Source organism: Lynx rufus, unplaced genomic scaffold (assembly GCF_022079265.1).
Source record: "Lynx rufus isolate CCGP_SWC_20201006 ecotype Redwood Valley unplaced genomic scaffold, mLynRuf1.p SCAF_16, whole genome shotgun sequence".
Taxonomy (NCBI): Eukaryota; Metazoa; Chordata; class Mammalia; order Carnivora; family Felidae; genus Lynx; species Lynx rufus.
Genome location: NW_025814830.1, coordinates 57,666,661 through 57,720,323, shown reverse-complemented (window position 1 = coordinate 57,720,323; position 53,663 = coordinate 57,666,661). Strand labels below are relative to the sequence as shown.

Here is a 53,663-nt window from a genome sequence, read left to right as displayed (position 1 = left end):
GAGTACCCTAGAACTTACCCTCCTTCCCTCCCATAATTCCCTCCCATAACCCCACTATTAAAGGGTTATGCCCAGCACAGGTGGACCCTCCAGGACACCACTCTCTCGTCCATTCGGATTGTCCAGGGCCAGGCTAGTTATTAAATAGGTTTTTTTGTCACCCCTAAAGTGATGTGACCAATTTATACAGGTTTTTTGCCCTGCCTGTGGATGGAAACTTAGGGAGTCTCAACCTGCAGGAGCTTTCTCCTTTGCCTTCCACAGGAGTGCGGCCAGGTGACACTGAGATGGCAACATCAGGCCCAGCTTGAGTGGTGCCCTCCCTGAACGTACGTTTCTGCCTGTGCTACCAAAGGCGTGGTCCTCAGTAAGGAATTAGGTTGTGAACAGTTCTAGAGAAAGCGACCTGTGTTTCTCACAGTCTGAGTTAGGTGGCTCGGTGGGCTGACGGCACCGTGTTCGGTGCCTGGGGTCCACAGGCGGCGAGCCCTGCATTGGCTCCATTCTGACTTCACCTTCAAGCTTGCCATTCAGCCCCACTGTCCCAAGACGGGTTTTTATTTCCAAATATTCCAAATATAGGTTAGAACTCTGGTTTCCCCTACTGGGAACGTGTGCCTGCACCTGTCCCCTGGCCCGTTTCCTCAGCTGTGGAATTAGAACAATGAGGACGGTGTTCACCTCCCAGGAGCGTCTCCCCATGGAGGGTGCTGCACAAATGTCAGCTTTCCCATTGCTGGCTGTGTGACCATGGGCAATTCTTTACCTTTCTGTGCCTTTTTTTTTTTTTTAATGTTTATTCATTTTTGAGAGAGACACACACAGTGAGAGTGGGGGAGGCAGAGAGAGGGAGACACAGGGTCCAAAGCAGGCTCCAGGCTCTGAGCTGTCAGCACAGAACCTGATGTAGGGCTCGAACCCACAAACATCATGACCCGAGCCAAGGTCGGGCGCACAACTGACTGCGCCAGCCAGGTGCCCCTCTGTGCCTGCTTTCTTATGTTTAAATGGGAATAATAATACTCCCTGCCCATGAAGTACCTAGAACAAGTGTTGAGAGCTGGCTGTTTTTACTGGCTGTTGTAATTTAGTGTCATTGAATGTTCTGGACCCCAGCTGACGAAGTACCCTCCCCTGTAGGCCCATCTGTCACAAGTCCTGTGCCTCAAGGGCCTCCTCTGGGCCAGTGTGGCAAACATTAGAGCCTGGCATTGGATAGGCCTGAATTGAGATCCCAAGTGAGCTGTGTATCTTTGGCAAATTCCTTCCTCCGTCTGGAGCCTTGGTTTCCTTATCTGGAAGGTAGGATGACAACAGAAACCCCCCCACTCCCCCCCCCCACCAGATGCATGAGGCAGGCAGAGCACACAGGTGCAAACCTAAAGGAATCATGTGCCCAGAGAACAGGAGTAGCCATCTGGGGATGAGGCCACAGGGTCTCCCAGGCTGGCAGGCTACAGGCCTCAGGCTGAGCCGAATGCAGCCCTGCTGGCCAGAGGACCAAGACGCCAGATCGTGAAGCTGGGCATCACGGGTAGGAGGGGCCTGAGCACCCCCATCTCATGCTGGGCATCCTGAGACGCCCGTGTGTGCCCAGTGCGCACCAGAGGGCGGGCTGTCCCTCAGAGCCCAGCTTCTGCCCTTGGAGAATGTGCCCACCACTGTGGCTCAATAGTCCTCATTCCACACCCCAGACAGAAGACCGTGAGACCACCTTTATTAGGCCAAGAGTGGCCTCGTGTACAAATTTACAGAGTTCCTCCCTGTACCGGGACCCCCAGCATCGCCAGGGCCCTGGAACCAGCACCATCTCTGGACCTCTGAGTCTGTGAGGATGGCAACACCAGCAGTGTGGCATACCGGCTGGGGCGTGGATGCTGGGCAGGGAGCAAGGAGTGAGCGTGGCCTTGGGCCTTCCAAGTGGAAGGGCGTGACACCCACCAGGAGAAGATCAGCCCACTCACGGTCTTCCCCAGTGGCCTCTGCTGCCCGGGTTCCTGCTCAGAGTGCAGAGGCCAGCAGGAGGCTCCCGTCTACCCGGGAACCACGGTGTCCTGTCCCAACCTGGACGTCTACCCAGGGAGGGGAAGCTGCCGTGTTCTCATCCTTGGGATGGAGGAAAGAACAAAAATGGGGGTGGGGGGGTCTCTCCAGAGCCCCATCATCTGGAATCCACTGTTGTATCTCCAACATGCCCTTCCCGAGTGAGAAAACCCACTCCCATCCCACCCAAGGTCTCCCAACAGGAAACAGCCTCCCCCAGGGAGGGTCCTGCAGCGAGCCTGACCCCAAATACACTCTAGGGCCAGGACAGATGTATATAAATATATATGCTGTGTGTATATATCGTATAAATGTATCTATATATGTATATATGTACATGCACACTTAGGAGGGCAGGCCAGCAGCTGTGCCTCAGGATAGGGAGTTTCTCAGCCAGGTCCAGGACGAGCCTGGCTCCTCCTCAGAGGTCTGGCCACCTTGAAAAGCCTCTGGCTAGGTGTCGCAGGAAGGCTGAGAGCCATCACTTGAAGTTGAGAGTCCAGGTGTTAGGGATGTACAGGGACTGGGTCTGGCGGGTGCGGCGAGGCGTGGTGTTGAGGGCATCCACACTCTTGCGGCTGGAGCGCACTACGTCTGCCACGAAGCTGGTGCAGTCACTGCAGACGTCCTTGAGGACAGAGCCGTGGGTGTAGATGTGTGGGAATGCCTCCTCCACACTCGGCCACTGGGGCCCCTGCAGGGATCTGGAGCAGGACGGAGCCATCAGGGAAGTCTCCCTCTGGTTCCTTTCTCCATGTCCACAGCCTACCGCGCCCCTCCCCCCCACACACGCACCCTTCCCACCCACCCCCCGCCCCCAGCAAAAGCTGTTCCTCAAGAGGATCTGACCACCCGGTTCAGTTTCCAGCTCACACTACTTAGCCCCCAGAGCTCTCTGAGACATCCCTTTCTGGACAAGTGCCTTGGATTTCTGTGTCCTGGCAGTGTCCCAGCAAACCACCCCACCCACCCCAGCTCCTGTATTACTCTCGATGCCTGATCACCACAGTGACCTCAGCAAAGGGCAAAGGAACGCACTGGAAGGCATCTCTTCTCTGGGTCGGCGTCGTTTTGGTAGCTGACACCCTCCGAGGACTCTCAAAGCCCAGCGTGTAGACAGGAATGTGTGCAAACTTCTTAGAAGGCATCTTCATCTACAACACAGAGGGAGATGTGGACAAGGCTACCCCAACAGGGACGGCCGGGGGCACAAGCGTGCACGCGGGCGTGCACGCACGCACACACACACACACACACACACACACGAACAGCTGCCTGCTCTGGGCCTGTGGGGCGGCAGGGGAGTGTCTGCAGGGTGCCGTTGTGACCGTGTGTGCTCTCTGGATGCCCACCCCGTGCCGCCCACCTGAAGGCATGTGTCTCCTCACTCGTTCCCCACACCCAACCACACGCTGCTCATCCAGACGGGCGTACCCAGAGGGCCCGCCAGCATGCCCTGCATGCAGTAGATACTTGATGAGTTGGAGGTTGCTCAGTGCTGAAACCGCAAAACGCAAAGGGTTTGAAAACTGGTGGTAAAACCCTTTTCCAGCAGGCCATGGTTTCTAGGCGGAGGTGTGGTGGGGTGACAGAGTTCCAGGTGTGATTACCCTTCTACGTTTGCACACCTGCATATACGCAGATGTGCCCAGACTGCTACAAAGAACTTTTCCGGAAACACTCAGGGGAGATGTAGCGTCAGAAGGTAAGAGTCCAGGGGCACCTCGGTGGCTCAGTCAGTGAAGCATCCGACTTCGGCTCAGGTCCTGATTTCTCAGTTCATGAGCTCAAGCCCCATGTCAGGCTCTGTGCTGACGGCTCAGAACCTGGAGCCTCCTTCAGATTCTGTGTCTCCCTCTCTCTCTGACCCTCCCCTGCTTGCTCTGTCTCTCTCAAAAATAAATAAACATTAAACTTTTTAAAAATAAAAGAAGGTAGGAGTCTTAGAGGGAAAATGAAGGGTTTTTCTTGGCAGTAGTCTGCTAACATGGAACGTTAAAAAAAAAAAAAAAAAACACCTACAAGGGTCTTTAAAAACTACAGTCTTGGAAACTGTAGGGATGGGTCTTGTGTGGAGGAAGGAGACAGACGAAGTGACTGGTGCACGTCTGACCGGCCAACAGGAGACAGGAGAGCCTCTGTCCCCCGGCTCTGCCCTCCTGGACAAGCCAAGTCAACCACAGGACACCCCAGATACCTGGGCCTCGCTCAGACCCCAGACGATCCTCACCTTTATGCTGCAGGAAGTGCAGACAGCCCTGGAGGGAAAGAAGAGGGACGCGGGGTCAGCAGTGAAGAAACCACAGAGAGACCATCCCCACCCGGCAAACTGCCCGCCCTTCTGCTAGAGACCAGTTACCTCAGTGCTTTACTTGTTTCACCCCCCAAATCTTTTCTTTTCTGCCCCTCACAGCTGGCTTTTTCTCTGAAACATTTCGGCCTGGAGCTTTCCACGCCCTCTGCACTTGCATGTGCCTGACGCCTCCTGCCACAGAGGCGCCCCAGCAGCTCAGCCTTAAGCAGTGATTAACATCTTTTGAATCCCCACTGCTGACTTAAAACACAAATACCTTCCTGTACAAATTCAGACACTAGAGAGAGCCGTGACTGCAAATCGTAAAGCCCACCCTCCGTGGCAGACCCTGGTGACGGGTTTCCCCTTCTCTAGATCTAAGTATGACGGACAAAGATACACGCTTAAAATAAAACAAAAATAAATGAAGTGGGGTGTTATGCATACTAGTCTATAAAGATACATCTGGGGCTCTTCTCTGCATTAGGACAGATGGTCCAAGTTCATTTTTAAATTTTTTTTAGGGGCGCCTGGGTGGCGCAGTCGGTTAAGCGTCCGACTTCAGCTCAGGTCACCATCTCGCGGTCGGTGGGTTCGAGCCCCGCATCGGGCTCTGGGCTGATGGCTCGGAGCCTGGAGCCTGCTTCCGATTGTGTGTCTCCCTCTCTCTCTGCCCCTCCCCCGTTCATGCTCTGTCTCCCTCTGTCCCAAAGGAAAAAAAAAAAAAAAAATTGAAAAAAAAATTGAAAAAAAAATTTTAAAAAAATAAAATAAGTTTTTTTTAACGTTTTTATTTTTGAGACAAAGAGAGACAGAGCATGATCGGGGGAGGGGCAGAGAGAGAGGGAGACACAGAATCGGAAGCAGGCTCCAGGCTCCGAGCCATCAGCCCAGAGCCCGATGCGGGGCTCGAACCCACGGACCGCGAGATCGTGACCTGGGCTGAAGTCGGACGCTTAACCGACTGAGCCACCCAGGCGCCCCTCAAATTCATTTTTTAAAGCAAGGGACCGTGCTGTCTTACATGGATGTCTCATAATGGTTTTGCCACCAAGAAAACTCTAGGTTAATTGTATTTGATTTCACTGCGGTCAGGAAACTTACTTTCCATGACTTGAGTCCTTCCACGTTTTTGAGACTTGTTTTCTGACCCAGAATATGGTGTATTTTGGTAAATATCCCATGTGCACATAAGAAGCATGTACACTCTGCTGTGGTTGGCAGAGTGCTCTATGGATAGCAGATCAGGTTGGTCATCAGTGTCATTCAAATCTTCGTAGTTTTTTTTCTGTTTACAAGTCCTACCAATTATTGAGAGAAGGCTATCGAAATCTCTCACTTTAAGTGTGGATTTATCTATTTTGCCTTGCAACTTTATGAGATATTTACTTCATGTATTTTGAATCTCTGGTTAGGTATATGAAATGCTCAGAAGGGTTATTTCCTCCCTCTGTCGTTAGGAAAGGGACTCCTTTATCTCCAGTAATGTTCTTTGCCATCTACTTTGATATTAATGTGTCATCTTTCTTTTGACTGGTATTGGCATGGCATATCTTTCTCCATTCTTCTCCTAACCAACTTTTGCCTTTTTATTTAAAGTACATGTCTTAGGGGCGCCTGGGTGGCTCAGTCCGTTAAGCGTTGTACTTCGGCTCTGATCATGATCTCATGGTTCGTGAGTTTGAGCCCTGAGTCGGACTCTGTGCTGACAGCTTGGAGCTTGGAGCCTGCTTCGGATCCTGTGTCTTCCTCTCTACCCCTCTCCTGCTCACACTCTGTCTCTCAAAAATAAATAAACATTAAAAAAAATTTTTTTTATAAATAAAAAAGTAAAGTACATGTCTTAGGTGCCTAGGTGGCTCAGTTGTTAAGCATCTGACCTTGGCTCAGGTCATGATCTCAGGGTTTGTGTGTTTGAGTCCCACATTGGGTGAGCTTGAGCCCCACTTCTCTCTCTCTCTCCCCCACCTCCCTCCCTCCCTCCCCCACCCTCTGCCCCCCCAGGATTCTCTCCCTGCCCCTCACTCATCTGCGCATAAATACATACATACATGAATATGTAAATACACACATACATCCATAAAGAAGTACATACATATATGAATAAAGAAGTACATACATACATACATAAAGCGCGTGTTTGCAGGCAGCAGTCTTGCTTTCTTCACTCAATCTGGGACACTGCCTATTAGTCCAATTGCTCAGACCTTTCACAGTTAAGGTAATTATGACACAGTGGAATTTAGGGCTGTTGTTTTGCTGTTTGTTTTCTTTTGGCCCTATTTGTTCTTTGTCCCCTTTTCCTTTCTGCCTCCTGTATTAATCGACTATTTTTTATGATTCCACGCTATTCCTCTGTTTTATTGTTTTAGTGGTTGCTTTCAGACTTACACTACACTCCTTAACTCTACCTTCAATAATATCTTACCACTTCACGTAGAGCACAAGAAATCTCCTATAGCATACTTCTGATCCCCTCCTTGGCCTTAATGCTACGGTTATGATACTTCTTACAGATACAAGTCCTACAGTACCTTGCTGTTAATTTTTTGGCATGCCTGGTAATCCTCAATTGGATACCAAGCACTGAATTTCACCCTGTTGGGTGCTAGATATTGATTTACCTTGTAAAAAGTTATAACAAAATACTTTTCTACATCATCTTCGTACTTGCTGTTTCTGGTGCTCTCCCTCTCTTTCCATTTGCTATCATTTTCCTTCTATGTGAAGGACCTTGTTGAAAATTGTAGTGTGGGTCTACTGGTAAAGAATTCTTTTGGTTTTTGTATTTCTGGGTATGTTTTTATTTGTGTCTTTGTTTTTGCTTGTTCGTTTGTTTTATTTTTTTTTAAGTTTACTTATTTTTGAGACAGAGACAGAGCATGAGCAGGTGAGGGGCAAAGAGAGGGAGACACAGAATCGGAAGCAGGCTCCAGGCTCTGAGCCATCAGCACAGAGCCTGACCCGGGGCTCGAACCCAGGAACCGCGAGATCATGACCTGAGCTGAAATCAGATGCCCAATCGACTGAGTCACCCAGGTGTCCCTGTTTTATTTGAGAGAGAGAGAGAGAGAGAGAGAGAGAGAGAGAGAGGGTGCTTGTGTGCTGCAGAGAGAGGGAGAGGGAGAGAGAATCTCAAACAGGCTCCAGGCTGAGCGTGCTGGGTTCCATCTCACAACCTGAGCTGAAATGGAGTCAGACAGTCAACCACCTGAGCCACCCAGGTGTCCCTTGTCTTTATCTTTGAAGCATACTCTTTCTTGGTTTAGGGTTTTAGATTGACAGTTTTTCAGTCCATCAGAAACGCTGGTTTACTGTCCTCTTGCTCTCAGTGAGAAGTCTTTATTTGCTGGCTGATTTTAAGAATTTCTCTTTATTACTGGTTTTGATCAATTTGATTAATATATGCCTTGGTATGATTTTATTCATGTTTCTCGTGCTTAGGATTAAGTTTCTTGTAAGTTTATATTTTTCATCAAATTTCGAAAACTTTTTAAGCTATTATTTCTTCAAATACTTTTTCTGTGTCCCCCCCCCCTTTTTCTTTGGGGACTTTAATTACATCTATATTAGGCTTAACATTAATCCACAGGTCATTGAGACCATTTTCACTTTTTAAGTTATTTTTTCTCTGGAGCGCCTGGCTGGCTCAGTCGTTAAAGGATGGGACTCTTGATCTTGAGGTCGTGAGTTTGAGCCCCACGTTGGGTGTAGAGATTACTTAAATAAGTAAAACTTTTTAAACATTCTAAAAACATAACATTTTCTCTCAGTGTTTTCATTTTAGGTGGTTTCTATTGCTTGGTCTTTGAGTTCACTAATGTTTTCTTCTGCACATTCTTCTGGATGTTCGATCTGCTGTTAATCTAATCCAGTGTAATTCCAAACATTCATCCAAACATTCTAGTTCCAGGTCTGGAACTTTGTGTCCTTTTATCTTTCATGCCTCTAACTTTTTGAACATATGAAATAGTTTAGAACTTCAGAACTGCTAATTCGAATGTCTGTGTCAGTTCTGGGAGTCTTTCTTTTTTCTTTTTTTTTTTTTTTTTTAAATAGTGAGAGAGAGTGAGCATATACGTGCATGTGAGCAAGGAAGGGAGGGGCAGAGGGGGAGAGAGAGAATCCCAACCAAGCTCCACACTCAGCACGGAGCCCAGTGCAGGGCTGGATCCCATAAACTGTGAGATCACAACCTGAGCTGAAATCAAGAGTCGGATGCTCAACCAACTGAGCCACCCAGGTGCCCCAGTTCTGGGCGATTTTGACTGATTTTTCTATCATGGGTCGTGTTTTCTTGCTTCTTGACATGCCTGATAATCTTTGATTGGATGCTAGACATTTTCTCTTGCTGAGTGCTGGATAAGATAGTTAGGAATAGTTTGGTCCTTTCCAAACTATTTCCAGGTCTTGCTTTTATGAACTTTTAGGTTTGGAACAATGCTCAGTCTGGGGGCACTTATTCCCCACTAGTGGAACAAGACCTTCAATGGTTCGTGAATTACAACATTTCCACCATGGCTGGTGGGAACACACACTACTCCTAGTACTGTTCCTTGAAAGCTTTAGCACAGGGTCAGTACGCTTTTTCTGTAAAGGGTCACAGAGCAAACATTTTGGATATGGCTAAATGAATAATAAACACATGGGTGTGGCTTTGTTCCGATAAAACTTTATTCACAAGGCAAGTAGTAGGCCAGATTTGGCCTGGGGGCCGGAGTCTGCCAGTACCTGCTTCAGGATGATTCTTTCCCAGCCTTCAGGAGCTTCCTTTGCTTGTATGTGCTGATTGGTCTCCTACTGAACACTCCAGGACAATCTCCTGCAGGCCCGAGGCTTGCCCTGGGGACAGCTCTCCCCCGGCTGGAAATCTGCACTAAGACCTCCGGCTGCCTTGGTCCCTCTGGGTTCTCAGCTTTACTTCCTCCAGTCAAGGAGCCGAGTGGCCTCTGGGCTGTGACCTAGAAACTCCAGGCAACTGAGGCCATCACTGGGCTCACCTGTCTCCTTCCTGCTGTCGCCCGATAGTCAATATCTTGAAAACCGTTGTTTCCTGTTCTTTGGGTTTTTTACTTTTTGTGGGTATTTTTGGTTGTTTCAGGTGGAAGGTGCCTGTTCTGATGCCTGTTACCCTACCTTGGCTGAAAATGGAAGCCCCTTAGCTATTAACATGAACTTACGAATGAGAAATCAGCGTTCTGTAGTTGCACTAGCCACAGTGCATGAAGAAACATCCCCACAATCACAGGAAATTCTACCGGACAGTGCTGGCTTAGAAACCTTACTGCTCCTCCCGTGTTACTCACAGCCAAGGTGCTTACACAGGCTTACCTCTTGCAGAAGAGACAGGTGGGTGGCCAGGAGAACAGCGGGAACTTGGCTCGGCAACAGCAACAAATCTGTAAGCGAAGGACCAGATGAGTTAGTCCTGCGTGGTGAGGGAGCAATCCAGGGTCCAGGCTGCCTGGCCCGCCCTCAACCCAGGGCTCCCGCCTGCTGAGGGAGCAGCTGGGTCCGGGCCACCTCACCTTCCCCTTCCTGAGACTGCTGACCAGCTCCTTGTTCTGCAGGAACTTCTCCATCTCAGCCTTCACCAGCACACGGCGCACATCCATCACTTCCTCCACGGTCAGAGCAAGGCTCTCCACGGGGTGGCTGAACTCCTGGGGATAAAAGGGTCAAGGGGTCAGTGCTCCTGAGGCCTTGAGGGACGAGGCCTTTCAGGAGTCTGTCCATAAGGGTCTCTCTTCTCTGAGGACTCTGGAATCTTCCTGGCCTCAGTCTACCCAAACCTAGCAACTTCCTAAAACACCCCAGCCTTCAGCTCATCTACTGCTGGGACCCACACACGCTACTCCCGTCACCTGGCCCGCACCCAGCCTGCTGATGACCACGTCCCTCTAGCATCCCCGCCTCTGTTCACGGTGCTCTCCAGACCAGAAACATCTGCCTCCCACCTCGCTCCCCACCTGCAAACACACACCACCACCGGTCGCAACCGTCCAGAGGCCCCAGGCCCACCTCCTCTCCTTCTGAAGGCCTTCACCACAGAGCTCTCTCTCCCCTGGCGGCTGAAGGCCCTAGGCGCCTCCTGCATGCTGCCTGACTCGGTGCTCACCACCAAGCCTGCCCATCTGTAGGTGGTATGTGTCCCGCCTGCCACAGCCACCTACCCCTTTGGGCCACCACAGTGACTGTGCCTCGTTCTGCCCACCCTCCGGAGGGGTTGCTCAGCTCCTCTCCTATAAAGTGGGGTGTCTTCCAGCTTCATTGAGATAACACACAAAGTCCTTAGTGCCACGCCTGGCACCCCAAATTATTAGCTATGGAGATGAGGCATCATGAGGGGCGGCCCCCCACGAGGGGGCCACAGAGACGGGGGTTGGGATGCGTGGTTTGTTCCTTTCACATTGCTGGTGGATTTTCCTATTTAGGGTTGCTCCTGTTGGGAGCGGAGACCAGCAGGTTACTCATCAGATTGGCCGTGAGTCCGTGTTCAGGGCAGAGATGGGTGTGGAGGTTACATGAGGTCTGACAGCCAAACGTCTCAGAAAGCACTCTTGACATCTGTGCTAAGAAGACACTTACGGGGGTGCCTGGGAGGCTCAGTCAATTAAGCGTCCGACTTTGGCTCGGGCCATGATCTCACGGTTTCATGGGTTTGAGCCCCGCGTCAGGCTCTGTTGTCAGCAGAGAGCCCGCTTTGGATCCTCTGTCTCCTTCTCTCTCTCTCTCTCTCTCTCTCTGCCCCTCCTTCACGTACTCTCTCTCTCTCTCAAAAATAAATAAACATTTAAAAAAAGTAAGAGTGGAGCACCTGGGTGGCTCAGTCAGTTGAGCATCCGACTTCGGCTCAGGTCACGATCTCACAGTCCGTGGGTTCGAGCCCCGCGTCGGGCTCTGTGCTGACGGCTCAGAGCCTGGAGCCTGTTTCAGATTCTGTGTCTCCCTCTCTCTGCCCCTTCCCCGCTCATGCTCTTTCTCTCTCAAAAATGAATAAACGTCAAAAAATAAAAAAAGAGTACACTTATGGGGGGGTGCCTTGGTGGCTCAGTTAGTTAAATGTCCGACTCTTGGTTTCGGCTCAGGTCATGATGTCACGGTCCGTGGGTTCACGCTCCGTGTCAGGCTCCGTGCTGACAACGTGGAGCCTGCTTGGGATTCTCTCTCCCTGTCTCTCTGCCCCTCCCTGCTTGTGATCTCTCTCTCTCTCTCAACATAAAGAAATAAACTTAAAAAAAAATACACTTATGGCACTTGCCATTTTAAAATGGGCCTCCCCACCCTGAATGCTTAATTAAAGGAACACATACGTGTCCCCCAATTCCTTGACTTCCCTTCAAGAAGTGGCCTTCCTCTTTCCCAGCCGCCCTGAGTTAAGCAGGGGCTTGAGTGCGCTCACGATTCAGCCCCACCCGTTCCCACCGCCATGGCCGAGGGAGGCATCGCTGCTTTACGAGAGGGGCTGAAGACCGCCCTCACCCGTGGTGGCCCAGCGAGTGCACTCTGGGGAGCTGCCAGAGCCTCGCACGAGGGCCACACCCATCTGTGAGTGTCCGCGCGGCGGAGGCACCTCGTGCTGAGCACCAGGTCAACCTAAGCACTGGTGATGACGACGAGACGCGAGGGGAGCGGGTCGGCCTCTGTGAAAGTGACAGGAAAAACCCCGTACGGTGGTTGGTTGTAGTCGTGTGGTGGTTAAGGACTACGGCAAAGGGTCTCAGGCCAAGCAGGTCGTCAAGGAATGCTTCCAATGCGAGAAATGAGCAGGTAAAAAACGTGGTCCTTGTTCCTCCCACAAAAAAATAAAGAAAGGTGGGCCTTAATCCCCCTCCCCTGAGGACGTACTCAGTGACTCACTTCTAATGAACAGAGAAAGCTGGAGATAGCAATGAGTCACTTCTGAGACTTGGTCGTGAAGACGCTGGCTTCTGCCTTGCTGTTTGTCAGACCACCAGCTCTGGGGGAAGCCAGCCCCCATGCTGTGAGGACACCCGAGAGCCCCGTGAAGAGGTCCACGTGCAGGGGAGGCTCGGCCTGCCGGCAACAGCCACAGGAGAAGCCACCTTCCAAGAGCCCCCTGCGGGGAGGCCCTGAACCAGGCCGCCCAGCCGAGCCACTTCTGGATTTCTAGCCCTCAGAAGCTGTGTGAGATAATAAGTGTTTGTCGTTTACAGTTTTAAGTTCTGGGGTAATTTTTAATGCAGCAGTAGATGATACGGAACTTGGTTGGGGAGTATCAGTGGTAACACTACCTTATAATTTTAGGGCACTTTTCAAGGCAATTTTAACGTGTGTTCTCATTTAAGCCTCTTGACAAAACTTCAAGGAAATGGTGGTAACGACACTGTTGACATCCGGATGCCCTGTGCTCACCAGGCACTTCACCTGTCGTCCCTCTGATGAAAGCATACACCAAGGCTCAGGTCCAAGGAGGGGGGCGGGGCTCAAAATACCAGCAGGTGTTAGCTCCTCCCAGTCACAAGTCAGATAAAACCCACCGCTGAGAAAGCCCAGATGCAGAGGGTAAGCAGCGTAGTGCCAGAATCATGACCCTATAAGATGCTGTCACATCTCGCCGCCTTCGGGCACAGAGCTCCAGTCTCTCGTCTGTCCCAGCCCCCACAGGGAACTAAGAACTTCAGATGTCCCCAGTCCCCTTAGCAAGGTCCTTTCTTTGGCCTCGGGGCTGCAGTTCCCAGAAGTCCCAGAAGGGAGCAGCAAAGACCAACCTCAGATTTGGTGGCTCAGGAGCAGACCGAGCCACACCCACGGAAGGAACTGCCCCACCCCTGCTGGGCCCCGTCCAGGGGAGAGGTGAGGATAAGGGCCCAAGGGGCGCCCCCACCCAGCACCCTGGACGACAACGCCTCCATCACTCACCAGCCACAGATGATTGGTGTCTGGGGCTGCAGAAGCCTCCGGCCGGTCCTCTGCTGAGCCCAGGTCACTGTGTGGTAGAGAGCTAGGGTCAGGCTGGACCTGGACACTTACAGGGAAGGAACCTAGAGTGAGAGCACAGGAGCCCCGTCAGGACAACCAGGCAGAAACTGCGTGGGAGGGCTGTGCCCAGGGGGTGATGGAGACGGCTGGTCAAGCAGTAGGGGGCCATGGGGGCAGTAATCAAGGAGAAGGTCATGTAGAGAGCACGTCAGTGTGGCAGGCTCAAGGGACACCTGCAGGGGCCCCGTATCTTATCCCGGTGAACGAGCCAACATCAGGAGCCGCATGGCCGCCAAAAGTGAAGACAGATGGCAGCAGTCATGCAGGAAGACGTCACTAGTGCCACTCGCTGCACTTCACGCAGAGAGGGGTGGAGCAGGACGAGAGAGGCAGCTCTGAGTCTTCAGGACACTTGTGGGGGGACAAGGACAGTGAAGTACGGAATTGGCCTGGCCTGGACCTCTTCACTCCAGAAAGTGCATCAGCTACCAAGCTGGACCGCCTTGAGACTGGCAAGAGAACAGGGGGGCTCAAGATAACGCTGGGAGCAGAAAGGGTGGCCTGGCCACGTGTAGTAGGAAACAGTGGATGGGGGAAGATAACCCCATGTCCCGTCAGCACGTTGTGGAGCACAGCCCTACAACAGTGGGACGAACTGACCCTGTGTGGCCAGTAGGATTTTTCTGTCCTCTGTGCTGAACAGGGAAACACAGTGACAAGTCAGGTTCTAGAGTGGTGGGTGTGGCACGGCCCATCTGGCTCACTGCGGACAAGTTTTCACCGATCAGAAAAAAAAAGACTAGAAGGATCTGTCAATCATCTATCTGTCCACCTAGCTATTTGTCTATCCATCCATCCATCCATCCACCCATCCTCCATCCGTCCAATTTTCTTTTCATATACCAATATATTACTAGTAATGATCCCTGAGTACTAGAGTCATGCGAATGTTTTAAAGTTTTTTAAAAAGTGTTTTTATAATAAATGTGGATTACCGACTTAATAAGAAAGTTTTCAAGTTAAGAAAGTGGGGGATGCCTGCCTGAGGCAATGAGGTAAGTCCGGCTGGAACTTTAAACACCCTTCCTGCAGGTATGACCTCCCTATACCCTCTGGATGCTGCCTCCTCAGGAAGACAATGGGACCAGGCCAGGACATGGTGCCCACAGAATAGAGTCAAGGGAGAAGGGGGTGAGAGCCACCACTTGCCCTGCTCCTGGGTGCTTGGCCTCCAGGCGTGCATGCTGCCCGTGCGGGGCCGGGATGATTCCAACCCTCCTTGGGGCTGAGTGCCTGGCTGCAGGCCAGAGGCCACTTCGCTCCGGAGCTGGACCAGGTCATGCTCCGAGAAAGAGCGGTCCCGCTTCAGTGTCACCTCCCCACACGGAGACTCTTCCTCCTGTGGACACACCAGACCCAGCCCTGACCACCAGCGCCTCCTGCCTGTCCCTGGACTGAGGCATAGGACACAGGGGGTGCTGCTGGACCCACTGAGGCCATGGGGTCATCCTCTACTCACTGCCCAGCCTGACCACCCTCTAGCAGAGTGGAAGGCAAGTACCTCGAAAACCAACCCCTTCGCTGAGGCCTGTGGAAAGTCCTGAAGGTGACAGGTCTGGTGTCAGGTGCGGCCCACCAAGAGAGCTACTGCCCTAGGTCTCCCTGAGCTCAGCGGGCAGTGAGGGGATGACAGAGGGCCACAATGAGACACACCGGCTTTTCACATCAGCCAGGGGGCTGCTCAGCTTCCCAGCCCCAAGATGATGAAACACGCCCATTCCAGCCCTTTTTGCACTATGGGAGTAGGCGGCCCAAGGCCACCGTTCCACTCACCCGTCTGAACCACCAACATGGGGAAGTGTTCCCAAGTCCCACCATGTTTGCTCTCGGGACAGACCCAGCCCCACAGCAGGACGGCAGCTCCAAAGAAGAGTGCTGCCCTCAGCCCTTCTCACTTGCCCTCCTCCTCCTCCTCCTCCCTGGCCTCTTTCCAGGACTCTGTGGGCTCTGACCTCAGATGTGTTCATCTCCTCCATCTCAGCCAAGGTGGGCGCCTTGAGCAGGACCCGGGGCCGTGGGCGATGGGTGTTGTTCCCGGCGTCCATGACAGACAGGTTGATGCAGGAAGGGGACTTGGTGTCCCCAGAACACGCATTGAGGATGCAGGGCAGAGAGCCAAACCCTGGGGGAGGCAGGGAGGTAGGGCAGGACAGGACAGTGAGGGGGGGGAGGGGGGAGGGGGCAGGCGGGGGAGGTATCCCATGCTCACCCCGGCCACGCCAGCGCTCGGCCCCCACCGGGCGCAGCCTCCGCTCCTGCTTGATCTCCTCCAGGATCTTCTCATGCAGGGTCCTCTGCTTTTGGGGTAAGGGGCGAAGCCTTCTCTCTGAGACCTGGAGGGAGTACGGCTCCGTGAGGGAAGGGGGTGGCAGGGACACAATGGAGCGGGGAGGAGCCCTGGGATACAGCCACGCCTATCAGCAGCCGGCCAGCAGGGGGCAGACGGGAAGGTGCCCTACGTGCTCTTGGGGCAGGTCCATCTCGGGACCAGCCTGCCAGCGCCTCCCTCAGTGGAGACTCCACTCTGCCCTGGGGGAGGGGAGGCCAAGAGTGGATGGAGGCCACGCACAGCTGGTACCTGTTTCAGCGGAGGCCGGGAGCGGATGAAGTCCAGGATGAGTTCATGGGCATCCTTCTTCACCCTGGGAGGGATATCTCCATCGACCTGTTGGGGAGGATGGGGAGAAGACCAAGGCTAAGGGCTTGATACCCACATGGGCTGGGGCCGTGGGAGGGCTCCCTCAGCCCTGAGCAGGGCCAGGGCCTCACGCCAGCCCTCCCCTCAGGGGCTGCGTGGCAGGCGTAAGGGCAGCAGTGGCACCACCGTGTTCCATTCTTCACGTGGAAATGAAGGCCAGTGACACCCCAGACAGGGTCGCCAAAAGAATGAAATAACTGGCACATTGAGAATTTGTCGAGTGAGGGGTGCCTGGGAGGCTCAGTCAGCTAAGCGTCTGACTTCGGCTCGGGTCACGATCTCATGGTTCGTGGGTTCAAGCCCCGCGTCGGGCTCTGTGCTGACAGCTCGGAGCCTGGAGCCTGCTTCGGATTCTGCGTCTGCCTCTCTTTCTGCCCCTCCCCTGCTCTCCCTCTCTCTCGAAAGTAAATAATAAACGTTAAAAAAAGTTTTTTAATTTGTCGAGTGCAGCCAGCACAAGGCAAGAGCCGTGTAAACATAAGATGGGGCAACTCGCAGCCTCAACTCCTGCCGCTGGTCCTCTGGAACCCTCCATGCATCCCCTCTCCCTCCCTGCCCTTGTCCCTCCCTGTGTCCCTGATGTCACACTGTGCCCAGTGAGTTATGGGAATAAGGGCCACGTCCGCCTGTGCACATTTAAACACCCGGCTCAGTAGCCACAAGCGGGCAGAAGGCCGCTGGCAGGCCCCTCCCCCACCAGCTCACCATGACCTTGCGCAGCTTATAGTTCCTGGCGCGGATGTCCTGCATCAGCATCTCGAAGGGGGTGAGCTGGAACTCGGTGGGCAAGGGGTTGAACTCTCGCTCCTGCACCTTCTTCAGCTTCACTCCGTGGCGGAGCTCCCGCATGAGCTGGACCCACAGCCGGGCCTGGGCCCCCGAGAAGACGAAAACGGCCCTTAGCGCCGGCAGGGCTGCCCCAGGCCCTCCAGGCACAGACCCCGGGGTGTGGGGGCTGAGCCCAGTGCTCCGGGTCAGGAGCGGAGCCACATCTTACCCAGTCTGTGTGTCCCAGGTTGTCAAGCTCCGCCAGAGGCTTCTCTACCTGCAGTTCATCGTCCCGAAGCTTCTGCAGCATCTGCGCGTCCAAGAGAAGGTAAGAGAATGGTAGCCGGGGGGACATGGGCCCTGCCGGTCTGTCCGTCTGGGGACATTTCCTTCCCAATGCACTACTATTCCACCAGCGGGAAAAGGGACAAGCGGCCATTTTGGCCAAGGCTTTGGGCTCAGAAGGATCTAGAGAAACCAAGCCATTAGCTTTGGAACCACATGGGACACTTGGTAGCCCGTCAGCTGTCTCTGGCAGCTTCTCCTGGGCAAGGGCAAGGGTGAGAGTAGAACACTCGCCTGGCACCCACATAGAACTTTCTGGTTTGCAAAAGAACCTGCACCCTTCTCTCACCTGATCCACACAGCCCAGTGAGGCACTGTGTCCTCCAGAGATGGCGGACGCAGGGGAAAGCCCCGTTCTCCCCCATCCGTGAAGTGTTCCCAGTCTTCCTTCAGATCCAGCTCCCAGGGCACATACACACCCACCCTCTTAGAGCACCCATGGTCGCTTCTCGACACGTGATCCCAGCTGGAGTTTTACATTTATCTGTTTCTTTGACTGTTGTCTGTACTATTGGCTCCAGAAGGCCAGAACCTTGTTTAGTTTCTGGTTTTTTCCCACCTTAGTATTTCTGCTCCTAGCATAGCATGATGGACGCTAAGTCTTAAATAACGGTTGAAAGAATGAATGGATGGCTGGATAGATGAGTGGGTGTGTGGACGGACAGCTGAATGGGTGGATGGATGGGTATAAGGGTAAGAGGGTGAGTTACTCAGCAAGTCCTGGGAAACAGACATGGGTACGTATTTAATGACGTGGGGGAAATGCCGCCATCGTGGTGAGGGCCAAAGAAGGACATCAAGGGTTGTCGGGTAACTGTTCTGTGCTGAAAATTTGGGAAGCTGCTACATTCACTGCCTCCATTGCCCTGGATCTTGGCAGCAGCTGGAGCCTCTGTCCTCACCAACTCTCCTACCCTAGAGAAGCATCTAACCTTTAGCACACAGCTCCCACCCCATCCCCCCAACTAAGACAGAACCGGTTACCCTGGCTTTCACCCCAAGCTACTTGCTAAACTGCTTTGGGACGCTCTAGAAAATGCTGCCAAGTCTCAGAGCTGCACAAGGTGTGTAATTCTAAAAATAGACCTGTGCGTGATGTGGCAGTCCCTGTGGCGAAGGGCATGAAGGGTGGGACTCTCATCCCTCCTGTAGTTTCTACCCCTGTCCCTGAACAGGCCATTTCTTCCTAAAATGCCAGCCCAGATGTGTCCCACGGACAGACCCTCCTCTCACTCCCCGTCACTACCAACTCCCTGGACATCTCCTGGGTCAATTACTTGGAAGTCTAGAGATGTTTGCTCCTGCTAAAGAAAGAGCTTCTATTGTCTGCATAAGGAATTGATCTTAGCAACAGAGCAGGTGACTTCAGAGCAAGAAAGACAAAAGCATTAAGACCCATCCGGGGGTGCCTGGTGGCTCAGTCGGTTAAGCGTCTGACTTCAGCTCGGTCGTGATCTCTCAGTTTGTGGGTTTGAGCTCCACATCGGGCTCTGTGGTGACAGCTCAGAGCCTGGAGCTGCTTCAGATTCTGTGTCTCCCTCTTTTTCTGCCCCTCCCCCGCTCGCACTCTTTCTCTCTCCCACCCTCTCAAAAATAAACAAACGTTTAAAAAAAAGACCCATCCACTAATTGGTGCATTAGAAGAACATCTCCAAGGGGTGCCTGGGTGGCTTAGTCGGTTAAGCCTCCGACTTAGGCTCAGGTCACGATCTCATGGTTCATGGGCTCGAGCCCCGCGTCAGGCTCTGTGCTGACAGCTCGGAGCCTGGAGCCTGTTTCAGATTCTGTGTCTCCCTCTCTCTCTGCCCCTCCCTAACTCATGCTCCCTCTCTGTGTCAAAAATAAATAAACTTAAAAAAAAAAGAAGAAGAAGAAGTAGAACATCTCCAAGATGCCAAGGAGGAGTGGGGAGGGGAGACAGGGAGTGGGCAGAGGAACTACCCACCCTTGGGCCATCAACTGGGCTGCAGATAAGGGCCCAGTGGTGCAAGCACATCTCTGACTTGTCCCAGGCTGGGTCCCAGGCCCCATCAATCAGAACAATCCTGAGAACCTACTCAGGCCCAGAGCTTCGGGGAAGTTGGTCAGGGTGGAACCAGGGACCAGCATCAGTCAATTTCAAAAAGCTTCTGCCATTGCCCTGACCTCTACAAAGTCTGCAGTTTCTCATTCGTGACTGCTGATGGGAGGCAGGAGTCCCTGTGCCAAGACCCCTGCTTCGAGGAAACAGGTCAGGTCCCACCAAGGGGAAAGCTGGAAAGTTGAAGAAAGACTGTCAGCTACTGATTCTGAGACCACAAAGAGACAGGACAGGCCTGGGGAGACCCCAGTTCTGCCTGTACTAGCGCTGGCTTGGGACAAGGGGACACCTTTCAGAGCCTCCGTTTGCTTATCTGCAAAAGGCAACTGTCACTGAACTTCCTACCTCCCCCAAACTCCAAACACCTGGGTGCACTGAGCTACAGGAAGCGGTGCCAGTTAGCACCCGTTTCCAGAAGAAACCAGCACAGGGGAGGACAGCCAGCCCCATGGGAAGATATAAACATGAGGAGGCAACAGGAAGAAGGGCCCGGGGCCAGAGGCTGGGAGCAGGTTCCTTAACGTCTCTGAGCCTTAGCCCCTTCCTGTGCGAAACCGATTACGAAGTAGGTGTGAGGGTTGAGTTAAAACCCGCAGAGCATCTAGGACGGCGCCCACACTGAGTGCAGACAGTGAGGCTAGTTTTTTCAGAGTCCTGCACTGAGGACTTCCACTTCCTTTGGAGAGACAGAGGGACCAGTGCGTTGGGGGGGGGTGGTGGTGAAGAGGGCCACAAAGGTACCTCGGTGGCCTCTTCCCCCTTTCCTGTGATTCCTCCCACTTGCGCACCACCTGGGGAGGCCACTGGCTCGTGCCCCACTGCCCCTCCACCTGCTCCACCCCTGGCCTTCAGGGAGCCCCCCCCCCCGCCCCTCCTTAGCACGTGCTCTCCCAGTCACCTCCTTGGCCTCCCGGACCCTGGCCAGGAAGGCCCGCAGCTCCAGCGTCTCCACGAAGAGGGCGCGGCACACGGCCTGGTAGTGCGCCTGGGCGCCCCGCGGGTCCGTCAGGCGCGCCGCACAGAGCCGCATGGCCTGGGCGAAGGTGCGCACGGCGCGGGGGCCGCCCTCCGCCTCCTCTTCCTCCTCCGGGCCCCCGTAGCCTTCATCCGCAGCCCCGCAGCCGCCGTCCTCACAGTCGTTGTTGGCCATGAGGTCGATGAGCCGCTCCAGCTGTGGGCTCAGCTCTCGCTCCTGGCTGTCGTCCAGGCCCCAGTCCAGCGCGCGGTAAATGGCAAAGCCCAGGGACTGCACCATCTGCAGGACAGGGGCCCAGAGCGTCATGGGGGGTGGGGGCAGGGGGGTGACACAGGATGGTGCGGGGGGGGGGGCAGGGGGAGGAGAGCAGCCGCAGGGGTCACGGGACAACCCGCCCAAGGTGACAGCACAGCACAGCCTCTAACAGCCAGCCGGCCACACGGCCATGTGCCAGGAGCCAAGCTGACACGCCCACGACGGCCGAGCCGCTCCCCCAACAGCACAGCCCCCATGGGAAGCAGGTGGGCAAGTCGGCCAGGTCTTACAATCAAACATGCCGTCACCGTGAGAAGCAAGGGCCACTCCTCTCCCAGGAGAGAGTCTGAGGAGTCTAAGCAGGAAGAAGGAAAGACACATCCACACAGGGCTGGTCCTAGAAGGCCCAAGCACCCAAACCTGGGATGTCTGAATGTCTTCAACTGGCAGATGGCGACCAAAGCCGACCCATCCTCACAGCGGGGTACCGGGCAGAGGCCCGGCGGATCAAACCGCACATGCTCGTCTACACCCACGGTAAACACAGAGCAGAGGAACCAAAGCCTCCGTGCTGCGTGCTTCCATTTACATGAAACTCTAGGTGAGGCTGATCTGCAGCCACAGAAGGCAGGGCAGCTGAGTGCTGAGGTGGGGACTGGAAGGGACACAGGAGCTTCTGAGCCAATGGTACCGGGGACACGGTGTGCACTGTGTTTGCCAGAACTAATCAAGCTCACTGAACGCAAAGTAAACCCCAGTCAATGTGATCTGAAAAATACACAACCTGGGGCACCGGGGTCGCTCAGTCAGTTGAGGGCCCCACTCTTGATCTTGGCTCAGGGCAAGATCTCGTGGTTCGTGAGTTCGAGCCCCGCGTCGGGCTCTGAGCTGACAGCGCAGAGGCTGCTTGGAGTTCTCTCTCTCCCTCTTTCTCTGCCCCTCCCCTTCCTGTGCTCCCTCTCTCTCTCTCTCTCAAAAATAAGTATTTAAATAAGTAGACAATCTAATTAAATATTAGCTTTTAATGTAACGTACCAGTATATTTTATTTTTTTTAATTTGAAAAGAAATTTTTTTAACGTTTATTCATTTTTTGATACGAGGGAGCATGAGTGGGGGAGGGGCACAGAGAGAGGGAGACACAGAATCCGAAGCAGGCTCCAGGCTCTGAACTGACAGCACAGAGCCTGACCGGGGCTCGAACTCAAGGACCGTGAGATCATGACCTGAGCTGAAGCTGGACACCTAACCGACTGAGCCACCCGGGCGCCCCAATGTACCAGTACGTTTAAAATCAGAGGACAAGGTTAGCATCCTTAATAAACGCTGCTAGAATAGTTAACTACAAATTTTAAAGTATTGACACTTGAACTCATGAAAAACGGCATCCTCTCACTTCAAAATATTTAAAAAAATTTTTTTTTCAACGTTTATTTATTTTTGGGACAGAGAGAGACAGAGCATGAACGGGGGAGGGACAGAGAGAGGGACACACAGAATCGGAAACAGGCTCCAGGCTCTAAGCCATCAGCCCAGAGCCTGACGCGGGGCTCGAACTCACGGACCGTGAGATCGTGACCTGGCTGAAGTCGGACACTTAACCGACTGTGCCACCGAGGCACCCCAAAATATTTTAAACTCCACATAAATTTCAATGTGTATAAATGTAACCCGAAAAAGAAAAGAACAAAACGATACTGGCACCTGAGCGAAGGAGGGGAGAAGGAGGGGAGAAGGAGGGGAGAAGGAGGCGAGAAGGAGGCGAGAAGGAGGCGAGAAGGAGGCGAGAAGGAGGGGAGAAGGAGGGGAGAAGGAGGCGAGAAGGAGGGGAGAAGGAGGGGAGAAGGAGGGGAGAAGGAGGCGAGAAGGAGGGGAGAAGGAGGGGAGAAGGAGGGGAGAAGGAGGGGAGAAGGAGGCGAGAAGGAGGCGAGAAGGAGGGGAGAAGGAGGGGAGAAGGAGGCGAGAAGGAGGGGAGAAGGAGGGGAGAAGGAGGGGAGAAGGAGGCGAGAAGGAGGGGAGAAGGAGGGGAGAAGGAGGGGAGAAGGAGGCGAGAAGGAGGCGAGAAGGAGGCGAGAAGGAGGGGAGAAGGAGGGGAGAAGGAGGCGAGAAGGAGGGGAGAAGGAGGGGAGAAGGAGGGGAGAAGGAGGGGAGAAGGAGGCGAGAAGGAGGCGAGAAGGAGGGGAGAAGGAGGGGAGAAGGAGGGGAGAAGGAGGGGAGAAGGAGGGGAGAAGGAGGCGAGAAGGAGGCGAGAAGGAGGCGAGAAGGAGGGGAGAAGGAGGGGAGAAGGAGGGGAGAAGGAGGCGAGAAGGAGGCGAGAAGGAGGGGAGAAGGAGGGGAGAAGGAGGCGAGAAGGAGGGGAGAAGGAGGGGAGAAGGAGGGGAGAAGGAGGCGAGAAGGAGGGGAGAAGGAGGGGAGAAGGAGGGGAGAAGGAGGCGAGAAGGAGGCGAGAAGGAGGGGAGAAGGAGGCGAGAAGGAGGGGAGAAGGAGGGGAGAAGGAGGGGAGAAGGAGGCGAGAAGGAGGGGAGAAGGAGGGGAGAAGGAGGGGAGAAGGAGGCGAGAAGGAGGGGAGAAGGAGGGGAGAAGGAGGGGAGAAGGAGGCGAGAAGGAGGCGAGAAGGAGGGGAGAAGGAGGGGAGAAGGAGGCGAGAAGGAGGGGAGAAGGAGGGGAGAAGGAGGGGAGAAGGAGGGGAGAAGGAGGGGAGAAGGAGGGGAGAAGGAGGCGAGAAGGAGGCGAGAAGGAGGGGAGAAGGAGGCGAGAAGGAGGGGAGAAGGAGGGGAGAAGGAGGGGAGAAGGAGGGGAGAAGGAGGGGCTACCCCCCGAAACAAGTGTCACAGTGACTGCAGGAGCCCAGCCAGGCATGGCTGGGGCCCACAATGCTACTGTTTGTGAGTGCGTGAAATTCTCCATAATTCTTTTTAAAAAAATTTTTTTAACACTTATTTATTTTTGAGACAGAGAGAGAGCATGAACAGGGGAGGGTCAGAGAGAGAGGGAGACACAGAATCTGAAGCAGGCTCCAAGCTCCGAGCTGTCAGCACAGAGCCCGACACGGGGCTCGAACCCACGGACCGCAAGATCATGACCTGAGCCGAAGTCGGCCGCTTAACCCACTGAGCCACCCAGGCGCCCCGTAATTAATTCTTTTAAAAGCGTATTAGCACGTTAAAAAATGTGTGAGTCTTGCAGTAGGGAGACCTCTTCACTCAGCACTTCTCAATTTTACTTGGCAGGAAACCCTACTTTCACGGACCACCATTAGTAACTGGGGAATCCGTGTTCTCTGGAGGGCATCTGCCAACTGTCACTCGTGTATCTGTTCAAATGCCATCCGCACCTGACACTCCGTGCTCACAGGAACACAGCCCTGAAAAGGTCGGATCGGTTCGCACAGCAAAGCGCCACATGCAGCTGAACACAGAGGGCGCGGGCACCTCCAGGGTCCCCGCTTCTGCTCCGCACGGCTTTCGTATTTCCACATCTTCCCTTTACGACACGGATACAAAATGACAGTGGCTCTTCTCATGTCATTAACTACTCTGAGCCCTTTGTTACTTACCTAGGGGACAACATAACTCACAAGACAATGGCTGCTTTCTAGGTAAGGAGGGAGGCACAGGACCTCAGGGCACTGCTGGCAGCGGGCAAAGCTGGACTTAGGGCTGGGGACCTGCTGGCGGCGATGCCAAGACGGAAGGCCTCGTGGTGGCTCGTGGAGCCACGCCCTCACCTTCCACCCCCAAGTCCACTGGGCCTGAGGGGGTGGGGGGCCCTCTGGCATCTCCTTTCACTTCCTGCATTGCCACCGCCTGGGGCCCGGAGGGTGGGGGCAGCCCAAGCAGAGCTGGAGGAGGACACACAGGGAGCCAACGTTGGGCAGGAGACGCGGACAAGACAGCCTTCTCGTCCTGCAGAAGTGCCTCAGGAAGCACCCTGAGCCGGGAGGGGGCCAGCGTGGGGGGAGGGGCGGGCCTGTTGGGAAGAACAAGGCTCCAATGGAGCAAAGTTCCAGCCCAAAGTCAACACCCATCTCCGCCGCCCCCAGCCCCACTTGGAGGCGGTCCTATCTCTGCTTTACGCAGGCGAGGGTCACAGACCCAGCTCCTAAGTCACCACCCAAAATCATGAGTTGGAGGGCACAAGGCTAGGGCCAGGGGGAGTCCTCTGTGGCATGAGATCTCCAGAGAGTACCCTAATACCCGCCAGGACTACAACTGCCCCTGGTTCTTTCTTGGCCCAGAGGTAGGTGCCAGGAAGGAGACGATGGTGGGGGTTCACGCCCACTCAGCTCTAGAGACCCTCCCGACCCCAGGGCGGCCCTGCCCTGGTCCCTACCGCATGGAGGCAGACAAAGGGGCCAAGTAGGAAAGTCCCCCGCAGTCCCCGGTGCAGTGCAGAGTATCACCGCAACCCAGCCATGCCTCTTTCTCCTCGTAGCTGGCCTAGAGTTAGAGGGTTAACTCCAACATGAGCCTCTTATCTGATAGGTGCTCTGTTAAAGCTTCTCTGTGCCCCAGCCCGGTCCCTGGAAACTTTCCCTGAAAGGCAAAGAGCCCGTACTTTCCCATAAGGAAAAATCTGGGCAGCCAGCCAGAGTCTCAGAACCTAAGCCCGACCTGCCCGGAGTTACAGGAACTGAACAGGCGCCCAGTAGCCACAGGAGGCCAGCTTTACCCCGGTGCCAGTAGCAAGAATCTGGGTTAACATGAGTGGCCGCCCTGCCATAGTGGCTGGCATGGTTCATTTTTGGGCCCCCCAGCACAACAGTCCAGATTCGACCTCCACGTACAAAGTTTGTGTGTATCTACCTCGTAAATACTTTCAAACTTGATAACAACAGGTCTCCTTTGGAATGCTGGGTAGCGGATACAAACTCACTTGGGGACTCTGGGCCGTAGGGACAGCCCTGGTTGCACCATCTGAAAGGCAGGGGAGAGTGTTCTGGGCCGTGGATAAACAAAGTATCCAGAACACTCAGAGGGCAGACAGCCCTACCAGGAATGGAGAGGAGTATTGAAAACATGTTGTTCTTTTTTCCAAAACAAATTACAGAAAGCAACATATAGTGACAACACCAGACCGCTTCAGAGCTCCGGTAACCACAGGCAATGTGCTGCTGGGAAGGGTATCTTATCACTGACATTTTTTTTTTAAGATTTTTTTTTTTTTAAGTTTATTTATTTATTCTGAGAGAGACAGAGAACAAGCAGGGGAGGGGCAGAGAGAGAGGGAGACACAGAAGATCGGAAGCAGGCTGTGCACTGACAGCACAGAGCCCGACGCAGGGCTCGGACTCACAAACCGTGAGACCATGACCTGAGCCGCAGTCAGACGCTTAACTGACTGAGCCACCCAGGCGCCCCTTATCACTGACATGATTGCCAGCATGTAGGGGCGCCTGGGTGGCTCAGTGAGTTAAGCGTCTGACTCTTGATTTCGGCTCAGGTCATGATCTCTTGGAACCAAGAGATTGAGCCCTGAGTCAGGCCCTGCACTGACAGAGTGGAGCCTGCTTGGGGTTTTCTCTTTCTCTCACTCTCTGCCCCTCCTACCTCGAGTGCTCCCTCTGTCAAAATACACATTAAAAAAACTGCAAGCATGTGGTAATAAGAAAAAAGAGGAAAACTCTGGGATGACTTTATTATTGTTTTTAAATTCTCCACAACAGAATATGTAGCCTCTTTTGGCCTGTGACCACCCCCTACCCTTGGTGTAACACTGTACTTAATACATAAACACACATTTGCATAGAGCTTTCTTAAAGGCGGTGGAATGATAAATGTCAAGTTCGGGACGAACTCCCCGGGGGGGCAGGTGGATGGGACAGGGAGACACAGAGAGAAGTGCTCCTGGGAAGATCTGAATTCTGGGTCGGGCAGGGGCTCCTGGACATTGGCCACTGGGCTGGTTTTCCTGTTTGCCCCCCAGACCCACTCTGCCTGATACTCTGCACCCAGGGGCTCTCGCCTACAGACCACATCACCTTTGCTCCCTCCCCCGGCCGGTGCAAAGCAGAGCCTGGAGTCTGGGCCTAGAAGACAGGCAGACGGGGTGTCATCGATGCCCTTCCCCTTCAGGCTCTCCTGGCTTGCCGGGTTCCGCACCGCCCTGGTGGGCTCTCTGTCCTCACCTGTCCGCTCTCTTCATCAAGTCCTTTCGATTAAGGTCTTTGAGTATTTTGTCTGTGTCCCACCTCCTGGGAACAATTGTGTAACTTTATATGCTTTCTAATTTACATTATACGACGCGTGTTAGTTTTAATGTGTACCAAGTAAACTTAAAAATTGTTTTAAAGGAAGGAAAAAAAAAAAAAAAAAAAGGACGTTAGAGTGGGAGAGAGCCAAAGCATAAGAGACTGTTAAAAACTGAGAACAAACTGAGGGTTGATGGGGGGTGGGAGGGAGGGGAGGGTGGATGATGGGTATTGAGGAGGGCACCTTTTGGGATGAGCACTGGGTGTTGTATGGAAACCAATTTGTCAATAAATTTCATATATATAAAAAAAAAATTGTTTTAAAGGTACCTGGGCTTCTGAGCTGGCTGGTGACAACACCATCGTTGTGGATTCTGCAAGAGGAGATAACAGGCAGTCAGGACACGCCTCAGCATCCCCGGGAACCAACAGATGGACTGCCCCCCCCCACCTTCCCCCTCAGGGACATAAGGCATACCCTCCACACTCTCCACTGGAACCCCCGAAAGCTTCGACAGGCCAAGCCGCCACTCATTTGGACAGACACCTGCAGACCCATCTTTGGGCCTGGACATCCAGGTGAGGGGCCAGAGAGTGACACACACCCCGCCCACACCCCGCACAGCAGTCACACCCCAAAGTGACCACGCAGCGGGAAGCAGGGCCCCCTGGGGAAGCGTGCTTGGAGGCTGGAGGCAAGAGAGAATGAGTTAAGCCTCCTCCTTCGTAGGAAAGACCTCATGGTCTGAAACTCACAGTCCCCCGAATGTGCCCCCGAATCACAGCAGAGTCAGATGAGAAACCCAGGCTCAACAGAAACAACAGATTTTGCTCTGGAATCGCTAAGAGCTGAGCTGGGTAAGCCAGCATCCGGCCGCTACCTGCAGATTTAGAGATTTGCCCCCAGACTGTCAGCGCCTCCGTCAGAGAATCAGAGTCTCTGGGTTCAAGCCCAGGAGCTCAATTCAGCACTGTGTATTTTATTTCATTATTAAAACACGGCACTGAATTAACGTGTTTACAAATGCTCATCTGCTGTAATCTGTACACAAGCCAGGAGGTAGGTGGTTCTGTTACCCATTTCACAGATGAGGAAACCGAGGTCCAGAATGTTGAGCTCATTTCCCGGAAGTGGTCACAGCTAGTAAGTGGTGAGGCCAGGCCAAGGGGCCCCGGAATCTGCCCCAGCTGCTCCCCCACCCCCCACCCCACCCCCCGGGTCCCTCAAGATGCCAGGCTGGATGAAACAGAGAAAACCCACCTACTTCTGCAACCTTCCTTGAATGAAGCATGTGGGTGGAATCTGTGCTAAGAGATGAACTTGAATTGCCTTAATTCTTTTTGGAATGAGGTAGGGTATGAAAAAAAAAAAAAACATACACCATGAAATTCTCTGCTAAGTGAACCTGCTAACTCCACAAATATTTTCAAAATGCCATTAAGAACTAGGAAGATTGCCAAAGATAGAGTTTGTGTTGAGCTGATCCATTAAAATAATGGAAAACCATCCACTCCAACATCAAGAGAGCGGGAAGTGAGCAGCAGGTGGCAGACTGTGGCCCGCGTTTGAGAGTTCCGTGAGTGTTTGTAGCTGTGATTGGATTGGGGCAATGGAAAGAAGAAAACAGACTCAGAACAGAGGTGCTCCCTGGAAGAGGCCAGGGCCCTGAGTCATCCTGAGGACCAAGAAGGGGAGGGTTGGGGCCAGCCAGCCCTTCAGTGCCCTTTACAGACCGAGCACCATACAGTCCTCTGGTCAATGGGAAGCCTTCTGGTTGGAATAATTTTAATGCCTGTGTCCCCGGTTTAAGCAGTCCATATGTTAACAAAAGTACGTGTTTAGTAATCTAATTGTGCTTCACGTTGTAAGGACTTGGGGAGTCTTTGGGTTTTTTTTTTTTTTTTTTAAAGATAAGCATTTGCTTTTTTTTTTTTTTTATTTTTATTATTTTTTTTTTTAATTTTTTTTTTCAACGTTTATTTATTTTTGGGACAGAGAGAGACAGAGCATGAACGGGGGAGGGGCAGAGAGAGAGGGAGACACAGAATCGGAAACAGGCTCCAGGCTCTGAGCCATCAGCCCAGAGCCCGACGCGGGGCTCGAACTCACGGACCGCGAGATCGTGACCTGGCTGAAGTCGGACGCTTAACCGACTGCGCCACCCAGGCGCCCAATCTTTGGGTTTTGATGAGAAGGCTGTCCCCTTGGGAGGTTCAGGGCAGACACTGTGTCCAGCTCTTTGCTGCACAACTAACAAACGATTCATTACGGCTTCAATCCACAGCCACCACATACAGATTGGTGCCATGACTCCCTCCTTACGGATGAGGAAACCGAGACTCAGGCAGATCGAGAAAATTACACAAAACCACACAGCTAAAAAATGACAGAGCGGGGACCCCTCCCAAGCACTGCCAGACCCCAAAGTGCACCCTCCTGAACTGCCCACCCAGAACACCCAAATATGACTTCACGGAGCTACGGTAACTTTGTCACCAAGCTGATCACATAGCATTGTACAAACCCCCTTTTCCTTATTTCAAAAACCGCCTTGGCGCGCCTGGGTGGCTCAGTCGGTTAAGCATCCGACTCCTGGTTTTGGCTCAGGTCCTGATCTCGCGATTCGTGGGTTCGAGCCCCACATTGTGCTCTGCGCTGACAGCTCAGAGCCTGGAGCCTGCTTGGGATTCTGTCTCTCTCTCTCTCTGCCCCTCCCACACACACTCTCTCTCTGAAAAATAATAAACATAAAAAACCCCACAACTGTCTTGGAGGGAAAGCAGTGAGACCCAGACAGAAGCAGGAGGCATCTAGGACTGAAGGGTTCTCCATGTCCATCAATGTCTCATTGAGGTAGGGCTGGACCCAGGACGCATGGTCTCCATGGTGCTGCCCCCCCACTGGGTGCTTCTCCCTCCCTGCCGAGAAGAGCACCCTCACCAAGATGCACAGGAGAAGAAAAGCCGATGCGATTTCTTGTGTATAAAATGACAAATGAGGAGAAACCAAGACGCTACGGACTTTTCTTGGAAATGATCATGTGTCACAGTAGCGTAGCATGAAAGATTATCTGAAGAAGTCTGTGAGGCCTTCGCAGGCTAGAGTTCCCAGAGGAAGTGTCCCCCCCCCCCCAAGCGGGTGGGGCGAGAGGTAGGACAGGTGTCTGACAGCCTCACCCCTCTGTGCCTGAGTGGGGAGTATGGGAAGGAGTTCAGCCCAGATTCCCACCTGTGATGACAACATTGAGGGTCTTGCTTCTGACCTCATTTCCTTATCTACGGATGGAGGCAATACCTGCCCAAGCTAACCCACGGCGTCACCCAAAGAACAGGTGAGGCACACGGTGTCACCTTAAAGAACAGGTGAGGTAACGAACGGATGCAGACACTTCTGAGGGCGCCATAGCCTGTGAGGATGTGCACGGCATCACTGTGCTATGATGACCATAGGACCGCCAGGACCTCCCGGCCAGTTTCAGACCAAGGGCATCCTGCCTGTGACTCTCTTTAGGCTTGAGGTCAGGACAGGGAGTGGCCATGGAGGAGACGCCCTCTTCGGCCCCCCAGAAGGAGACCGCACACGTGCGGGGGTCGGGGGCAGGCCAGCCAAAGCAGCAGCTACACTAGGCCTCCCAGGCCGGACCCCCACCCCCCCACCGAGGTCCCTCATTATGGACAATGAATGCAGACTCCACAAAGGGCAGGGTCCAAGCTCAAGCCCAGGGGGCCCCTGCCTTTCCAGATCTCAGGCTGTTTCCTCAGTACCCCCGTGCGGCTAAACAGCACGGTGGGGAGACCAAGGCCCTTGCAGGGCCCACACTCAACGCTGGTGGAAAATGGTAACAACCCCAAGGAAGGCAGCCTGCAGCATCTCTCAAAACTTCAGCCCTGGGGCGCCTGCGTGATTCAGTCAGTTGAGCGTCCGACTGTTGGTTTTGGCTCAGGTCGTGATCCCAGGGTCATGGGACTGAGCCCCGCGTTGGGCTCTGAGCTGAGTCTGGAACCTGCTTAAGGCCCTCTCTCTCTCCTTCTGCCCCCTCCCGCTCATGCGCTCTCTCCCTCTCAAGATAAGAAATAATAATTAGGGCCCCTGGGTGGCTCAGTCGGTGAAGCGTCTGACTTCAGCTCAGGTCATGATCTCACGGTTCATGGGTTCGATCCCCGCGTCGGGCTCTGTGCTGACGGCTCAGAGCCTGGAGCCTGCTTTGGATTCTGTGTCTCCCCCTCTCTCTGCCCCTCCCTCGCTTGCACTCTGTCTCTCTCAAAAATAAACATTAAAACTTTTTAATAAACCAATAGATACATAAATAAATAAAACTACCACCCCTGCTTGTCTTGATTCAGCAGGTGTGCTCAGGTGCCGTGACACCAGAGTCTACTCACGTGGTGCCTCCCTAACAGCCAATCGCCGGACACGCGAATATCCCCAATCACCCTAACAGCCAATCACCGGACACGCGACATGATGTCGGCACAAGGGGGCACTGGACAGCCACCGACATGGAGGAGGTGTCCTTGGTAATGAGAAGATCAGAGCCCCTACTGGGGGGAATAGTTGCGAAGGGGCGCTATTTGCCACACGCTGGCCAACACGTAAAACACACCGGGCCTTCTCCTACTGTGAGAAGGCTGGCAGGAGACTCCCACCGCGCTGCCTTCACACTTTCTGAAATTGGAACGTGTGCTACGGCATTAAGAAATTAATTTCCGTGCACGTGACAGTGGCAAGAACACAGCACCCACCTCGCTCTCTCACAATCCAGGACGGGAGCTCGTGGTCCGGAGCAAGTCCCTGGCTCTCTCTGAGCCTCCTTGGAGTCCTCTTTCCAAACAGCTATCGGCTACCACACAGGGGATTATACAGATTAAACGAAAACAGGGCCTGCTGGCTCAGTCAGGGGAGCACTGGCCTCAGCGCTGAGAGTTCAAGCCCCATGTTGGGTATAGAGACTGCTTAAAAATAAAGTCTTAAAAGAAATGAAAACACACGTGGTATCTGGCACCTAGTATATGCTTCCATAAATGCTTGTCTCAATGTCAAATTTTAAAACTTAAATTAAGTAATGCCTCAGATCAAGCACTGGTGTCTAGAAACGAGCTGGCAGCAACCAAAGCTAAGAGGAAAATGCCTGCTCAAGACTGGGAAGTTGTGTGTTTGCAAAGCAAACAGAGAGCTCCGTGGGGCAACGGCGCCCGTGTCCCCCAGCCTCCGTTTCACTTCCGCCCGTGCTCACCTCCACAGGCTCTGGCTGACACCCACCTGCTTCTCCGCGAACTGACACCGCAGGGTGGGGTGTCCTCGCCCAGCAGCAAGGACCCAGGACCAACGTCACCCGAATCAATTCCAGGAAAGACCCGAGTTAGGGAAATGCGTGTGGGCCAGAGAACTCCCACAATGCAAGCGTAAGGATCAGTTAACCCTTGCACTTTCACACAGTCCTGGTGAGGGAACGGTCGGCGTTCCTCTGCTCCTGCAGAACTTCCCCACCCAGTGCCCGCCAGTGTGCCCTGGGGCTAAGCCCGGGAAGGCCCCACTCATTGGCCACAGCACACGGGGCCGCAGCCTTGAAATGCAGTACGTTCGGAGGCGTTCCTCCCCGCTCGCCTAAGGATGGCTTACTTGCACTCCCTGAGTGCTCTTCAGGGATCCCCTCCTGTAGTCCTCCCCGCTGCCCCACTGCGTAGCCCGGAAAGGGTGAGGAACTTGGCCAAGGTCACCTGGCTGAGATCCAATCCACGGTTAGCCTGGCTCTGAAGCCAACACCCAGACCGTGCGTTGTCCCCCTCGCTCACTGACCATCCCAGTCACCTCAAGTGAAAGGAGTCTTGGCCCTGGGGGTGTCCCAACACAGAGTGTGGCCTGGGGAAACCACACACGGTCGACTGGGGGCCACAGAGTGGGTCCTGGAACCAGCAGCAGCAGCATCATGGGGAACCTGCTGAAAATGCAGATCTTAGGGCCACCCCAGCCCCAGGCAGAATCGGGCTCATCAGGGTGAGACCTAGCAATCTGAGGGTCTGTCACACCCACCGCTGGACTCAAGTGAGAACAGCCCCTGTAAAGCATTAGATGGAACGTAATTCCAGAACCAGTGTTCTGATGTCACTGATGATGGAATCCAGGTGACAGAACAGTGACCATTCTACCCATGTGACTTTCCCCTCCACGGTGGGCCGAATAATGGCCCCCAACCTGTCCACATTCCAATCCCCGGGACCTGTGGACGTGTTATGTTAAGTTGCAAGGGGACTGGGGTAGCATTTGGGAGTAAGGCTGCTAATCTGCTGACCTTAAGGCAAAGACATTATCCTGGACTTCTGGCTTCTCCGACTGTAACAGAATAAATTCGAGCTGTTTTGAGCAGTGAGCTTGTGTAACTTGTTTACAGCAGCCAAAGGAAACCCTTATCCCCTGCTTGTAAACCGTTCTGCCTTCTCTCCTTTGCAGACCCAGATGCCCTCGACACCGAACAAGTGGGGTTCCCAGGCGGAGCTAAGACAGTGACAGGAGCCCCGGACTCCACGCATGCTGATTTGCCTAATTACTGGGCTGCCGTTTCCAGGCAAGTTTCCTCCTTGACTAGGTCCTCATTGGAGGTCAAACTCCCTCTGAGGAGTCAAACAGGATCAGAGCGAAACCCTGGCGCCTTCCTGCAGCTGATACTCACTGGCATATTTGTTCAAATGGCCACATCCCAGGACCAGACCAACCAATACCACAATGCTTCCTTTGTGGGAGCCACTCACATACTTCCGGCCCCCACAGGTCACCCCCTAGTGCCCAAGTGAGAAGATAGTTGATTCCATCACAGGGGACAGAGAACCCCTTCTTTGTGAAAACCTGGGTGGTGGGGGTTGCAGTGGGGGTGACCAGGGCCCTGATTGTCTCATAAGCCAATCTCGAGGGTACACAGGGACCCCAAAGACACCTTGACAGCTTCAACCTCTCCTAAGAGCACAGGGCAGAGGCTGCAAATGGCCAGTTAGGTACTGGGCCAGCCAAAGTGGCCACACAGGCTTCTCTTGGTCATCTGTGACAGCCAGCCCCAGGCTCACAGATGTCTGGACAGAGAGCACGGCTTATTGGGGGACGCCTTCCTGTGAGGTAATCTCTGCTCAGAGGTGAGACTGAATCAGGAATGAGATCTACAAACACCTGGCTCACACAGTCACACCCAGGCAGGTGTCCTTCCCAGCGCTCACACCCTCCCCAGGTAGAGGCCAGGAAGGTCACAGGGCACATGGACGATGTTTTACATCACCGAGAAATGCGCACGGGACCCTGACCAGGTGCACTCTACAGAGCCCCTTCCTCTTCCGAACACTAGGACCCGAAATCCTGTGAAGGCACTCACGTGCACCTGGAGGGCTGCTGGGCGAGGTACAAACAGAGACAGGAGACTCACTGCCACTCCTGTGACACCCAGTGCTTTACCACACCAGGCACGTCCAAGGCTTAGCACAGCCCGTGAGGTGCAAAGAAGAGGAGTAACTCCCCGAGGCCAGGCCGCAGTCCTCACTCCCAGTCCTGCCCCCACCCCTCCCCACTAGGTGACGAGATGGTTGCTTCGTGAACAAGTTTTCTCATCTGTGCAATGGGGATCAGAACAGCGTCAGAGGCGTAAACATGAGCGGGCCCAGCACATTCTTGCAAGAGCCTGAAAATGTCAGCCGCTGCCACCCTGGATTGTAAAGCAAAGTGCCCACCTGTCCCTGGGTGGCTGGGCTTCATCTCCACACCGCGCCTTGCCTGGGTGACCCTCACAAAGCATAACCAAGGCACAAAGAGTCCCCAAATGCCAAGGGTCCTGTGTGATAGCAAGGGCGGGCAGCACAGACAGCACTGGTGGGAGAAGGAGCAGGACCTGAGAGTTTCAGCCAGAAATATTCTGACTGTGAGGAGACTTGTGACGAGGGAAGCAGGATTTCATCTTTCCAACCAGCTCTCACTTCTGCCCAGCATATCAGGGGACAACATCACTGGACACTCATCCACCTTCATCTGTGCAAATGCCATTTAAAAAAAATACTGGCAACGAGGCGCCTGGGGGGCTCAGTCGGTTCAGCGTCCGACTTTGGCTCAGGTCATGATCTCACAGTTCATGGGTTCAGGCCCCGAGTCAGGTTCTGTGCTGACAGCTCGAAGCCTGCTTGGATCCTCGGTCACCGTCTCTCTGCCCCTCCCCTATTCACACACACATACACACACACTCTCTCTCTTTCTCAAAAATAAACATTAAAAATAATAAATAATAAAAAAAATACAGGCAAGCTAAAGAGAAGGTCCTCAGTCACTCAGGAGGCGACCTCCCAGTGAGGTCTATGGAGTCCAGCTTGAACACCTAAAGCCCACAGGACTAGGGGGACTCCCAAACCAGCGGCCCAGAGCCAATCCTAGTGGCCACGGATCCCACCCTGTGGGAAAGGGAGAGGACGCACTGGGCCAGGAGACCGGAAGGAACATCCACAGCGGGGCCAGCAGCCCCCCGTACTTGTGCAGAGCACTGCAGAGACAACGAACGAGGGGGCATCTGTGTGTGTGTGTGTGTGTGTGTGTGTGTGTGTGTTGTGCCTGTGTGCACACACACTTCCCGGGCCCAGGGCTCTGTACTGGTGTTCCCTCACTCGTCCTCACCCCTCCCCAGCATGTGCTACCAGCACACCAGTTTATGGAGGAGGGGGGCACTGGTGATGGTGAGATGCCAAACTCGGCTGCTGCTCTCGCTGCCAGGCCGAGGTGGAAGAGAGAATTCCGAGCCCAAGGCACCTGGGGGGCTCAGTCAGTTGAGTGTCTGACTCTTGATTTCAGCTGGGGTCTTGATCTCATGGTTCATGAGTTTGAGCCCCACATCAGGCTCTGTGCTGGCAGCGCAGAGCCCGCTTGGGATTTTTTCTCCCTCTCTCTCTGCCGCCCCCTCCCTGTTCACACTCCCTCTCTCTCACAAGAAATAAACAAACATTTCTGGAAAAAAAAAAAAAAAAAGAATTCCAAGCCCCATAGAGCTCATGACACAGGACACCACCATCCAATGCACGACAGACTATCAATCGTTCCTGTGTTTGAACCTCGGGGCTGAAAATGAGATGAGTGGGAGGGCCCTGGGTCTGTGCAGTGGTGGCCACTCCGAGAGCCCTACCCTGCGGGCAGGTGCCAACGCTATGGGGGCCATGGGGGCAGCTGGCCTCCAGGCAGAAGAGGAAGGAACAAGAAGGGGCTGGAGAGGCAGATGGGGCCCGGTGGACAGGTCACGTGCGGCGCCCAAGCTGAAAAGTAGGGCCTGTGAAAAGTTTTAGTACCAAAACTGACAAGAAAAAAAAAAAATCAAAATAATAGGGCAGTGTGTGCCTTAGCATCCACAGGAGGGGGAAGGTGGGAGGTGATGAGCTCACTCCCGTCTCAGACACACCTCTACCCACATTCATGTCCCACCTCTGCCTGCCCAAGAGAGTTATGGTGGACAGCCCGGTGCCTGGAGAAGCGTTTCCCGAGCAGTGGTAGGCCAGAAAGGCAGACGGTCTTTCCATTGAGGTGACAGCCAAACACGGGGAAGGGAAGCAGTCACTCTCCTGGGGGGAAGTGCCCAGGACAGCATCAGGTGGACAAAAGCCACTAAAAGCATTCCAGGGTCACAGGATCACTGACCAAGCTGCACTTAGGGAATTAGCTGTGCCCCGGGGAACGGCTCCACACAGGCATTCACATCGATGCCTAACAGAGTTTCCTGCCTCAATTAAAAAAAAAAAAAAAAAAAAAAAAAGGAACCCTTTCCCCATCAAGAGGTTTCAATAATGGCCTCTTAAAAATAACTTCCCATGTGGGGCGCCTGGGTGGCTCAGTCAGTTAAGTGACCGACTGACTCTGTTTCGACTCAGGTCATGATCCCATGCTGACAACTGGGAGCCTGCTTAGGATTCTCCCTGCCCCTCCCCCCCCACCCACTCACATGTGCTCGCTCTCTCTCTCTCTCTCTCTCTCTCTCAAAATAAATAAAATAAACTTAAAAAAAAAATAACTTCACGTTAACACGTTTTCCCCACTTAAAAAAAAGTACTCCAAGCAGTTATGAAGTCTTCAGACTAAAGGTTAGGATTTGTTTCCACTTCGCTGTTAGAGGCGAGATGTATGCTCATACATTAATCATTCCCCAAAATGTGGTTTGGTTTTTTTTTTTGCGGATTCCTTTAAAGTTATTTTAAACACTTACTTAAGGCTAGATTTACCAGCACTTTGTACCGAGGGACCAGGTGAGGTAACATTAAAAGATGCTGATTTTCCCGATTGCTTTTTACGGCAAGAAATAAACACCTATCCTTCAGTGAATTCACCACTCAAGTGCCAGCGAAATGGTGGATTAGCCACCCTTGAGGGCAGTTGGTCTAAAGTTTCAGCTGATTCAAGAAAGCTCAACAAGACTGAAGAGAAAGTTCAGGGCAATCCACTCTCCCTTATCTTTACAGACCAGCACGTCACATCTCTTATCCACCTTTATGAGACACGTTTATGAGCGAAACCAAAGACTGCCTTGAACGGAAAATGGAACTGGGCTTCCTGATGTCCTGGGCTCGTAAGTCTCCACAGAGAGGCCAGGTGTGAGCCTGAAACCCCAGCCTGGATCTCTGGCCTGGTTGTGGGTGTAGAGGCAGCAGGAAGTAGGAGCTGACACATCCTGGGAACTGGAGGGAGCTTGGTGACTCCCAACAACGTTAGCCATCAAGGTGCATTTTGGAGGACCAATGAGAAACATGGCTTGACTCTCTCCCAGTTCTCACACAGAGCTGTACTTCTCTGTGAGAGCTGCGCTCTCTGCTAACCAGCTACCACTCTGTACCTCAGTTTTCCAATCTTTAAAATCAGAGGGTCAGACCAGGCAGGCCCCTAGAGTCCCGTCCCGCTCTGTGGTGCCAGGAGCCACATCTTGGGTTATACTCTTTTCTTTTCTTTTTTTTTTTTAATTTTTTTTTCAACGTTTATTTATTTTTGGGACAGAGAGAGACAGGGCATGAACGGGGGAGGGGCAGAGAGAGAGGGAGACACAGAATCGGAAACAGGCTCCAGGCTCCGAGCCATCAGCCCAGAGCCCGACGCGGGGCTCGAACTCACGGACCGCGAGATCGCGAGATCCCGCAAGATCGCGAGATCGTGACCTGGCTGAAGTCGGACGCTTAACCGACTGCGCCACCCAGGCGCCCCACTCTTTTCTTATTAATTATTTTAATGTTTATTTACTTTTTGAGAGAAAGAATGTGAGTGGGGGAGGGGCGGAGAGAGAGGGGGAGACAGAGGATCCAAAGACCGGCTCTGCACCGACAGCAGATACCCTGACGCAGGGCTCAAACCCAGGAACCACGAACCACGAGATCATGACCTGAGCTGAAGGCAGAGGCTTAACTGCTTAACCGACTGAGCCACCCAGGCACCCCATACATTGTTACCTCCAGGGATGGAGAGGGACACAGGGAGGAATCTATAGCTTCAGGAGAAAAGCTCTTTGTGAATATGCAGAGTCTAGCTGCCGCCCCCCCCGCCCAACCCCTGCAGGAGGGCGGGGATAAGGCCCTTCAGCAAGGGCAAGCCTCTCAGGCCCACCTACGGGGATCGACCTTGCACGCAAACATCAAGAGCTGGAGGCTGAATCCAAATCCTTCCTCTCTGTGCAGCTTTGGGGAAGCCTGAGCCTCAGCTTAACTGGTAAAATGGGAATAATACCATTTGAGTGTCTACTCACTGTTTTCACCTGTCAAATATCTTGGTGCTTTGTGTACGAAATACAGAAACTTGCAAATGTCTCATAGCAAAGGTGTAGAGGGAGGTAGGAGCGGGGCACAGGGCTGAGAAGGACTTTGGGAGAAATAGAGTGATGGTCGCAGGGCGGGTTCAACAGACCCTCCTGTGACCAGAGCAGCTATAGCTCCTATGCAGCTTTGTGCTGGTCCTTTCGTGTCCTCCATGAGGACTCGTGCAAACCATAGTCTCAGGACTAGAGAGGGCCCAGCTCTCCTCCAGCACACAGAGCGGGCCTTTGTGTTTCCTACACAGTATTAGCTTTTGGGTTAATATCACCCAACATTCTAGGGGTGCCTGGGTGGCTCAGTCACTTGAGCGTCTGACTTCGGCTCAGGTCATGGTCTCCACAGTTCATGGGTTCAAGCCCACGTTGGGCTCTGTGCTCACAGCTCGGAGCCTGGAACCTGCTTTGGATTCTGTGTGTGTCTCTCTCTCTGTGCCCCTGCCCTGCTTGCGCTCTCTCTCTCAAAAATAAATAAACATCAAAAAAAAAATTTTTTTTTAATCACCATATGCTCTAGACCAGTAGTACAGTTCTCCAGGGAAGAAAATATGTTATTTTTTTTCCTAAGAAAGAGGCTAAGAATCACTTAGATTCACTATTTTGAGTAGACTTCAAATATCTTTCAAGGGATTATTTGTTCTTGATGATTAAGAGCAGGAAAACCAAGCAGACTGTTCCCAAAATTTTACACACTCTTCTTGCTATTAAACCCAGGAAACTGGTAAATTCAGCAGATTCCAAAGAAGACACAGCTTCCTCCTTAGACCTTCACCTCCACGAAAAAAAGCTCCAAGAAGACATTCATTCGTTCCTTTCCAGCGTAAGGCATCTGCAGTCACCCAGCAACAAGGGTTCCACACCAGGAATCAATGGATGAAAAAGACTGAGGGCTACAGACCCCAAAGCAGAAGGAACCAGCGCCAGGTGGGGAGAGGTGGGGGTAGGAGAGGCAGAATTGGGTCTATGGAAGGTACTCAACCATCAAAAGCCAAAATCCTTCTCCTGTGAGTTAAATACGCGAACCGCAGGCTGCCCGCCGGCAACCAGAGGATGGTCGGCGGAGGGTTCTAGGAAAGGGAGGGGGTATCCCAACACCAGGTGAGAGAGAGAAGGATGGGGAGAAGCCGTCCAGCAAAGGAAGGGTGTGGAAGGGTACGAAAGGGGGCTCCTGCAGGGGTTCAGGACTCGGAGGGTGTGGAAGGGGGCGCCGTTCCAGAAAGGGAGGGTGCAGAGAGGGGGCTTCGGGTCCACGAGAGGGAGGGTGGGGACGGAGAGGGCTCGCACCCAGCAGAGGACGAGAAAGGACAGGAGAGGAGAGGTGAGAGGAGGAGAGAGAGGAGAGGAGAAGGGGGGAGAGAAGGGGGGAGAGGAGAGGGGGGGAGAGGGGGAGGAGAGGAGAAGAGAGGAGGGGAGAGGAGGAGAGGGCCGAGGAGAGGGGAGGGTCGCAGCCCATCCCCCCACACCCCGCGCGCGCGCTCCCCGGCCCCCACCCCCGCCCCCCGGAGCGGCCCGCGCGCCCGGCCACACCCCCGCGCGCCCGCCGGCCCTCACCCGCGGGCCCTGGCTCCCGCCGCGCGCTGACCGAGCCGTCCCGGCGCAGGAGGATGTCGGCCGTGTCCCGGATGCGCCGCCCGCCGCCCGGCGCGCCCCGCAGCCCGCGGCAGCCCTGGAAGCACACGGCCCACGCCTGCTCCTCGTTGATGGGCTGTTCGTACGCCTTCAGCACCTCCTCCAGGGACAGCTCCCACGGCTCGGGCCGCCCCGCGCCCCCGGCCCGCTCCCCCGCGGCCGCGTCGCCGCTGGAGCTGCCGGCCCGGGCCATGGCCGCCCCATTATCGCCTCCTGCGCGCCCGGCCTGTTTCCATAACAGCCGCGCCGGGGCGGCCGACGCACCCGCCGAGCGCGGGGGGCGGGTCCCGCGCCGCCGGCCGCTGCTTTGTCATCCTCGGGCGGCCCCGCCCCGCGCAGCGGCCGCAGGTGAGGGCGGGGCCGGCGCGGGAGCGAGGGGGGAGGGGCGCCGGTCCGGTGGCGGGGGGGGGGGCGCAGGGCGCAGAGGGGAGGGGCGCGGTGTGGCGGGTGGGGAGGGGCGCGGCGTGGCGGGTGGGGAGGGGCGCGGCGTGGCGGGTGGGGAGGGGCGCGGCGTGGCGGGTGGGGAGGGGCGCGGCGTGGCGGGTGGGGAGGGGCGCGGCGTGGCGGGTGGGGAGGGGCGCGGCGTGGCGGGTGGGGAGGGGCGCGGCGTGGCGGGTGGGGAGGGGCGCGGTGTGGCGGGTGGGGAGGGAGGCTGGGAAGGCTGCGCTCCCGGCCCTGGGGGGACCGGGCGGGCCAGGCGGAGTGGGGGAGGTGCGGGGTGGCTGGGCGCGCAGAGCCGGGGCGGGAGGGAGGCGCGCTCCCCAGGCTCTCTGACGCTTGTGTAAGGAGGCACCCCGTCCAAGACACTGCAGTGATTGGGGGCCTCGGGCACTATTGATGCTGGAATGCGGGAGACGGTGAAGAGGCATGTGAACCCCCCACCCCCACCCCGCACAAACACACATCCGATTTTGGTTCGGAGGAGCAAATGCCTGCAGTGGCCTCTGTGGGGGCCGGCTGGCAAGGTGACCTCAAGAGGTCACTTACTACAGAGCGATGTGAGCCAGGGAGACCCTGCGCTATGAAGTATTCGATGAAGGACCCTTTGTAGCAGGAGACCCAAGTCTGGATTAAATGCTCGAGTGTCTCCCAGAAAAATAAACAGAGGCGGAGCTCTCACTTGAAAGTTATCTGTGCCTGCATTCCAAGCCAGCTCACTCACGGGAGGGGCGGCACCCCGGCACACAAGTAACTTTACTCACGCAAATCCCGAGACCTCCTGAGCCATAGTTGTAACTGGGTCAGGATAGCAGGGCCCAAATGCAATTGGAAAATAGTTGGCCTTAAGGCGACTGGCCCCAAACCTGGGTCCCTGGGAAGAGGGGATCGCCACAGCAAGGTGGCAATTTCCACTTTGGGGAAAGGGGATGGGCACTTGGTGAGGGGTGTAGGCTGCCCCCTGGGGCCCTAATGTCACATCATCCCATCTGGATGTATAATTTTCGAACAGAAAGGAATTTGATAAAGATGAATTGTGCCAAAAGTTTTTACATTCAACAGCTGGGCAACTTTCAGTTCACCAAGCTTACACAGCCAAAAATAACAGCATTGGTGCTTTGTAGAAGGAAAAGTAGAGACATGGGGTGGAGGAATATCCTATCTCCTGAATAAATTGTGCAAAGAACCTAGGACTCAGGTTAATCTTCCTGTCTGGCCTTTGCTCGTTACCCCCCACCCCACCAACCATGGGTACAATAGGGTGAGCGAGAAATTTCACGGCTACTTTAGGACAGCAGTAGCAAGAAACCTTCAGGGAAGAGTCCTACTTAATGCACAAGCAGTAGCTTCTGCACAGTGGTTTAGGAAAGTTCCTGCCTCAAGTCACACGATGCCAGGTGTATGTGATCTGGAAACTCCTCTCCCAACACAGTGGGCCCAAACAAGGAGTGGTTTTTGCCTTCAGATTCCAGGGAAATAAAGACTTCCATTCACAACACCTCTGGTCATGTAGCTCTCACCACCAACTCTTCAGAAACCAGGGCCATTGCTCCCACCACAGCCTGGCTGACCCCTCCCCTTCCAGGAGCCAGGGGCACCCTCAGGAGGGGCACCCTTAGGTGCAGTGAGTGGACAGAGCGGAAGGTGATAATCACTTTGATTGGAAGCCGGTTAGGTTGTAGCAAGACGTTCCTTCCCCGTTCTTCAAAGGGTCTCAGATTTCCCTAATTGACCACATGGTTTTAGGATCTTATTTGATGAGCATGGGCCTTGCTAAGGGGCCTCGTGTAGTGGACTCATACCTAGCTGACTAGTGGCCCTTGAGTTCACCTGTGTGAGATGACAATACTCTTTCTGATCTGGCTCTGTTCTTTCAGGAGTCCCTGAGCACCTTCCAAGACATTAGCCAGAAAGATTCAGAACAGGGATTTTACTGGGATTTTATAAAAGTTAGGTTCTAGGGGCACCTGGGTGGCTCAGTCAGTTAAGCGTCTGACTTTGGCTCAGGTCATGATCTCACGGTTCATGAGTCTGAGCCCCATGTGAGGCTCTGTGCTGAGCCTGGAACCTGCTTCGGATTCTGTGTGTGTCTCTCTCTCTCTCTCTGCCCCTCCCCCACTAGCACTCTGCCTCTCTCTCAAATAAATAACATTAAAAAAAAAGTTAGGTTCTCTTTATCTTTTTTCCTTTTTTTTTTTTGTTCTTAAGCTATTCATTTATTTATTTTTAAGATTATTCTTTCCTAAGTAATCTCTTGAACTCACAACCCCAAGACCCAGAGTCACATGCTCTACTGACTGAGCCAACAAGGAGCTCCTTAAGTAATTTATTTTTATTTTTTTATTTTAAAAGTTAAAAAAAATTTTGGGGCGCCTGGGTGGCGCAGTCGGTTAAGCGTCCGACTTCAGCTCAGGTCACGATCTCGCGGTCCGTGAGTTCGAGCCCCGCGTCAGGCTCTGGGCTGATGGCTCGGAGCCTGGAGCCTGCTTCCGATTCTGTGTCTCCCTCTCTCTCTGCCCCTCCCCCGTTCATGCTCTGTCTCTTTCTGTCCCAAAAATAAATTAAAAAAAAAACGTTGAAAAAAAAATTTAAAAATAAAAAATAAAAGTTAAAAAAAATTTTTTTTAATGTTTTATTTATTTTTGAGAGTGACAGTGGAGGAGGAGAGCGAGGGGAACAGAAGATCTAAAGCAGGCTCTGCACTGACAGCAGCAAGCCGGATGTGGGGCTCGAACTCACAAACTGCAAGATCATTACCTGAGTTGATACCATATGCTGAACCAACTGAGCCACTCAGGTGCTCCCCCCCTTTTTTAAAATTTTTAATGTTTATTTATTTACTTTTGAGAGAGAAAGCACAAGTAGAGGAGGGACAGAGAGAGAGGGAGACACAGAATCCAAAGCAGCCTCCGGCTCTGAGCTGTCAGCACAGAGCCCAACGCGGGGCTTGAATTCACAAACTGTGAGATCACGACCTGAGCCGAAACCTAATAAGATGCTGAACAGACTGAGCCACCCAGATGCCGAAGTAATTTATTTTTAAATTATAAGATTTACAGTGCTTTGGCTATGCAAAACAGCATGATGGAAATCAAACCAAATCCATATGCTGAAAGAGTACTTATCTCTTGATGTTTCAAGCTTTGTCCCCTTAGCCGTGACCAAAATGAGGGACCAGAAGCATCAGTCAATTCTCTAGATGTTTGTAGAAACTACATCGTTTATTCTCCTAGGTCATTTATGCACGCAGCCTCCCAGAAAGTACCGGATGAGACGTAGATATGGGCCTACAGTGAGGAGGAAGGCTGACATTGGCCTAAGGGTGCTGGCAGCAGTGAGAGGGATTCTAAGCTTGTAGACAGGGTGCCCAAGAGCAGCTTCTAAGCCAATAATAAGAAATGAGGCATGAATCCACTGGAAGAGAAACCTGATAAAATTTTCCCGTGGCTCTAGCAACTGGGCGCACCCGACTTCTCACCTGGGTGGTGGGAACTCTGGGTGCAGTGACAAGTTCTATCTGTTAGTCACAAGTCACAGTCAAGATAACCATGTCCTTCCTGTGGGGGAGTACCAAGCCCAGCCCATACTTTTTTTTTTTTTTAAGTTTAATTATTTATTTTTGAGAGAGAGAGAGAGAGAGAGAGAGAACACAAGCAGAGGGGAGCAGAGGGAGAATCTCAAGCACGCTCTCCAGATGAGCCACCCAGGCACTCCCCCAGCCCACACTTTTGATAAAAGGTAGTGAAGGGGCACCTGGGTGGCTCAGTCGGTGAAGCGTCCGACTTCAGCTCAGGTCATGATCTCGTGGTCTGTGAGTTCGAGCCCCGCATCAGGCTCTGTGCTGACAGCTCGAAGCCTGGAGCCTGCTTCGGATTCTGCATCTCCCTCTCTTGGCTGCTGTGCTTGGGGACAGGATAGGAACACTTAGTGCATTGACCAACCACCAATGCTTGGAATTGGAGAGTTACTTATCAATTCATCACATTAGCAAAGATGCTCCCCAAATGTTCACTCTATGGGGTAGGCTGTTCATGTTCACAACACTGGGGAGCACCAAGCATTGATGTCTTCTGCCTGGGAAGGACCAGTAGAAAACCCACTGATGTCCCTCCCTGCCCCTTGTGAGCGAATAATAGCACTCCACATAAATGGATGTGGTACAGGTGCTTGATGTGAGCAGGGAGCCCCACTGGTTATGCTGTTTTTAACCGTGTGTTTGATGCTTTGCAGGGGCCTTATGTAGATCGTGCCCGTACCGTGGGAGTGCAGTTGGAGGGGTGGGTGGCTCACAACTGCAGTTAGCCATAGATCCCCTGGATGACTCAGTCAGTTAAGCGTCTGATTCTTGATTTCGGCTCAGGGACTGAGCTCATGGCTCCTGAGTTTGAGCCCCGCATAGGGCTGCACGCTGGCAGTGTGGAGCCTCCTTGTGACTCTCAATCAATCTCTCTCTGTCTTTCTCTTTCCACCACTCCTCCCTGCCCCTTCCCCACTCACTCATGCTTGTGCTCTATCTCTCAAAATAAGAAAATAAACTTTAAAATTTTTTTGAAAAGGGGCACCTGAGTGGCTCAGTTGGTTCAGTGTCCGACTTTACCTCAGGTCATGACCTCATGGTTCCCGACTTTGAGCCCCACGTCAGGTTCTCTGCTGTCAGTGTAGAGACCACTTAGGATCCCCTGTCTCCCTATCTCTCTGCCCCTATCCCACTTGTACTCTCTCAAAAATAAACATTAAAAAAAAATAAAAAAAAAACAAAACAAAACACCTCTGAGCATCTTTGCAGACACAGAAGCTACAGAGTCCTAATTTTAGGCTCCTGGGGTTCAAAAAGATAAGTTGGGGCTGGATTCCCAGGTGCGCTTGTGGATTACAGTTACATGATTCCAGGAGAGCAGTACAGGGCTCCGGGGTCCAGGGTGGCATCACGAGAGTGCTCTGCGTGTTCTGAGACAAAGTTCAGAGCGGGTCAAGTGCACGGGCAGTTCTATTCCCCTAGACACAGGGAGAACCGCTTCACCTGTGGCAAGCGAAGTGCAGAGTTTCTCTCTGCCCACACCTTACTCCACTTCCGATTGAAAAGCAGGTCAGCTTTTCCCCGAGGAACCCATACACAGGGCAGTGAGCACCCAGGCCCCCTGTGGCCGCAGTTCAGAGGCCCCTGAATGTCCCCTTTGTCATGCTCCTTGCAGCCAGGCAAGGCTCAGGGGTCTGGGAGGAAAAGCTGAAACTTGATAGGCAGTGGTTTTGTACGTTAGGTTTATTTTGGGATGATGATAAAGGCCATGAATCCCATGGGTGTCAGATAGAGCCCGGCTGTGTTTCATCTCTGAAAGGGAGCGCAGGACAGTCCCGAGGGAAGGACCCTGGGCCTGGGCGTTCCTTGAAGGCTAGTAGTTGTGAAGACACAGAGGCTCACGTGGCTGAGCCCGAACAGACGGAGAAAGCAGGAGGGAAAGGGAAGAGGAGGAGGAAGTCAGAGCACAGAATGGGGACTAAAGTTCCAGAGCTAAGCCAAGATGACTGAGGAAACCCTAGGAGGTCATAGACAGCAGGCAGGGCCGTTCTGTGTGTCACAGGACAAGGAGGGGGGATCAGGGGTAAATACTTGAGGACACTATTTGCTTCCCACCGAAGACATTCAAGGTCATTTACAAAGTTTGAATTTATTTATGTTATGAACAGGTAATGCAGGATGGTTAAAAATGAGTCCGGGACTTTCCAAATTATTACTCAAACACTAGCTGCTGTATGAACCTCTCTCTCTCTCTCTCTCTCTCTCTCTCTCTCTCTCATCACATCTTTCTCAGCCTGGAGCAAAGGAAATTTTACATCACAAGTGACAATTATCTTGATGATAGGATGAGCCTCAGATGCCTGTGTGGGGCCTGAACTCTGTAAGAATATAGAAATAACTGTGCAAATTGGTGTTGGCTAATTTGACAGGACTTGATGTGCAAAGATTGAGAAGTCTTCAACCACACACTGGCCCCCGGCAGTCACCGTGACTGATCTTTTATCGGTCCTTCCAGAAATGCCACACGCCTGCTGCAAACATACACATCCCCTTTTCACACAGAGAGAGGCACATCATACACCTTGTCCTGTGCTCTGCTTCTCCATTCATCGGTGTGGGGGGAGTGGTTGATATCAGTGTGTAAGGACCCTCTGCACCTGTCTGTGCAACTGCATATCCCTTCGTGGGGACGCCATAATCTCCCCGTCCAGTTCCCTACTGGTGGGCACGTAGGATGTTCCCAGTCTTGAGTGAATAGCCTTATACATAGCATGGGCTCCATGATGGCCAGGATTTTCTGGGCTTAATACTGCTGTTCCAAGTACCTCAGACACTGTGGGAGTACAGTTGACATTTATCCTTTTATATGTGTTCAGTACAATTTTCTTTAATGTTTATTTATTTTGAAGAGACAGAGACAGAGCGCGAGCGGGGGAGGGGCAGAGAGAGAAGGAAACACAGAATCTGAAGCAGGCTCCAGGCTCCAAGCTGTCAGCACAGAGCTCCATGTGGGGCTTGAACCCACGAACCTAGAGATCATGACCTGAGCTGAAGCAGACACTTAACTGACTGAGCCGCCCCTCTGTGTGTTCACTCCAAATTCTAGGAAATGGATTTGCTGACTTGAAGGATATACACATTCAGAATTTTTATAAGTATTATTAAAGCAGCTCTCACGGAGGCTGTACCAGTTCCCCACTGGTAATGTTGGGCGGGGCCTGCTTGCCTAAGTTCACAGTGTATGATTACACTTTTGAATCTTTGATGGGTGAAGAGTGGCTTAATTTCCATTTCTCTTATTAAAGTAAAGCTGAACAACAGATTCTTTTAAAAAATTATTCAATTCAACAAGTATTTATGTATCCATTTCTAAGTGCTAGACAGTGTTCTAACTGCTAAGGGTATAGCAGTGAATGAAGGGATACCTGTCATTGGATTTAGGACCCACTCTAGACAGTCCAGAATGATCTCATTTCAAGACCCTTCATTAGTTGCGTCTGCAAAGACCCTATTTCCAAATAAGATCACATTTACAGATTTCAGGGTAGGACATGGACAGTTCTTTCCAGGGGCTGCCATATAACCCTATAGGGAGCAAAACTGCCGGGACCTTAGCACGGATCAAGGTTGTGCTACCAAACCGTAGTAGTAATTATTACATTACATACCACCGTGTGCTGAAGGGAAAAGAGAGAGAGAGAGAGAGAGAGAGAGAGAGAAGAAATAAAGAAAAGCTAATTCTTCTAAAGAATTTCCTGAGTTGGGGCACCTGGGTGGCTCGGACGACCGAGCGTCCAACTCGTGGTTTTGGCTCAGGTCACGCTCTCACGGTTCATGGGATCTGGCCCCATGTTCGAGCTGACGGCATGGAGCCTGCTTGGGATTCTGTCTCCCTCTCTCTCTGTCCCTCCCCTGCTCATTCTCTCTCTCTCTCTCTCTCTCTCTCTCTCAAAATAAACTTAGAAAAAAGATAATTTTCTGAGTAAAGCAATAAAAGATGATGTGATCAAGACAACCCTTGAATCCATTAAATAAACATACTTTTATCTCTTTTTTTCTTCAATTTTTTATTAAAATTCTAGTTAGTTAACACACAGTGCAATATTGGTTTCAGAAGTAGAATTCTGTGGCTTATCACTTATGTAGAACACCCAGTGCCTATCACAGCAAGTGCCCTCCTTAATGCCCATCACCCACCCATATATATAAATATATATATATATATATACACACACACACACACACATATGTATATATATATCACATTTTCTTTATCCATTCATCAGTCATTAGACATTTAGGCTCATTCCATAGTTTGCCTATTGCAGATAATGCTGCTATAAATATGGGGGTGCATGTAACCCCTCAAATCTGTATTTTTTTAATCCTTTGGGTAAATACCTACTAGTGCAGTTGCTGGAACATAGGGTAGTTCTATTTTTAACTTTTTGAGGAACGTCCACACTGTTCTCCGGAGCGGCTGCACCAGATTGCATTCCCACCAACTGTGCAGATTATTCCCCTTTTCTCCACATCCTCGCCCACACCTGTTGTTTCCTGTGTTGTTAATTTTAGCCATTCTGACAGGTGTGAGGTGGTATTTCATTGTAGTTTTGATTTCTATTTCCCTGATGAGAGTGATGTTGAGCATCTTTTCATGCACCTGTTAGCCATCTGGATGTCTTCTTTGGAAAAATGTCTATTCATGTCTTCCGCCCATTTCTTAGTTGGATTATTTGTTTTTTAGGAATAGGTTTTTGATAATAACCCTTTATCAGAAATGTCATTTGCAGGGGTGCCTGGGTGGCTCAGTCGGTTAAATGTCCGACTTCAGCTCAGGCCATGTTCTCGCAATTTGTGAGTTTGAGCCCCGCATCGGGCTTTGCGCTGACAGCTCAGAGCCTGGAGCCTGCTCCGGATTCTGTGTCTCCCCTTATCTCTGCCCCTCCCATGCTCATGCTCTGTCTCTCTCTGTTTCTCAATAATAAATAAACTTTAAAAAATTAAAAAAAAGAAATGTCATTTGCAAATATCTTCTCCCATTCCATAGGCTGTCTTTTAGTTTTGTTGATTGTTTCCATTGCTGTGCAGAAGCTTTTTATCTTGATGAGATCCCAGTACATTTCTGCTTTCATTTCCCTTGCGTCCTGAAACATGTCTAGCAAGAAGTTGCTGTGGCTGAGGTCAAAGAGGTTGCTACCTGTGTTCTCCTCTAGGATTTTGATGGTTTCCTGTAATAAACATATTTTTAATATTCTGTATCCTAGAATCCCAGGATTTCATAAAGGAGCTTTCAATCCCCTGACTACGGAGCTAGCAGTGAAATCGCTGGGTTTGGCACATAGCACTTCTACGGTACTCTTGAATCTTCACTTGGTAAGGACCCCATAAGGCCAAAAAATAAAAAGCAAATGATAATGTATGTGTGGTCTTGACCCAGCAATTTTGCTATGTGAAATTTATCCTGAGGCAATAAAGATAATTCTGCAGTCCTCAAAGGTACAAGGGAAAGCCGTGGACAAGGACTTATCTGCTCAGCCACAGACAACATCCTGAAGCAATTAGAAAGGATTTAAGGGGGCACCTTGGTGGCTTAGACTCTTGATTTCGGCTCAGGGCATGATTGATGTGGGGAAACAAAGGCAGAAGGAAATGGCAGGTAAAATTAAATTTCCTTATAACCTGCAGCCCATTGGCAAATATTTGAGACAGGCAGAGTATAACATTTCTCCAGGAACTGTCTACTGTCTTGATGTTAACGCTTTGCTAGAGGGGAAAACAACCTTCACTTGACAATTAGCTAGGCCTCCAGTGTCCTGTGAGTCTTCTTTAGTATGTGAAAATCCCTTTGGAAACTTTCCCTTGCCTTTACCTCCCCAAACTCCAAAGTATATGATCAGTCACTCCTCACAATCCCACGGCAGCTCTTTTTTTTTGGAGAGAGAGAGAGACAGAGCATGAGCGGGGGAGGGGCAGAGAGAGAGAGGGAGACACAGAATCTGAAGCAGCCTCCAGGCTCTGAGCTGTCAGCACAGAGCCCTATGTGGGGCTTGAACCCACAAACCGTGAGATTGTGACCTCAGCTGAAGTTGGACACTTAACCGACTGAGCCCCCCAGAGGCCCCGCCAGTGCAGCTCTTTCCGCCCGTAGGTCCTGTTCCAGTGCTTTAATAAAATCACCTTTTTGCATCAAAGACGGCTCATGAATTATTTCTTGGTTATCAGCTCTGGTCCCCCACCATTTCAAAACCCCTTCAGTGATCTCACAGTTTGTGAGCTTGAGCCCCGCATTAGGCTCTGCGCTGACGGCGCGGAGTCTGCTTGGGATTCTCTCTCTCCCTCTCCCTCTCTCAAAATATAAATAAATAAACTTAAAAAATCTATTGAGGGGCGCCTGGGTGGCTCAGTCGGTTAAGCGGCCGACTTCGGCCCAGGTCATGATCTCGTGGTCCGTGAGTTCGAGCCCCGCGTCAGGCTCTGTGCTGATGGCTCGGAGCCTGGAGCCTGTTTCAGATTCTGTGTCTCCCTCTCTCTGACCCTCCCCTGTTCATGCTCTGTCTCTCCCTGTCTCAAAAATAAATAAAATGTTTAAAAAAAATTAAAAAAATAAAATAAAATAAAATTTATAAAAAAAAAAATCTATTGAAAAGGTATTTACCAAGGAGAAACCTGAAAGATGCACAGTGAAATATTAATAGTGTTTGTCTTGGGTATGATTGTGGGCAAGTCAGTGTTTCTTGGCCCCTTTAATGTTATTTGTCAATGCACGTGTGTCTACTATTATAATTGTGGGGGAACGTCCTTTCCATGTTTGAAATGAATATCTCACATCTTCCTATGCTGTGCCTGAGAAGCAGTGAGTGTGATGAGGTTTTGGAGTGATGGTAGGGTTCAGAGCTGACGGCCAAGAAAGAATTCTTGAAGGCGTCTTTGGTGCAAAAAGGTGATTTTATTAAAGCAGCGGGACAGGACCCGTGGGCAGAAACAGCTGTGCTCTAAGTGTGAGGGGTGAATGTTTATATATTATGGAGTTGGGGGAGATAAAGGCAAGAGGAATTTCCCAAAGGGATTTTCATATGTTAAAGGAGATTCATAAGATATGGGAGGCCTAGCTATTATCAAGCTAAGGTTGTTTTCCCTCTATAAGGCATTAACATTACGACAGGAGGGGGTTTCTGGGGAAGTGTTTTACCTGTATTTGCCTGAAATATTTGTCAATGGGCTGCAGGTAATAAAGAATTTTCACCTGCCATTTCCTTCTTACCTTTGTTCCCACATCGCTACGGAGGGGAGGGTGATATTAGGGCTCCAGGAAACTGAATCTATAGGTTTCTGGATTAGGCTATGGATAAGATTGCCCCTCTCCTGTAACCTACCAAGATGTATGTAAACTGAAGGGGACTCCTGTCCTGCAGGACTGTGATCTCAGTCAACATTTGATTTTCTCTCCTTTCATGTGTTCTTGGTCAGCCTGAGTGTCCCAGGAATGTGACACACACCCCACCTGGTGATGGGGAGGGTGGGTGCTGTCAGCTTGTACTTTGCCCTCAGCTTGCCTTATGCTCCCTCATCAGTGTGAGTGGTAGGGATCCACCCACATCCTTCCTTAGAGACCAATCCTTTTGGAAAGTGCACGCGGAAGCTCATATGGGCCATGGAGGTGAGGAAACACCCCCATGCCCTAGTGGAAGGAGCGTTCTGGGTGACAGGAGGTCTCCTCACTTGCATGTCCCCTCAGCAGGTCTCAGCCGGGCCTCAGCTCCAGACTGAGTACTAAAGGGCACTCTGGAGCGTGGACACAGCACTCTGGACTTGCACACACGAGGGCCGAGTGAGCAGACGGTAACGGAACTGCGGCGTCTCTCAGGCCAGTTTTACAAATGGAGAAACTGAGCCTGAAGGTCTCCTTTGGTCCGTTTTCATTCTTGAGAGGTCCGGGAACTTACAGGAGAGGTTCTTATGAATTCTGCTTCCCCCTCGGCTTCCTGATTAAAGGAGTCCATCGCAGCACCAAACACCTTTGGCCAGCTTTTCCTGCAACCCAACAACCCATAATGATAGGAATGTAGAATATTGGTGTCCTCACGGGGAACTGGGGGTGGGCACTGGCCCCGCACAAGGCTTACCTGCACAGATGTAGGCACACAGGACCTGACTCAGGCAAGCCTCCGGCCACAACGTGAGGACAGACAGCCGAGGCCTGGGGTTGGCACATGCTCAGTGTTTCTGAGCACAGCCCCCGACAGGTGGGTGCTGTTTCCAGGAGCTGGTAATTTGCATAAAGCTCTTTTAAAACTTCAGCTGCCTGGAGCAATTTTTTTAGTGATTTCCAAGAGTATGGATTTGTTGTGTTTACATTTTGGAATTTGACAAGCATTAGGAAAACACGAATAAGTCTGATTTTATTCTAATTAAAATAATCAGGGGCACCTGGGGGGCTCAGTCAGTTAAGCATCTGACTTTTGATTTCACCTCAGGTCATGATCTCACCAGCCCCGATGACAGCACAGAGCCCGCTTGGGACTCTCTCTGTCTCTGTCTCTCTTTTTCTCTCTCAAAATCAAGAAATGAACTTAAAAAAAATAATCCAGGGCTCCATCCCTGTCAGCAGCTTGGGGAAATTAACAGAGCAAAGCTTTTCTCGGACTGACTCATGGCCAAGTGGAAATGATGTTCCCCCAATTTAATAAACTCGCCCTTCAAATAACCTAAAGGGTGCTTAAAACGGACAGCTCTTGTCGTGGTCTAGGGTCTGTCAGAGGCATGGCCAGGGTGGAGGTGGGAAGGGGCCCAGCTACATGGGACGGGCTTCCGGACGGGACACCAGCTCTTCCCCCCAGGCTTGTCTTAGGGTCTTCCCTGAGAATGAGTCTTTGCCTTTTTGTGAACCGGTCTGTTCTCTGTACTTTCTAGCCATTATAATTCACACCATCACACTTGGCCTACAGAGTGCAAAGGGTCTGGCAGAACCCCTTGTGGGGACTCTGTGGGTTCTGATTTCCTATTCCTGACCCACGCACCCAAGGCCCTGTTTTGTGTGTCTAAGTTGTTGTGCTAAGTGAGACCCGAGCAGTCAGCATGGCCCATGGGCAGATGGACAGTTCAAAGCAGGCTTCACTTTGAGGCAAAGAAGGTACACTTGCCAGAGGCAGGGTGGCCCTTGTGGAGCGCAGACAGACACCTCTAGTGCTCCTGAGGCTGCTGGGGGTGGGGTAGGAGTGGACCACCTAATGGCCTCTCCTGCCCCCCAGGGCTTGGAGGAGTATCCCCAGGGCACTTGCTTTTGTGGATTCTTGTGCGGTGAAAGCCTTTTGGTCATATCCCATCTGGATACGGGGCTGGACATGGGGTTCAGGATCTGTAAGAGACTCGGTCTTGTTCCCAGTGTTTCCTGGCACCTTGGGCAATGTCAAGGAAACACTCATCTTCACATTCTTTCTTCTGTTGTGGGCCATTTCCATATAGACATTGGCATGAAAAGAGGCAGGGTCTCCGTATGCTGGACAGAAGTGCCAGGAAAAGGTGAGAAATCCAGGCATTGAGGACGCAAGGCAGATGCAGGAGGGAGGGAGCCAGCCTAGTTTGGGTTCTCTTTCTCAGGGATATCTCTTTCTCCCAATGCCTTGTCTTTGGGAAGGCA

The 53,663-nt window shown here is 52.5% G+C and overlaps 1 protein-coding gene across 1 annotated transcript; it reads right to left on the bottom strand.

The window, feature by feature from the left end:
- Positions 1-1,682: 1,682 nt before the first annotated feature.
- On the bottom strand, positions 1,683-40,310 carry SPIRE2 (spire type actin nucleation factor 2). The gene is made up of 15 exons (XM_047078991.1): positions 39,991-40,310; positions 26,981-27,024; positions 20,129-20,485; positions 17,035-17,115; positions 16,743-16,907; positions 15,918-16,004; positions 15,549-15,672; positions 15,292-15,461; positions 14,489-14,678; positions 13,220-13,341; positions 9,865-9,999; positions 9,668-9,735; positions 4,274-4,301; positions 3,082-3,197; positions 1,683-2,747 (listed from the first exon to the last, which is right to left on the bottom strand). Exons 1-15 carry the CDS (start codon positions 40,259-40,261, stop codon positions 2,525-2,527), a joined length of 2,181 nt encoding a protein of 726 aa, XP_046934947.1. The 5' UTR covers positions 40,262-40,310; the 3' UTR covers positions 1,683-2,524.
- Positions 40,311-53,663: the final 13,353 nt, after the last annotated feature.

What these genes read in the sequence shown, in the direction of transcription:
- SPIRE2 (XM_047078991.1), bottom strand. Translation starts at nt 40,261, where the DNA reads ATGGCCCGGGCCGGCAGCTCCAGCGGCGACGCGGCCGCGGGGGAGCGG. An exon ending in GCAGTCTCAGGAAGGGGAAG is followed by an intron (nt 9,736 to 9,864) that starts GTGAGGTGGCCC and finishes CTTCGCTTACAG; the next exon opens with ATTTGTTGCTGTTGCCGAGC. An exon ending in ACCTGTCTCTTCTGCAAGAG is followed by an intron (nt 4,302 to 9,667) that starts GTAAGCCTGTGT and finishes CTTTCCCTCCAG; the next exon opens with GGCTGTCTGCACTTCCTGCA.